This window comes from Symsagittifera roscoffensis, chromosome 7 (genome assembly GCF_963678635.1).
Source record: "Symsagittifera roscoffensis chromosome 7, txSymRosc1.1, whole genome shotgun sequence".
Lineage (NCBI taxonomy): Eukaryota > Metazoa > Xenacoelomorpha > Acoela > Convolutidae > Symsagittifera > Symsagittifera roscoffensis.
The window spans coordinates 26,332,236-26,404,324 of record NC_087068.1 but is presented as its reverse complement, the minus strand read 5'-3'; the positions used below and the strand labels follow the sequence as shown (position 1 = coordinate 26,404,324).

General features: G+C 34.5%; 2 protein-coding genes and 1 pseudogene across 2 annotated transcripts; all 3 read right to left on the bottom strand.

Moving 5' to 3' along the window:
- Positions 1-42,653: 42,653 nt before the first annotated feature.
- On the bottom strand, positions 42,654-42,833 carry LOC134852215 (U2 spliceosomal RNA; annotated as a pseudogene).
- A 13,603-nt stretch (positions 42,834-56,436) lies between these two features.
- LOC134851252 (uncharacterized) lies at positions 56,437-64,894 on the bottom strand. The gene is made up of 7 exons (XM_063867252.1): positions 64,392-64,894; positions 63,831-63,993; positions 59,597-59,723; positions 59,049-59,237; positions 58,611-58,759; positions 57,933-58,139; positions 56,437-56,627 (listed from the first exon to the last, which is right to left on the bottom strand). The coding sequence occupies exons 1-7, from the start codon at positions 64,752-64,754 to the stop codon at positions 56,527-56,529; spliced, it is 1,299 nt and encodes a 432-aa protein (XP_063723322.1). The 5' UTR covers positions 64,755-64,894; the 3' UTR covers positions 56,437-56,526.
- A 5,560-nt stretch (positions 64,895-70,454) lies between these two features.
- LOC134851676 (amine sulfotransferase-like) lies at positions 70,455-71,680 on the bottom strand. The gene is made up of 2 exons (XM_063867860.1): positions 71,028-71,680; positions 70,455-70,861 (listed from the first exon to the last, which is right to left on the bottom strand). Exons 1-2 carry the CDS (start codon positions 71,579-71,581, stop codon positions 70,543-70,545), a joined length of 873 nt encoding a protein of 290 aa, XP_063723930.1. The 5' UTR covers positions 71,582-71,680; the 3' UTR covers positions 70,455-70,542.
- Positions 71,681-72,089: the final 409 nt, after the last annotated feature.

The following is a 72,089-nucleotide window of genomic DNA, read 5'->3' as shown; positions in this document are numbered from 1 at the left end:
GCTATTCTGTAGTTCGTTGTCGTTTTTAATCTCGATTTTCGTCCTGTTCGCTATCGCAGATAAAGTTGTTGTGTTTTTTCTTTCTCGTTTTTGCCAAAATGGCCGTTTCTGACGTTTCTCAGAAATATGACGTCATAATTCGAATTTTTGAAATTTAAAATTAATAGAATATTCCAGCCCTCACCGTCTGGCTGATCGTTCCAATAACGTCCTTAATTCTTAATAACCACCAATCCGGAAGGCTCGCTGCTAAAACTCGAAGTCTGCACAAATTGCATTTTGGCCATTCTGGTCGAATGTCACAACGGCATTAAAGTATTAACGAACAATAACCGAGCGAACACTAAGCCGATCAAAGTTGGGTAAATTCCCGTTGAGAACGAAACAAAGTTGTTATTATGGAAACTTTCGATAGCTCTGAAAATCTAAATTTTTACGCTCACCTCTCCAAAAAAAGAATACAATCTATTTTCTTTTGAAACAACGCAAGACAAGGTTACTTAACCAAAAACAATTGAGGCCGAACAAAATTTTTCAGCAACAAAAACGGCAGTTTCTGGACCATTTTTTAACCTACGACTGTTACGTCGCAGGCATTGTCTTTAACACTAGACCAAGAAACCCAGACAACCTTAAATATTTGAACAGATTATAATCCGAGCTATCAATAGAGTTGACTGATTCTGTTAATCGAAAAAAAAAATCAATATACGGTTTAATGACGCTTATTAAGCGGAAGCTCAATTATGAGTTTGGATAAAATTATATCTTCCGGAACTTGGGTAATATGATAAGAAGTATACTTAGATGGTGCAATATAGAGGTAACAAAAGCCAATATTTTGTAAACAGTTTACGAAAAATGACTAACGTTCAAGTTGTTTTCGCCACAAGAAAACTAGAATCATTGTTACCATCACTGGTCCTCAGGTTAAAAAAGTTAATATAGGAAAATTTACATACGTTGAAACATCATAAGACACACTTAAATGGAACTAAGCAAAAAAACTAACCAGCCTACCCATCAAAATTAAGCATTTTTACGTAAAAATTTCGTAATATTTACTTCTACTTAAAATTACGAGACTTTTTATCTTACTTAGCGTTTCCTTAAACTAACTTTTCGATCACACAATTTGACATGTTCTTTGCTCTAAGAATTTGTTCTTTACTGACATGTTCTCTATTTAAATATTTTTGATTCAAACTTTTTGCATCTAAGTCTGTATCATATATTTAGCCCCACTAGGGAAGGGATCTCACGTTTTCATATTTGCAAGGTATTTGCGGTTAGTTCATTATAATTTGATTCAAATTGTCGCCACAGTTGATGGAGTATTCGTTCCTTCAGTCCGATACTATAACTGAATTTCACACACTTTGGAAGTCAATTCACCAGTGCGCTGAATCAAATGAAGAAATTCTGCCCGCATTTCATTGATCGCGGTTTCTTCACGGTATCTTTGCTCACTTGCTCACGATTTGGTTGCCTCTCTAAATTATATTCATCTCATGTTCTTCCCTCCTCTATTTTGCTTGAGTAGTAATTTTTGATCCAACTAATACACTTTTACTATGCTTTTTCTAATACTTTTTGATTTTTGTTCTTCAGATACCAGGAGAAACTTCCGTATAGCATGACACCGACAACCATTGGTTTTTAATTAATTGATTAATTTCTTGATTCTAGTCTCAGTGAGCTTCTTTCTAACATTTAGAGTATTTTAAAGCTTTATTTACTGCAGCCTTGATATGTATAATCCACTACATATCTGCTGATATTTGATTATCTGAGACTTCTTGAGTGTTTGTTCTTTCAATTTGTTTGCCAGAGAAGTCAAACGTGTTTGTCGAGTGTTTCATGGAACTCTGTGAGGATTTTGTCACGTTCAGAGGTAGTTTATATTCGTCGCTCCATTTCTTCACTCGTCAGAGGTCGATTCGAAAGCTAAGACTTATCGTGTCAATGGAAGTAAAGTTTGCTTTATCTGCGCATATCAGTCGGAAAGACTTTTTACATACCTCTGATGGTCGTTTATCTATACCACAAATAGTAGAATTGCTAAAATTGATCCTTGGGGCTCTCCGCTTGTAATCAGAACTGTTTTTGATAATTCGCCACAAACTCAGTTTCTCTGGTATCTGTTGGTTAGATATGATTTCATTAAGTTAAAAGTCCTCCTACGATACCTAATCTGAGCAGTTTCGACATTGGTAGGCTGAGATAAACATTATCAAAGACTTTTTCCTAGTCAGTGTGTATTTTGATTCCATTATTAAAGGATTGATACACTTTGTCCAAAAAGACCAGAAAATTTATGACACATGATCGTCCCTTTCGCAATCCGTATTGAGAATCGTGGTATTATGGTTGTAGGTGTTTGTACACATAAATGAACAGATATCGTTCGAATACTTTCGAGATTAGCGGTGATAATGACATTTGCCATAATTTTTTAAAATTGACTTTAAGTCTTTCTTGGGGAGTGAACTCACATTCGATTTTTTCAGCAGTTGGGAAAAATTTCTGTTTGTTTGATTATGTAAAATTTTTCACTAACCAATTTTTTTATGCTTTTCGCGTAGCTTTTAAGTAAGCTTGATGGCAGATGGTCTAACCCACTAGCCTTTCTTGTTATTAGGTAAGATAGGATGTACATGACTGTCTCGGGCGATAAATCGAGTCATGAAAGGATTGCTTAATCGGCGGTGAGTTATCAGGTTCACATGCCGTTGATTTGTGGAAGATTGATTGATGAGAACTATTTTGAGAATATTTTTTCTTGAATTAAAAGATCATTTGAAATTTCAACTTTCTATTGAACCAACGCTGGAATCTGTGTTGTTTCGAATTTTTGAAATAATCAAAAAGTAGATCTGTTGACCTGGTGTCCGCCAGCTTTGATTCATATTAAACTTTATCTCCATTTATCATCTGTTCACTTGCGTCTTGCAAATTTGTACAGGTCTTGTGGACGTTTCAATTTGGCTGTGTTTAGGTTCCTCAGCAGCTGTGATGTTTCGGGTTAAGTACATTTGAAAAAAATTGAGCGATGTTTCGTTCTACACGGTGTGTGTTTCAATACAATGTTTTTCTTCCCCATGTACCACTGTTCGCTAAGAATTTTTAAATTACTCCAGCATATTTCATTCAACTCATGATTTTCAATGTTCCAAGTGATACTGTCAAAATCAGCTATACAGTAGCTTATAATTCTCTGATAGTTTGTCATGAAATTTGGCAATTTTTTTGAGTAACTTTGCGTCGTGGTTTGATATTGAATTCAAGACGTTCCCTGCTTTCTTGCAGAAATTGATTTCGGTGTTCGTGTTGGTAATATAAAGTATAGCGAAACAGTTGATTTTAGCGGGAAATCTACCAGTTGCTGCTCATTGTTTTCAACGTGAAGGTCAATCAATTTGTGGGTTTCAGTTCCATGTGTGGTCTGCACAGTCAACATCTTTTACGTTGAAGTCACCATATATCAAAATTCTATCATAAGTTTTTGATAGAATTATTATCTCCTCAAAAATGTTGATTACATATTCCAATTTGATGTGGTTTGGTGAGGGGAGCGGTGGCTTGCAGAAGCTGATCGTGTGAACGTAATTGTCGTTATATTTTACCGAGCATGCCAGTGTTGCTCCATGTATTGAGTTATTTATTTGGATAAGTACGTCTTTTCCACTGAAGTGAGACACTACCATGTTTCAAAAAGAAATAGGTTTCTTTGTGGTCAGATCTGTAAATTGTATATTTGGAAGAAAGTGTTCACCGTCATAAATAGTGTGGTAAAATCAAAAATCCGTTATCAAGAAGAACTCAGCTAGGTCAGTATTTATGAAATTCACTTTCTTTGCGCGTTTTTCGTGTTTTGTATTATGAGCCTACAAAATTTGAATCCAAAACCTTTCAGCTAGTTGTCGGTGTTCCTAAATGGGAGTCAATCGGAAATTTTGTCTTTCTTTAGAATAGTCCAGAGTCTTTCTTTTGGTAGATATAGCTACCCGGCGCGAGCTCTTAGGTTTTGTTTTACGTGACTCCCAGCTTCAATTAGCTGACGTCGTCTCATCAAAGCGTTGTTTTCCATTTTCGCATCTTCTTTTGCATATTCGTTGCTTAAGAACAAAGGTTGATCGTAATTCTTCTGACATGCTGCTGATGTCAAGATTGTTTTCTTCTTCCAATAATTTGGCAGCTTTAATACAATCAGTCTAATTTGTCGTCCTGTTTTTTTCCAACTCTTGTGAGGTCGCTTATTTACGTTTTTACTTCGATATGATGAAATAATTCTTGTGATTTATACTGTTCAAGTTTCCTGTCGTTATTGAGCTATACTTCTAATGCAGATGCCATCTGTCACACTCCATTCCTCCCCAGGAGGTTGCCTCGTCATTTCATTACTGTCAGATTTCACAAAAAAAGTGTTGATTTCCATGACTTTTTTGTTGAGGCCTTTTTTGCCCCCCTTCAATTTTTTTCATCTGTAATTGATTTTGATTCTGTTTTTCTTCTTCTTACTTGTTGTCTTGTCTTGTCTTGTCTTGAATTGGCGGCATTGCGTTCATTGCACACATGAAGCACATTTTTGTCTTACTCAAAGATCCATCTTGGGCCTTAGGCACTCAGTTGCGTCCGCGCTTCAGTAATATGCCTGTTGAATCCACAGGAAATACATTTGGTATCTTCTCTTTTCTCTTGAAACTTTTGCTACAGGACTTACAAGATGATTCATTTATACAGTTTCTTGTACCAATCATTATCAACTTTACCACGGCCACCGAGTCAAAGGCTCAAAGAGTTCACCAGGCTGAATAATGGGTATTGTCTGGCACGCCGAATCAAAGACTCAAAGAGTGCACCAAATTGATTTTGAATTTTATATAAATTGTGACTCTCAATCAAAGACTCAAAGAGTACAAAAGTTCAAATAAACGCACAAATTCTATTGATCGACGCTTTCTTGAAGTCTTCATCATTTGGCTTTCCTTTTGCTCATTGAAGGTTTCCGTTTGTTTGATCTTGTCCTGAAGTAGGGAGTTATAATGGTCCCATCTATGTATAAAAGACCTTATGGTCCTTATAATCCTTAAAGCTCTTTATAATTCTTTTAATAATCTCAATATGTGCTTCGTCAGGGTTTTTGAAACAAACCAATCTAAAGTACGATGAAACATCAATTTATTAGTTTCATAGACAATAATTCACAAAACATTTAATTTTGAACAACCATTTTAAAAAAGTCAGCCAACCACAGTTTACCACGTCAACTATGATTCAGATTAAAAGATTTGATCTTAAGTTTTCTGAGTCATAAATTCGATTTAGACATGTAGGTTTTTGTATAAAAAATCCGAAAATGTTTTGGAACTAACCTTCAGTGTCAAATCCCTGGTTCTAAATACATCGCGCTTGTTCAAGCCCGCTTTTCTTTTCCTGATAAGTTTTGCCTCTATTGTTAATAGTTTTTGGTTGATCGACCTATATGTATCTTCCCAACTAACATCTGCGTTATTCCCCTCAAGTCTGCATTGTTGAAACTACTAGAACGTTATTTAAAACTCGTAGCCTGTTTGTGAAATATTGGTGTTAGATACCTTTTTATTACACCATGAGCACTTAGGGCTTCACATCCTCTGGTGGTTGAGTTGAAGAACTCCACTAACTGTCCAGGGGCTTGCACTTACCCTCGATGCCACATTTTTGTTCAGGGTACTGATTTGTCAGCCATGCGCCCGATTAGATTTCATAACCTTATTAAATTGCTACGAATTAGATGTACTCCTAAATAGTCTACCTTGGATAGCACTGGGCTTGTACTGAGTTGGAGGGCAGCTCCTATAATTCAGTTGAATTCCAGTATCTGTATCTGTTGGCTTTCGATAACAACTGCAGACTCCCCATTTATCCTGAAACACATTTTTGTTGAAATCCAGGAACAGCAAAACTTCTTTTAAATTAGTTTCCTCTAGTGAAATTAGGTATTGGCTGAAGAGAAATGGCCAGATCGAGAACATGAATTGACTCAATATTACCTGTTCTAACAATGTCATCCACATACATGAGGAACAATTTTACCTGTTGAGCATCCTTTTTATTGTTCTTAGTGCGCAGCAGCTTTCAGAATACCAGATTACCTCGGTTAATGATGTGCATACATAATCGCATACTTCCTTGCCTTTAAGATGGTACCAGTTTCGGCATCTCTCCTACTCAACCCTTTTGATCTATATGTTTCTTTCCTGTTGCAACATGGACACAAAACGTTCTTGTCATCCGCTGGCTGTATCCCTGCTCCTGTCGGTCCTGCTTGTCGTAGACCAAACTCAATCTCTTTCAGCGATAGGTTTGCAAGATTTATTGCGAGGGAAGTGCCCATTGCTAGACCATCAATTTGAACATACCATGAATCCTTACATTTGAAACAGAGCTTGCTGACCACCACATTCAAAAGTACTTCATTGTTGCTCTTTAATTTTCAGGAGAGGCTCCTGGCGGTACAGCTTCAGTAAGGTACGTTCAATTGCTTCCTTCAAGGTAACATTAGTGTTTCAATTTTACCCATTAAGTTTTATTATGGTTTCATCCGGATCTAGAGCAGTGAATCGATTGTTTCTCTGGCATATTTAAGGTTTTTTACGATAATGACTCCATCGATGGTGTTATAAAAAGTTGCAAGCGTTTGGTTGAGGTTCTCATACGAGCTGTCCGGAAGTGATAGAACTGGTGTCTAAGCCTTGCGTACTTTAGCTAAACGAACGCTAAACCGTACAAACGGGCGAGTTGCCCTCCTGTTGACCTCATCTTTGAAAAAAAAGATCCCTTATCGCGTCTCCTGTGTTCATGGCGAGTAACTTCTTCTTAAATTCTTTCTGAATTTTAAGTATCACCTCATCAGTGATAGCTTCGCTTTCACCAACAAAGGAAAAACCAACCTCTACGCAAAAACCCACCCACTTATCGAAAGGCACAGTCAGCAAACAATTATCTTTAGCATATTTCCTTACTTCTTCGCAAATGCCTTTGCCGCGGCTTCTATTTTATATAGAGTTTCATTCTTTCTTTTTTGGTTTTTCAGTTATGAAAGTGTCGATATAAGCCAAAAAGTGCGCATTTCAATACAATTGTCTCTTATTGGATGCTTCAGACCCATTGACAGCATTTCATGTACCCGTCCACGCAGTTCACTGTTTTCAAGCGCCTTAACTGATTGCTTATTACGCCCCCAAGTGGTTTATATTGTCTCTCGGATACTTTTTCTTTTTTTTCTATGGTCTTTTGACGTTGTTTTTAAGCTTGCATCAACTTGACGCATCACGAAGCGGAAAACCGCTTCACACAACTGTTGGTGGATTTCTTCTGCACCAGCAATAGGGCTTTCACTACCACCCTCTCATGTTTTTTCCTGCCCTCACCAGCCCTTGAAGTCTCAATTTTTAGTAGCGTCAGTTGAAAGCTATGCAAGGCTTGGTCCAAAAACAAAAAAAAACCTTCTCGGGGAAACTAAACAGCAAAAAATATTCCTTATTAGATCGCTTTTCAGGCCCTTTCTTAGACACTTCAGTCTAAGCAAAAAATTTTGAACTTTTTTGAAGAATTTCGAATAGTCTAACACAAATTTCCCCATTTGTTTTCTCTGTAGAACTTGTCTGAGCCAACTTACAGGCAAAAATCTGCGGTCATTGGTTTGCAGGCCACGAGTAATAAAACTCACAAGCCAAAAAGAAAAACAATTCTCACTCACCTCCTCGCCCCTGTCTTCAAAACCCAGACTCTTCCTCTGCCTTCAGCTTCTACTCGCGTCTTGCTTTCCTTTTTATCCTTGACTGCGATGGTTTCTGTTCGTTGCCCCTGATAATGCCAATCAGTCCTGCCAGTCTTTTTTTGTGAGCCCCTAACAATCGCAAAAATTTCAGCTCCATTCCTGCACTCTGGTGCAGCTTCAAACATTCCTTGAGCTGATGCGGATTGCTATTTTTGCTTTCGGAGAAAAGCCGTTGTGAGACAATGATAATGAGCACTCTGGTGTCGGGCAGCTGACTAATCAAGTCGGGCGATCTTTCGTGTTTGCAAAAGACGATCGCCGGTATCTGCTGCTTCGTCGACTTCATAAAGCCTGTCAGCTCTTCAAATCATTTTGTGAGGAAGTTGATAGTTCTGTGGCTGCTGATGCTGTTCTTCACCACAACGTGCGACAACACCATTTCTCTTTCAGCGACTCTCTGCCAGTAACCGACGAAGGTTTTTGTCGCGGTTCAGTGGGTTGTTGTTGAGGGATAGGTCAGTAATTGCTGTAACAAAGCTCTTTTACTGATTTTCCTCACTTTTAACTGCAACAAGTAGCTGCAACAAAATGAAGCATTTTCTTAAGTCAATATTCCCTATACAATGAAAAACCATCAAAACTTTAGAAACTGGCTCTATAACAAGGAAACAATTGGACTTTTAAGCCTTTCGCTTTTGGGTTTTTTGCAAATTTACAATTGAAATCGAAGGATTTTCTGAGAGAAACTAAACTTAAAACAATTTCAGAACTAGGTGGATTATCAGGATTTTTCAAAAAAATAATCTAAATGACAATAAAACATCAATTTAAAAGTTTCATAGCAATATTTCACAAAACTTTTAGTTCTCTTTCATCATTTTGACGAACTAAACCAATTAGCCAACAGTTGATTTCTAAAATTTTTAGTCAGAATGAAATATTTTCAACCTCTCAAATTAACAAAGAGATTTTTAATTATAGTGTCTGGAAATTTCTGAGTCATAATTTTGACTTAAGCATGTACGTTTTTGAAAAAAACCCAAAAACTGTTTAGGACTGAAATTCGAAGCTAAAATCTTATTCAGACCTATATCTGGGATAATGTGCAGGTGATTTTTTAAGTTGTAAAGCACCAACAAGCCAGCTGTTGTTAACTCTGCAAAAACCGCTGTTTCACGAAACTAAGTTCTTCATATAAATTTCTGACACTGTTACCTGAGCTTGGAACATCTTACACAGTCAAGCAATTGTCATTGTGAGCCTTTAAAACCTTGGAATACAAACACAACCCGAGATTAACTTCCTTAAGCTTGCATTTTTTTTTATCCATTGTTTGTTTAAATCATTCATTCGGAGTTGTTAGCTCTATTCAACGTTTTTTCTTTTTCTTTTTTGTTATAAAGAATCAGAAGGTCACAAATAACAAATCGGCCCAAATTACAGCTAGGAGTCTCTGCATCACAAGTTTCAGACAAAATCCTTGGAGATATGGATATGGAAGAGTAAAGTATAAACTCGATTGGGATTGAACTTAAGAGATTCAGATGGTTGGGAATCAAACCAACCTGATTGATAAAATACTGCCTGCACATAAAAAACCAGAACCAAAAAAAAACACGAATAGATTAACCTGATATGAGTCTATCAGATACTTATACTCAGCTGCGCTTTTGTTACCTTGGCTCTGAAAAATTAAACCGAAATTAGTTTTATCATTAAACAGGCAGCGTTCTTCACTTGATTTGTTAGGGAGATTCTCTGCTTTAAAAAAAATTACTTGTCCTGGGTTCCTCGGTACACGTGCTTAAGTTCTTACAGCGCATAATTAGAAAAAACTCTGTGCTAGGGCCGGCGGCAACCTGAATTCCAAAAGATTTTATTAGAAAAAAAATCACTCATTAAAAAAATCTTTATGTTTGTCAGATTTGCAATCTTTCGCCTCGGCCGCCGCCGTTGCGGGGTTTTAAAACGAACCTGCTCTTGTTCAACTAATGGAAAGAGAGTCAATACCGTTAAATCCCACGAAAGCTGCCTACTAATCGCCCATGGGACGAGCAAATAACCCTCTGATCAATCCCGAGGAGGTGTCTTAGCTCTAAGAAAAGAAGAAAAATTAGTGGAAGTGAAACTTTGCTTTATAGGGGCACTCAAACTTGAATGCTTAGAGAATCTCCCTGCTTTTTTCAGGCGAGATATACCATGTCATCCATCATGGGTTACAATTTTTTCGCAAACGCGTTTTTCAAAAAACTTTTAAGCCTTAGGCGGAGTCTAAACGCGATTCTAAGCCGCTGATTTGACAAAATTCTTATATAACTTCTACACGGATTGGCACTCAACCATCCCCGGCCAAACTTATGCTGGTAAGCATTGAACCTTTTTACAACAGTAGATTCAAGTTTCGAAATCATTTGAGAAGTTTTCTTATCAAAAAAGATTCCCCCAACTTTTATGAGCTCCATTTTCTGGAGGTACTTCACAATTTGCTGAATCAAAACGAAGTTTTGATACATAATTGTATGTTCCATCTTCATGCTTAAAACCAAAAACAAATCTTTTAAGCTACTTTTCGCTCCTCTCGATGCGGCTAAAAAAGCAGGAAACGCTAGGCGATCGAAAGAAACACCCAAGCCACCCTGGGCTGTCGGACACTGCTTGCAAAAATAATTGAATTTCTTCCATTTTAATACCTCACATAATGAATTTCTTCAAAAATGACCTATCGTTCCAACAAATTAACTTGCAAAAAAACAAAGAATTTTAACCAGAAAATATAGGAGTTCTGGCTTGCTTAACAGGTACAAGCTTAACCGGCGTGCTTTTGAGGTACAAGAGATAATGTGCATCCAGTTTATCAATAAAGTCCAAAGCATTTTCCAGATAAATTTTTTTTTCATTTAGCATTCTTGGCGACAGGATTCACCCAAATAAGATTAAAAGCTAGCTCAAACTTTTTTGCGTTCAGGCATAAGCTACAGTTTTTTTTCCAATTTCAGTATGTTTTTAAGGTCTCGGTGCATTTTCCGTTAGATTTTCAATATCTAAATACCAAACGCTTATTTTGAGTTCAAGCTTTTCTAATAGCCCCTGTTTTGTTTCATCAAACAGCGGCGGAGCCTCCGGGTCACCTTTTTGAGCTCCGTCCTCCGACATAATGATTGAAATACCGTAATAAATTTAACTTGATTTGTTCTAGGCGCATTGATATAACTTCGGGCAATTCGAAAAGTTGTGATTCACCGTAAGTTCTTTTTAAGCGAATTAAATGAACTACTAAGATCTCAAGGAAGTAAAACTGAATAACTCAGATTATCATCACATTCTATCAAAATTCTAAATGAGTGTGTAGCATTTTCAGCTCGTTGTTTAGTACCACATCCTACCCGAGACCTCAAAAAATTTTTGTCGCTCTGCGAGAGGCTCTGTTCGCGCGCAATTTCAAGCGATGCAATTGAGCAAGTAGCCGATGGCAATTTGTCGTAATCCTTCGTCTACGTTTTTCAGGGCGAAAAATTTTTCTCTTGAAAAAAGGTCTGGTGTTAAGCTTCGGATGTTTAACAGTCTACTACAAGGTGTAGGAGCTTTGTAAGCAGTTTCAAGAATTTTGAACCTCGCATTGCCATCTGAATTAATGAAAAAATTTTATCACAATTTGGGGAACAATTTTGACCGGACCGGTCCCCCGCTAGCGAAAAAAGCATAATAGCTCTATAATCCTCGGACTCAACTACAAAAAAGCTAGCAATTCACATTTTTTGGGTTTGTGACAATATAACAGATTTCTTTGGTTGCTGTGATACCAATTTCTAATAGATAGGCGAATAAAAAAATGCTAAACCTATCATCTGAAGGGACCAGCTTTTTTCCTCTCTTGATATTTCACTCATCGATCTGACTGATGATTAGCTTGATTCGCTGCTCGAGATCTGTTTTAGACTGGCTTGAGATTTGGAGAAGGGGTTAGGCAGTGAAACAAAATAAGCCCTTTTCTTGTGTATAATAGAACTCATAGTTGTCGCGTGCTTACGACCACTTCTTTTGAGTTTTTCAAGACGTCAAAAAATGCCAAAATGTCATATTTTCTACATTGTATCCGAAAGACATTCAGCCAAGGGATTACGGGAGTTAGTCCTAATGTAGTTTCTCGAGTAATCGAACTTTAGAAATGGCTCCATTTTTATAAATAAATAGAAATAAATCATTAACAATTGAAATTTAATTGACAGATTTCACCTTAACATACACAAGACAATGAAATCATTGGATCTTCCTAGAGACGCTAACAGTTATATTTACACAATTGATTTAAAAAACCAATGATTTTAGAAAAAAAAATCACATCTAATCCAATTTAGAAGATTTTGAGTTTCCTTTGCTTGACGGCGCGGCGTTAGGGTAAAAGAAAGAAATTCGAATGGAACAAGGGGACTAAAATAACACTAAAAAACAAGGTTGGAATTATAAAGATGCAGAAAAATTATTAATGTTTTTGAAGTTCGCAGATAAGGAACCATCTCAACGGAGCTCGGAAGGTCCAGCGGCGCATCACCAGATTCACCAGGTCAGAAACTCTTTCTCCCACATCAGAGACCTACTTGACAGAGCTGTCTCAATAATCTCTCAAAGGGGGCTTGAAAAACATGAGAAAACATCAAATATCTCACATCTATTGATTAGGTTATTAACAACCATTAGGTTTCTTTCAAAAAACAGATATAAATTTTAAAAAAAATCGATTTGTGCCTCATTATTCGTTCAATCATCAAGTTTGTAGAAATTGAACTATACGCATGCATTTGGCTGTGGTAATCTTAAAATTAAAAGGTATTCAAACCTTTTTTGATTGATTTTATCTTTTCCGAAATTCGTCATCTTTTTGAGAGTCATCAATACGGTTTCATGACGAAGGGAAGCACGGTTACTGATATCTTACATCGATGAATTATGCCCGGCATCTGATTCAGGATTTCCGTGTCTTTCACATTACTTCAAAAAATTTTACTTTTCCAGGAAAAAAGTTTCGTGAAATATATCACAAAAAAAGACTATGCCTCATTCTTGAGAAACCTTTGATTTTTGCCTATCAATAACCAGTTGATTAAAGCTGACGCGGTCTTTCTTTGGATGCTTTGCAACAACAGTGTTGACATTGACCACACTCTTTCGTTAAATGAACTTCCGATGAGATCCTCGGAAATGGGATTTTCTAACAATCTTCTGACTATGAACGTCATTTCTGTTATCACTTACTATGTAAAGACAACACGATGAGCAAACGAGCTTTCTTATTGTCACAAAATCAGATTTGACGTATCTCTGGCTGAGCTGAAATTGTACCTGAAAAGTTTACTTTATGCTAAGAATCAACATGTAACAAAGACTGTTTGTGTTTAGTCAATTGCTTTTGCATGAAATGCCGCTCCCCAATTCTTCCCACTTTTTCAGTATCATATTCTTGTATTTCAACTTATTCTTCTTCATCATCATCATCTTCTCTTTAGTTCAATAAAACGAACAGGTCAATGTGAAACATCGCAGATATAGAATGGCAAAAAATCCTAAAGAAAGAATGATAAAGGACTGTAATCCAAACACAGAGGTGAAGCCGAGCTGCGCACCACTTGCAATGCAACACAAACACAAAAGTTTTAATAAAAAATCAATTAAGCAACCGAGCAATTTTATGAAGAGGAAACAAAGCCGACAATCTTTGATCAGACACAACTTGATTCAAAAAAAAATATAAAAACTAATTTCTAAAATTAAACACCATCAACTACCTTGAACAAGACTTGCGATTCAATTAAAAATGAATTTTTGAAAAAATCTCTGATATGGTCACACAGTCAAAAATCTTTGAGCATACACGAATTAAACCAAAACACTAAAATAGAAATCAAAAAATTTTTTTTTCAAATACCTTGTTGAAACTATACTTGTAATCGCATTGAAAAGCGCTCACAGCACAGGAAAAATCCGTGATGTGGCAACTTTGTCGACAAAACTTGAGCTGACAACAAAAATCGAAAATTCACTTGTAACCGATACAAAATTTCAACAGTGTTTGGTCTGTAAAACCATGGTCCGACCACGAATTCTCCCCAGACCTTAAAAAAGGAACCTGGAAGATGATAAGAAAGAAAAGAAAAAAATAATCATGGAAAAAAATTGGTTACCGGAAAATGTGTAGTTCCAGATTACGAGACACCTGCTCTCGCAAAACAATTGTTATGATTGAACACATTTACGAAGCAAAGCGACGCTTCGCACATACGATACCCCAAAAACATAGAATTGCAAGCAACCCAAAAAAAAACGAATGAAAACAACAAAGACTTAGAAAATTGGCCTGAAAATTATTCTATTCGAAGAAAAGTAGAAAAACACGCTTAGAAAAATTTTCACCAGCTGCTCTCCTAGAGCAAACAGAACGAAGCAGAGCAGCTCAAAAACATTTGAAAAGACATCAGAGAGCAGAACTTGAATTGAAGTCTTTGCGATTGGTTGTGACTCGCGAGTAGGAACCGGCAGCACTGATTGGCAATAACAGGAACAACCAGCAAAGACTATCGCAAACAAAAGAAAAGCAAAAGCAAAAAGCAAGAAGAAACTAAATCAGAAAATTTATTAGAAAGATGAAATTTGTTTTAAAAAAATTGATTTTTTGTCTGTACACTGACTAAAATTTCTGAGAAAAACTTTGAAAATGTATCCGGACTTTCTGAAAATCAGAGTCTACGAAAAGCAGTTCTTTTTCGGACTAAAATGCGGAGCCTTTAGTTTAAATTGCTAAGGACTGAGAAGTCTAAGGATAATAAAGATAAAAAAGGTATGACGAGATCGTAGTGAAGGTTCATTCACTGGTGCAGAGGGAAATCGACAAACAATTGTGGGCATACTTTTCCCGTTTCATGAAGCGTCAAGCTGATGCCAGCGTAAAACCAAGCACTTCAAAGACAGGGGTGAGGGAATTGAGAATGGTTTTGCTTTGTGTCTCGTGAGTTTTGTTACTCGTGGCCTGCAAAGCAAGGAACACAGTTATTCTGCATGCTGTTTGGCGCAGCCAAAACTTTCAGAAAAATTGAACGTTTATACTTTTTTGAATATTGAAAATGATTTTTTAAAAAACCCAATATCTCCACTTAGACTAAAGTTTCTGAGAAAAACTCTGCAAGAGTATCCGCACCTTTTGAAGTTCACAGTACCCGAAAACATAATCTCATCGAATCAAACACATAGTTTCGGCTGAAAATGTTAAGAACTGAGACGTTTACGGTTGATTAGGACACAAATAGGTATGATGAGATGGTAGTGAGCGTCCAATGGGTGATGCAGAAAGAAATTGACGATAATTTGTGTTATCCGTCTTCCGTATCGTGAAGCTTCAAGCGGTTTCAAGCAGAGAAACATAACCAGAAAAAAAGACAAACGGTTTGAAAAGTTGTCGAGAGTACAACATACACCTTTTGGTGAGCAAAATGATCAATCGGATAACAATGATATTCCAGGATGGGAACATGAAACGCTCTCAATAAAACTAAAATATACAGATAGAAACAGGCTTGACAAAACCCTGTTTTTGGCTGACAGGGACCTTTTCAATTCACAATCTAAAACCTTAAAAACTTCTGATGAGAGTTTTTTGAAAAAGAAGCCGCTGCATACGCATAAGCAGAAAGACATAAGCAGATCCCAAAAGGTAGATCGGTAAAAAAAAAGTGAAAGTTTCAAATAATATCAGTTACTGGTTGTGCCTTTTAACAAGGGGTTGGTTTTTGCGTGTTGGGTACTCAAATAATTGGAAAAAAAAATATGCGACCATTGATGAGGTGATACTGATAATTGAAAAAAAAAATAATGAAATTTAAAAGCCTCGGAAAAAAGAATTTAGATTAGTGACAATTTTCTTGCAAGAAGAGGTCCACAAGTAGGCAACCCACCTCAGTTAGCGAATTTAAACAAAGCTGAGACACCCTGCGTCCAGTTCGATTACTTCCAGGTCTTCCATCTTAATAAAAAGCTAGCAAAATTTTCTGACAACAGTGACGGCGCCATTTTTGAAAACAACACTGAAGATGTCGGAGAAAACAGCGAAAAACACTGCACTAGATACGGATGAAATTAAATTAGTTTTTAATGTGGAAGAGTTTTCCACTTATGTTACACCAAAGGAAGTAGAAAATATATCCTAACGAAGATTTACAGGGTTCTCGTACTTAAAATCGTAGAACCACGATGGACAACCTTTCGAAAATGGCGGTCGGCAAAATATCTTTTCAAGTAATATGATTCATAGTTTTAGAAAAATTGGTTTAGCAAGGGGCGCCCCCTCAAGGTAATTCATGCAAATATATGGCTGAAGGAGTAAGCAGAGAGGGCTGAGAGATAGCCTGTGGATCAATTGAACGTTGCCCATGGGCAGCAGGGAACCATTGTATAGATCAAAGGGTGTTGAATTCGAGAGAACCCGAATCTAGTACTACTTCTAAAGCGGAAAAAATACCATGAAGTATACGCATCAGAAACCGAGATGATATGGTTATTTGAAAGCTGCTGCCGCGCTAAGAATAACGAGAAGAAATTTCACTGTGGAAACTAATCCTCAGCTCTGTAAAGGTGTTTTAGATGCCGCTAAATGTCTTCATTCGATTTTAGAGTTCACAAAAGAAGAAAATGTTCTAGACAAAAGTATGCTGTTTCCTGATTTGAAAACCTGCAATCGGTATCAAAAAACTAACAAAGACTGGGAATATAATAAATTGAAGAATCTTCGCCCAACTCGATACCAGCGAATTGTTTTCTAAGGCACTATAATTAGGTTTAGGCTTACATTAGGAGTGGTTAGGTTTACATCTAGCTGGGAGAAATTTGATAGAGATTTGGAAACTAAAAGTGCGCATGGGCTGAAAAATCAACTTCGGGAAATCTGTGCCCGACTCAATCACAACAAAACGTGAAGCCTTGAAAGCTGATGCTTCCATTTAGAGGTACCCAGGGCTAAAGGTTTTTAAACATGCTACAAACTTTTACAAAATTTCAAGCAGTTCTCACCACCAGCAAACGACACTACAACTATGTTTACCATAGTTGAAGTCAACTTCTTCTTTCAAACGTCAGGAGTGGTTTATAAACTGAGTTGAAGTGAAAGATCTTCCACCTAGTCGCACAAAATGTTCTGTATTTGACCACTAGAATGGAGAACAAGTAGTTGGTGTACAGATTGTAGATAGATCGAACAACCTAATTAGATTGTGAAAACAAAATTTAATATAAGTTAGGAAAAAAAATCGGACTTGATTTTGCACAATTTTTTTAGAAGCAGAGATTTGATATCACTGCGAAACAGGTTTCAAAGTTTCTGGTTTGTTATTCAAAAGTGTAAATGTTCAGATGGAATTATTTAATCTCTTTTTTTTAGTATTCAGAGTTTTTAAATACTTTTACAAGAATTGAACAATTCAAGAGGTCAATTGTGTTTAGCTAACTCTTAACAAAATGTTTCAGCAACAGATTTTAAAAGAATTATTGAAACAAAGGGTCAAAGGGTGTTAAATCAAAGGGTCAAAGGGTGTAGATCAAAGGGTGTTGAAATCGATAGATCCCGAATCTAGTACTACCTCCAATGCGGAAAAATTACCATGAAATATACGCATCAGAAACCGAGATGATTTGGTTATTTGAAGGCTGCTCCCGCGCTAAGAATAACGAGAAGGAAACTTCACTGTGGAAGCTAATCCTCAGCGATGTAAAGTGTTTTAGATGCCGCTAATTGTCTTCATTCGAATTTAGAGTTCACAAAAGAAGAAAAAGTTCTGAACGAAAGTATGCTTTTCCCTGAATTGAAAACGTGCAATCGGTATCAAAAAACTGACAAAGACTGGGAATATAATAAATTGAAGAATCTTTGTCCATTTCAGTACAAGCGTATTGTTTTCTAAGTCACCATAATTAGAGTGGTTAGGTTTACATCTAGCTGGGAGAAATTTGATAAGTTTTGGAAACTAAAAAGGTGCATTGGCTGAAAAATCAACGCCTTGAAATCTGTGCCCAACTCAATCACAAAAAAAAATGTGAGGCCTTAAATGCTGATGCTTCCCTTTAGAGGTACCCAGAGCTAAACTTTTACGCAAACATGCTACAATTATTTTTTTTACAAAATTTCAAGCAGTTCTCACCATCAGCAAACGACACTACAACCATGATTATCATAGTTGAAGTCAGCTTCTTCTTTTAAACGTCAGGAGTGGTTTGTAAACTAATTTGTAGTGAATGACCTTCCACCTAGGTCGGATAAAATATTCTGTATTTGACCACTAGAATGGAGAACAGGTTGTTGGTGTAAAGACTGTAGATAGATCGAACAACCTAATTAAATTGTGAAAAGAAAATTTAATATACGTTAGGAAAAAAATCGGACTTGATTTTGCACGATTTTTTTAGAACTAGAGATTTGATATCACTGCGAAACAGGTTTCAAAGTTTCTGGTTTGTTATTCAAAAGTGTAAATGTTCAGATGGAATTATTTAATCTCTTTTTTTAGTATTCAGAGTTTTAAAATACTTTTACAAGAATTGAACAATTCAAGAGGTCAATTGTGTTTAGCTAACTCTTAACAAAATGTTTCAGCAACAGATTTTAAAAGAATTATTGAAACAAAGGGTCAAAAGGTGTTAAATCAAAGGGTCAAAGGGTGTAGATCAAAGGGTGTTGAAATCGATAGATCCCGAATCTAGTACTACCTCTAATGCGGAAAAAATACCATGAAATATACGCATCAGAAACCGAGATGATTTGGTTATTTGAAGGCTGCTCCCGCGCTAAAAATAACGAGAAGGAAACTTCACTGTGGAAGCTAATCCTCAGCTATGTAAAAGTGTTTTAGATACCGCTAATTGTCTTCATTCGAATTTAGAGTTCACAAAAGAAGAAAAAATTCTGAACGAAAGTATGCTGTTCCCTGAATTGAAAACGTGCAATCGGTATCAAAAAACTAACAAAGACTGGGAATATAAAAAAATTGAAGAATCTTCGTCCATTTCAGTACAAGCGTACTGTTTTCTAACTCACTATAATTAGAGTGGTTAGGTCTACATCTAGCTGGGAGAAATTTGATAAGTTTTGGAAACTAAAAAGGTGCATTGGCTGAAAAATCAACGCCTTGAAATCTGTGCCCAACTCAATCACAACAATATGTGAGGCCTTAAATGCTGATGCTTCCCATTAGAGGTACCCAGAGCTAAACTTTTACACAAACATGCTACAATTATTTTTTTACAAAATTTCAAGCAGTTCTCACCACCAGCAAATGACACTACAACCATGATTACCATAGTTGAAGTCAGCTTCTTCTTTTAAACGTCAGGAGTGGTTTGTAAACTGATTTGTAGTGAATGACCTTCCCCCTAGGTCGGACAAATATTCTGTATTTGACCACTAGAATGGAGAACAGGTTGTTGGTGTATAGACTGTAGATAGATCGAACAACCTAATTAAATTGTGAAAACAAAATTTAATATACGTTAGGAAAAAAAATCGGACTTGATTTTGCACGATTTTTTTAGAAGCAGAGATTTGATATCACTGAGAAACAGGTTTCAAAGTTTCTGGTTTGTTATTCAAAAGTGTAAATGTTCAGATGGAATTATTTAATCTCTTTTTTTTAGTATTCAGAGTTTTAAAATACTTTTACAAGAATTGAACAATTCAAGAGGTCAATAGTGTTTAGCTAACTCTTAACAAAATGCTTTAGAAACAGAATTTTTAAAAAAATATTGAAACAACAAGTGTCATTTAAAATAAGTTCAATGAAAAATCCTGAAAAATACCCAGCTGCCAAAACCTTCGAAATTTACTTTTAAGGAAATTTTTATTCGCCTAAAAACCATTCTTTATTAAAGCGACACACAATTTTTTTTTCGTCAACCGACACCGGAACAATTAAGGCAAAAACTTTCATCCAAAATACCTTTCAAAGTTCATACATTTACAAAACATTCAATTAAATTGAAACGTTTCAACCGTACAAAAATGGTGTAGAAACTAAGCAGACGAAATATCAGCAGATATTAATAGGTCAACAACTTTTTTGAAACGTAAAAAGTCCTGTTTTTAAGTCCATTGAAATTGAAATGGTGGTCGTTATTTCTAGAAAATAGTGCGGTGCCTCTGAAACTAACAAACTTGGTTTTTTTAAGTTTGGTTTCGTTAAACAGAATTAACCCAAAAAACGTATCCTGATTTGATGAGGCCTTTTACTTCCAAGCTGAGATAAAATTAATCAAAAATAATATACCAAAAAGTTCCTTCTTTTGACTCAAGTCAGCCTTACTATGTTAGAAACCTAATTGACAACGAACAATTTGCTTTAGAACAAAATTTACGAAGCGCGAACTAAGTTGAAAAAACTTTAGGAGACGCCGTTTAACCGAAACACATTTGTCAAAGAAAGTGTTAAGTTTTAAACAATTTTACATTTTTATTAAGCAAATATCCCCCAACAGGCACAAATTCATAAGAGATGATCGAGAAAAATTATTTTTCATCTAAATGACGCAATAAAGCCGTTGTTACTAGCAAAAGTTCAAACGTTGAGCATTCTGAAGGAAAAAACATTAAAATACTGATACTAAACAGTGGGAAAAACTACAAGCAGAGCATGGCAAGATAGCCGGCAGCCCTGATCAAAACTATATGAAAAAAGTTTGAAAACAAAGTATACAGGGTGCCTTGAGGACGGCGTGCACAGCTATATCCTCTAAGTTTCGAAACAATTACGAGCTGTTTTGATAATAAACAGCGCTACTGGCTGTCAAGATTTATAATTATTTAGTTTTGTAAAACAATATCCACTTTGAGCGGTTTGAAATATCTATTGAGTTAGGACCGATGGGTATAACTCATAGAGTAATTTCGGATAGGGTACACCGTCTGCTCGTCACGCTATCTTATTTTCGGCCGGATAGATTCGTGCAACTTCTTAGTCTAATACCGATCCTAATCTTACTCTTATATTATCTAGTCTCAGGTTGTTTAACTAGTCTCTGCTAGGCTCAATAGATCTAGGGTATACTGGTTTATTGCGGCTGCTGAAGTACTCGGGAGAGTTCAACTAATTTTTAAGTTAAATTCAAATCTCTCTGGTGCTGAAATTACAAGTAATTTCAGCACTTACAAATAAGTGGATTGTTAGTTAGATGGATCATGATTGGTTAATATTAAATACTTTACATTGGTAAAATATCTAATTTATCCAATCATAAAATGTAGTTTAGATCAGGTTCCACCCATCCGGGTTTTACAGAGTTTTTTAGAATAGTTTTTCTGCAATTCGAAAGATGGATGATGGACGTTGGTATTTGGCGAACATCTTATTTCTTCTGGGTTTTCTTATTAGAGAAGTCCCAGATTCAATCATTGTGTCTTCTCAAGACAACGACTGGGTTTTCGCAACAAACTCAAATCTGATTTCAGAATGGTTGGCTATGTCAGGTTTTTCTGTTTCATTGGTGAGAACTTCTTTGTGTTTGACCTTGTCTGGGAATGGCGTGGAGATTGTGCGTGGAGGGGATGCCTGGTTACTCGGATCTGTACGTATACTTGAACATCGAGGTGGTCATTGGTCTAGTTCAATGAAGTCCTTTTCTGCGAAGTCAAGTCGTACTCTAAATCCTTTGAGTTGTGATTGTGGGCGGCATATTGATTGTAGTTGGCCATTCTTTCTCGAGTGTAGTAGGGTCGTTTTGTCTTTGGATGTTCGTCCTTGGTGTTGTATTCTGATCTATGTATTGCATAATGTAATTTACATTTTATAAAACTTTTATTAGTTTAATATTTTTTAATTATGATTTTAGTTAGTTGTTTTCACAAAAGCTTTTTGTTTTAGTTCAGTTATTTTGAAGAGTTACTCACCCTTGAGTAGCTCTTATTAAAAATAGGAGTGTGGTCACAAAGCGTGGATGTAGCACGGTGGGTTAGGCCGGCTATAGAGCATGCTCAGGACTTCCTTTCTGGTGGGTTAGGCCAGGAGTGGGAGTATGATTGCATGCGGTTTTTGTGAGAGGTCCTGTTATGTGACAACGTTTTATGTTGGGTTTGTTGTGGTTTTTCTTATGTTTTGTTGGTTGTGTCCTTTTTCAAAAATCAAATTGTTTGTGGTATGGGTTTGTCTTTCGACTTTTTTGTGTTTTATTATTTCTTTCTTAGACTTTATAATAGTCTTCAAAAGAATAAATTATCCAGTTTTAAACTGGGTTAATCCGGTTTGGGTACCGTTGGTTTCCTTTTCTTAGTCATGCTGTTATGCTATGTGTTGTGGTGTTTAGTAAGCTGCATTGGTTAGTTTTGTTTAGTATATAATTCATTTCCAACCGGGTTAAAGGAAAGTTTGAAACGTGTTATCTTGTGTTAGAGTTATCGAGTGTGAAAGCTTGGAACTGAAATTCATTAGTTTAAACAATTCTTCGTGGGCGAGCTGTGCGAGTTTGGATAGAATTCTTATGCGAGTGAATGAAAATATCAAAAGGTTAGTACTGCATTTGCTTCTTATGAATTTACTACATAGAATTTTAATTTTACTGCTAGTTGTTGGGGGAAATTAAGTTACAAATTTTCATCATTATTAGATTTACTGCTTGTGGGGGAAAAATTATAAATTAATTTACTGCATTGGTATTATATTTATTTAATTGTTGGTGCAAAAATTTAATAGGGTCTTAAACAGTTTTGAAGAAGTTTGCTATTTTTTATTTTTCTTTTGTGAATTTTTCAGATGATCTAGGATGAAGGCTAAAATTCTAAAGAAAACATGGATAAAGAATGGTGAGTGTCTAATATTTGAATTAATTAGTAATATGTATAATTCATACTTACCTGTTAGTCGTCGGGGAAGAAACCGTGGGGGAAAATGTCGTGGATGAGATCTGAAGTTGTTAGTAGTTTGGCTAAGATGCGGATGATATTTTTAGTTTGAAGCAGTGGCCAAAGCAATTGAAGTGCCTTAATGGTGGTTAGTTCTTCAGTGCCAACTGCAAATTCATAAGGTGTGTTTTGGATTAGATTATATAATTTGTGGTTGAATTTAGTGTTATGGATGAATTCTAAAATGGGGATTTCTATAGGTTGTACAAACTCGTGTGGGATGAGGAAGGGTCGGGATTCTTCTGCGTTGAAGGTCTTGGTGATGGGACAAAAGATATACATTTGGGTTATGGGATCATAATTTCGAAGAATACCATGAAGGTTAGTATCTTTAATGCAATATGTGAAGTTAAGAAAGAATGGTGAGGTGTATTTGGAATTGATGAATTGAAAACGATGGTGTGGTTGTCTGGAGGGAGTGTGTAGGTCAAAGTGATTTTGGATGAAACGATAATAAGTATATGTGTGTGTTTGTTTAGTGCGCAACATAATATCGTGTGAGCAGTGCAAATCTCTTTCATGTGGTGCAAGGAAATGAAAGGTTAGTGAAAATATTTGGAAGCGTTCTTTAAAACTTTCGTAGGCTTGCGTGTCTGTTAGTGCTTCTGAGATAATGTGGTCAAACTTGCGATCGAAGATATTTAGTGTAAATACATATGGTGTTTTAATGAAAAATTTCTCGGTGATTTGTGGGTTAGCGAAGCGATCGTCGTCTAAGAATTGATCTTGGTTAGTTCTGATGATGTTATGATCGTAATATTCTAGTGTATATTCATTAGCTCGGGGTGCAGTGTGTGTTTTTAGTGATTTTTTGTATCCAATGTAAGTAAATTGTCTAGGTGTTAGTGGTGTAGTGAGTCGATATAGCATGTCCTTATTTCGTTCTATATCGATATGAGTGTTAGATAAAGGTAAGCAAAGGGGATTTGTAAAATGATAATATGAGGTCCAAGGAAGGGTAGGCATTAAAACGTATTCGTCTACAAAGTTACGTGTCTCGTTAGTGTCATGAGGGGTGTTTAAGGTGTATTGTGGAAATGAGGGTAAGGTGATAGCTAAAAATTCTTTTGTGTTAGTGTGTTGTGGATGGTTGATATATTCACGGGCTGTTCCTGGTTTCGCTGGGAAAGGATGGTTGGGGAACTTCCTTTTAAAAGTGCGGTAAGCTCTATTAGTGCTGAGTGAAGATTCAGTAGTTGTGGATGATGGTGCTAATGAATCAGTATAAATTGAAGAGGGTGTAGGGGTAGGAGGGTTGGATGAATCTATTGTGGATGAGATTTGGTTTATGGTTGGGGTGTCAAGGTGATAGGATTGTTGTTGTAGGGTAATGAAATTATCTAGTTCTGGGGAGATTCGGGGGGTGTCTGAAGAATGAGATGATTGGTCTGAGTGAAGTGAGGAGTAGGTTGGAGTGACTTGGGAAGCATAAGAGGGTGTAGAATTGGTTGGGTCAGGGTTATTTGGTAGTATGGGTTGAAAAGGGGGTTGGGAAAAATTTAAGGGATTGGTGTGAAAATTATTTGATGGAGATGGTTCAGAGTCGGCAAATTCATCGGGGGTTTCAATATTCGGGTTATTGAGTTGTGAGATGGAGTATAAAACTGAGATGTGTGAATTAGTATCGGAATTCATGCCGGATAATACATTACTGGATGGGAAATCGGGTGGCGGAAAAGCAAAAAGTGGTATTATTGGGATTGGAGTGGTGAGGTTGGTTGGGTGGGAATTTGATCGGTGTAGGGATCCAAGTTGTCGGCTCATCGTGGGCTAAAAAAATTATTATTTTGAGACTGAAAAGCGGTGGTATGGGGTTGTTCTATAATTTGTTCATAAGTATTTTCATCTTGTGAGTGGTGTGGCATTATATGTTGGATGGGACTTTGTGATATGGTTGGTCTAAAATTATTATGTGTTATGGCTAAATTTCGAAAATTACGTGGGACTAGGGATAATGGATGGTTATGTGGTAGGGGTGGTAACTGTGGTGCTCTTGGTGTTGTGTCTGCATTGTTATGTTCTTCGTCGTATGTGTTCTGTCTTGTTGCTATTTTTGTGTTATATTCTTTTATTTGTGCGTCTAAAAGAATTTTGTTTATAGATGTAGAAAATATTCCAAAAAATCCTGCAAATAGTATGCGTGCTACACTTGCTTGTCTATTGACTTGTGTGTGTATAGCACATGTGTTATAGATTCCTTTTAAGAGTGAAAAAAGAAATCCAATAAAGTTAAACATTGCGTATAAAATAGTTAGTTTTTCTAAGATGTAGTAGGGCCATCCTAGAAAATCAAGAATTTCATTCTTGAGTGTAACAAAGCTAAAAATATTGATAGGTGATATATCTTGGGGACGGTATTTTTCACCGTTTAGATATATATAATCTTTAATGTCCTTAAAATATCCGCTATAGTCTTGCGTATAGATGTCTGCAAATCCTGCGGTTTCGGCAAGTTTGCGTAAGTTTTGGTCAATTGATTGTCTTTGTATTGTGTCCATTTGTGTTAATAATTCCTGGAATTGTTGTGTTCTAATGTGATGTTGAATATCTGATTTTGAGTATATTCCTATTGATTGTAAGTCTATATTTGGGTTTCGAGCGATAGCGCGAATGCTTTCTTGTGAAAATTTTTTGAGTGATTGCATTAATGTGGGATATGGGGTGAGAAGGTAATATTTATCTTCATCAGGGTTTAGTTGTACTACGTTGTGGCTATTTTCTGATCCACATGGAACTGCGGTATCCCAGAAATAGGTTCTTCGTGAAAGTGTGTCAACGAAATGTACTTTATTCTTATAAAAGATAGGGATTCTTTTATAACATCGTTTATCTTCAAAAACGTATAGTGGTGAAACTTTTTTAGTACAAGTATAAAACCATAAGATGTTTCCTTCATAGTCTAAAAAATTTGATCTATTTCCTGATAGTAAATATCCTGCGTAGGGTATTTTTAATACTGCTAGTGCAAGTGATTGTAATATTTGTGTTCTTTCTAATTCGCATAGTTGGTGTAATGTTTCTAATTCGGAGAGTGACATTTCTTGAAAAATTCGGCTAATCGTGTAGTCTAGTTTCATATCTAAGTGAATATCATAGTGGATATTACCAAAATATGTACTATTCATTAGTGATAGTTCTTGTAAACGTGTGCTTTGATCGTTTTGGGGTTTTAAATGTCCACCAGGTTGACCTGTATTCTTTTGAAAATTAACTGGTATATATGATGTTCCTTCGTTTAGGGGATGACTTGTGGCGTATGGGTCGACTTTTATTTTTCCAGTGGTCATGTCGAATCCATTTTCGTATTCAACTAATATTTCAGAGTATTGTGTTTTGTGAAGTGGGTTTCTGTATTTACATGCAAGTTCTGTTTCTTGATATATTTGAAAACGTGTTAATTTATGTTCTATATTATGAATGTTTCGAAAATTAGAACTTATTTTTCGTAATGGATTTACTTGTTCATATGGTATTGATTGTATAAAATATTTTTCGTGAAATTTTATCATACGAGCGTGTGTTTTTGCTACTTGAAATGTTGTACATGTGTCTTCGGGGAACCAAACAATTGTTGCTTGTGTTCTGGTTGTAGGGTCGCAATAACCTTGGTCGTTTTTACAAGGTAATCTAATTCCTTGATAAATCATTGTGTTGTCTGATAAATCTCGTGTGAGTTGTATTTTTTCGAGTTGTATTTTCCAATCGAAAAACATTATTTCTTGGTATCCTTTATTTTTTGTGTCTGCTTTGCAGTTTGATGGGTCATTTATACCAATGTGTGGTATCCAGTGTTTATCGTGCATGTCATAGGTTAATCGTCCGTGTGCGCCGTTGTATGGGTATTTTTCATCTAATTTTATATGTCCTTGATATCTTTCAAGTTCTGCTTGATGTACAGAATCTGAAAAAACTTGGAAATATACTAAATTTCTATCTGTGTTTTTATTTTTTGTGATGTTTAGTCGGAGTAACTCGTTTTTACAATCTTCGGGATTGAGATGTAAAAGTCGTTCTATATTACTCTGGTAGAATGATTCATGGTCAAGTCGGTTTTTATTTCCGTTTGAGACTTGTGAACAATGTACTTTCTTTTCAGAAAATGTTGCTGTGAATTTATATCCTATAACTGTAGTTGCTCGGGCTTTTGAATAAAGTGTTGCTATGACATTTGCAGTTTCTATGGCTTGGGGTTCTGTTTCGCACTGTGATACTTGATTTATTGCATACTTGTGTAGTGTTTTTTGTTCGTTTTCTTCACAATCGTAATGTGTTACTAATAAATCTTGGGGTCCTGTGCGGGGAGAAGGGTTTATGTTTTGATTTGAGATTACTAGAAAAAGGAGTTGGAGAAAAATTAATAATTTTAGAATATACATGTGTATGATAATCCTGAGTATGGGTTATAAAATGTGCTGTAACCAATTGTCTTTTTGGTATATCTGTCGTATTTATATATTACTTCAGTGGTTATAAATGGTGGTGGTAGTGATTGAGCTGTTATGTTTGGTGGGTTTAATGGGTAGGGATGTTGAGTAATGTTGTTTAATTTAACTGTGATTTCAAACTTTAATTGTAAACTGTTTTGTTGGAGTATTTGGATATTGTGATCACGGATATCGTCGTGAATGTCTTGTCGGTATTGTAATCTATTAAGTGCCCAGTTGTGGAGGCGATTACTTTCTAGATGTTGTCCAAATAATTGTGGAGGGGCTGTAAATGTATTCCAATCTAGTCTTAAAGGGATATTTGTTGATGATTGTTCTCGATATCTGGCGTCGAGATTATTTGGAAAATTTAAGTTAAAAGGTGGTGGTGAAATCTGGCTTATTGATGGTGTTGATGGTAGTGATAATGTTTCTGGTAGTGATGAGGATGTTGTTGTATCCGTAGAAATATCTATTGGATCATTGACTAAATTTAATTCACCTTGTGTAAATGAATGTGTTGTCCAATATGGTAGTCGTGATGCCTGGTTTGGGGGGTTAAAGGGATTTTCACGTATTTGTTCAGATGTTGGTGTTGAACCTAAGTAATCTGATGGTAGGCTTGAGGTGCTACGTTGTGAAAGAAGCGTAGGGGTTTCTGGTAATATACCAATGGGGTTTTCTGGAGTGTTTTGTGATGGGGATTGAGGTATATCAAAATGAACTCGGGGAGTTAGAAAATTCCTGTTCCGTCGAGGATGTATAATTTGTCTATTTATTTCGACTGTATTTTGGTTTTGACTAGGATTTCTTATTCTACTTAATTCTTGTGGTAGTGTTGGGTATAATTTATATGTTGGTTCGCTTAGAGGTGCTTGTCGTTGAACTGGTTCTAGTGGTTCTGATAAACGAGCGTGTCGTTCTTCAAAAGTGTATGGGTTATCTTGAAAGGAAATTCGTGTAGATGTTTGAGGATTATTGGTAGTTGAAGGTGTTGTTGGGTTATCTTGGGATGATGTCGGTGAAGACTGACTTGGTGACTTTTGGGTAGCAATTTTTGATAGCTTTTTGGTCTATTCTTTTAGTGGAAAAGTTAATGTTTATTAAAGTATTCTTCTAAGAAAAGAATTAGGAGGATTGTTGCTAGAGCGAATGTGATGATTGCTTTCTTTATACATTTGCATATGGTCAAAATGAGGGATGATAGAAATGTTATGAAAATTAAAAATAGTAGAAAAATATCAGTTCTACTGAAAATAGTTAGTATCATTTAGACAAGTTTTATAAATCGTACCTGTGGATATAATCAAGGGTTTTTGAAAGTTGGAGAAATAGTTCGAATATAGTGTAGAAAATTAAAAAAATATTACAAAAAATGATTAAGAGTATTAGAAAAGATTCAAGGATATCAAAAAGAAATATTATGAAAGTTTCAAGTATCGTAAAAAATTGTTTGAGGTTTGTGATAATTTTAGTGACTGTTTGATAGAAGAGCATTTAAGAAATGGCTTCGTGATCGAATATTTTTTGTTGTTTGGGGCAATTTTCAAGTGTGGTCGGATTATTTATTAGTTTTTTGACAAGTGGGTTGAGTTTTGTAAAAAATTGTTGGGGGCAATTTTTATGGTGATCGGGAGGTCTTCTTTGTCTTTATTTTCATTTGTCAAATGATCTGGGGTATTTTTGAGATTTTTATACTTTAGGCTAAATAAAATGGTCGTTCTTTTACTTTAGGCTAATTTAACATATTTGTTTGGGGGGTATTTGAGGGCTGAGTTGGGGAAATATTGTTGATCTTTGGTTTATTAGATAAGGGAGGGTTATGATATTATGGTGATATTTATTTTAGTTGTCAAGTTGGAGTGGTTTGCTTATTTTTGACCTGGAGGTCGTAGAGTTATAGTTATAGATATGCCTGGAGTTTAATATTTTTCGTCTAGTTGGTTTGTGTTAAAGTTATAGAAGGTGACGGATTGGATGAATCCTATTGGCTAATTTTGAACTAGAATCGCTGCGTGTTTATCAGCATGTTATCTTGAAAAATGAAAGTGTAAAATGTTTCAGAGGTGCAAAGATTTTTAAATGTAGAATTTAAGGTTGTTTTTGAAATTCAACTTTCTTTAATATTTTAGATTGTGGGATGAATACTTTATAATTTTTACGTGGTTGATTTCTAAGTCGTGAAGACTCTCTATGTTCTGATTTGTCGATTTGTTTTTGGGGTATTATTTGTTCTGTCATTTTTCTATTTTTTCTTTCTTTTTGAGATGTATTTTGATCGAGATTTTTTGTATTGTTTTTTGTGGTGTTTGATTTTGTATTTTGATTTCCGAGGTGAATATCATTTTGTTCCTTTGTTATGTTGTCCGTATGTGGGTTATTTTGAATAACTTTTAAACCTGTAAAAGAATATAATTGAGTTAGTTCGCGGAGTGCGTATTCTTTTGGATAATAAGGTAATAGGTTATTTCGGTGTTGAACGATTTCTTTTTTATCTGAGTCGGTGATTTTATATGTGACATCAGTGGGTTTTGCAATTATTTGGTATGGTCCTTTACGAAGGGGTTGTAACTTTTTTGAAATTCCTTTTTGAGTATTAAAATTGGGTATTAAAACAAATGTTCCAATTTTTAAATCGGAGGCTGGTGTAAAGCGTGAATTTATTTGTTCATTAATATTTTGCCTTTGTAACAACTTTTTTGTTACCTTTTGGTAAATTTCATTGTGTTTTTTATCTCTGTTTAAAATCCATTCGGTGTGTGTACCGGAGGCTAATTTAAGAATTTGTGGGTGATGAAAATGATCTTCATCGTGTGTATGTAATGGTAGGTTATAACAAATTGAGTCTTTATTTGGTTGACAATAACCTTGTGCGTTTTTATGAGAGTTTGCTGTAAACATTATTGGTTTGCGTGGCTTTTGGTTAAAAACCATTTCATATGGTGACATTCCTAAAGTTGTCGTGATTTGTGAATTATATGCTAAGGGAAATAGTTTTACATCTGCTGACCATTCGGTATATCTTGTATCATTTCCATTGATGATACATCTGAGATATTCTTGTAATGAACGGTTCATACCTTCGACTAAGCCGTTTGTCCAAGGTGCGTGAGATGTACGTGGTTTGTGTTTAATGTTATATAAATGACATAGTGTGATGATTTCATTATTTATGAATTCTGTACCGTTGTCTGTAACTAAAATTTCTGGTAGTCCGAATTTTGCTATCCAGTGTTCATAGAGTGTTGTGTAAGCGTAATAAGCGTTACAATGTGGTACTGGGTTAAGTGCTACATAATGTGTAAATGCGTCAACAATTACCAGAATGTAGGAGTTTCCTTCGGATGAGGGTGAAATTGGTCCTTTGGTATCAAATGAGATACGATGATTAAAGTACAAACTTTGTCCTTTAAAATCTTGTTTTTGTGCTATTTGTTTTTGATTTGGGTAAGGTTTATTTAGTTGACATACTATACAGTCATTGCATAGTACTTTTATCCAAATTGGTGCATTTGGGAAATAAAAGTTTTGTATAAAATTTGAATATGTTTTTTCTGATCCAGAGTGTCCTTTAATATTTTGTGTATGTGAAATATTAAAAGCTATAAGAATCATACTTAAAGGGAGACAGGGAGCTGTAGATTCATTTAGTTTGTATTCTAGAAGGTCTGTGTTTTCGTTAATTGTTGTATTGTTGAATTTTCGAAAATATCGGAGGAGTGTTTTGTTTCCTAGAATAGTTGAATCTGCTTTGATAGGTTTAGTTTTATATTTGTGCCATGATTTCAGTTGTCGAATTACTGGGTCAAGGTTTTGATATTGTTTCAGTGTTGAAATTGTAATTGTTTCTGTTGGGGGGAGAAAAATGTTTTCAATTTCTAATTTAGATAAGGGTATTGTGTCAAGTGGGTCATGGAGGTCAAAAACTTGATTTATTGTGTATTTTGAATCGTTTGTTTGTGGTCCTGATAAGTTTATTTTATCCGTCAAATTTTCTTTTTCAATTAGTGGAAAATGGTCTTTTTTAGGCGGGTGTTGTTTTATTCTTTTTTGTTGGGTGTTGTTTTTTATCCATTGTGAATATGGGATTGGTTTAAAAGTTGATGTTCCAAGTAGATCAACTTCATAGTGATTATTTTGACAATCTAAATAAAGTGGGAAATGTTGTAAATTATTTATTTGTGATTGTTCAACGTCAGTTTTTACTGCATATTTGCATTCCAATCGGGGTGATGTTTCATTTTTCTGCAAGGTAGAATTTTATGTTTTTGGGTATTTCAACTGTGGTTTTTCGTGTAAGTAATTCAGGTGGCGTATTTCGACTTAAGGTGTCTGGTAATGCAAGATTTTTTCCTGCGGTCCAAACTATATGTAAGTTTGGGAATTTCATTAAAATGAGTTGAAATCTATAAACTCGGTGGTTTGGATTAGACTTTTGTGTAAAAAGAAAGATGATTGGTTTATGGTCTGTGAATAGAACTGTGGGATGTTTTGATCCAAGTATCAGAAATTCATATTCTGTTAGTGTATATATTATTGCTGTACATTCTCTCATTAGAGTTGAGAGTCGTAGCTCTGCTTGAGTGAATAATCGAGAATTTGCTGATATGAGGTTCATTTTATTTGTACTATTATGTGATTGTAATAATGCTGCGCCGATGCCAAAGTTCGAAGCATCGCACATTGCATAAAATGGTTGATTTGAATCTGGAATTGTGTTTGAAATTTGTTCAGTTAGAAGTTTTTTAATTTCTTCAAACCGTGCTTGATGTTCTGTATTCCATTCAAAATTATTTTGTTGTCTAAGTATGTTATAGAATGGTCGTAGATATAATTGCATTTTATAAACATATTTGCTTAAAAAGTTTAACATTCCAAGGAATTCTTGGATTTTCTTTTTATTTGTTGGTGGTTGGAGTTTTTGAATATCGTCTATACGTGATTTCAATGGAGTGATTGTTTTTCTTTCTATATTATGCCCTAAGAATTTAACTTTTGTCAAAAAGAAGTGTGATTTATCGGGGGCGGCCTTCAGATTTTCGTTCTGAAGTATTTGGTGATATTGTTCTAAAACATTGAACATTTCCTCTTTTGTCTGTGATTGCATAAAAACATCGTCTAAATAGGTGATTGCATTTTTCTTGAGTATTAGTGGTCGAAAAATTTTGCTCATAAAAGCTGAAAATGCTGCTGGTCCTATGGATATTCCATAGAATAAGCGGTTGAATTCGTATTGTTGATTTCCAATAACAAATTGTGTTAAGCGTCGTGATTGTTCATCTAATGGCATTTGATTATATGCACTATTCATATCGGCGGTGGTAAAGTATTTTCCGTTTATTTTTGTTAAAATAACTTGTATTGGTTCAATGGGCCAATTACACTTTGATTCATCTATGAGTGAGTTGAGGTATCTAGCATCGAGAACAATTTTTAATGATTCTCCTTTGGCTAGAATGATAACAGGGTTGATAAATGTGTTGCCTTTTGGTTGTTCCTCTTTGTTTACTGGTGATATAATGTTGTATTGTTCTAAAATGTCGAGTAATCTGTTCACTTTATCGTGTAAGTGAATTGGTACTTTAATTGCTCTTTGTTTTTTGAAAACTGCGTCTGGTTTTAATGGGAGATGTAGTGATGAGCTGATTTTGCCAACATCAAATTTGGATGTTGCATAGACTGATGAATATTTAATTAGCTGTTTTGCTAGTTTTTCAAATTCGTCTTGTGTTATTTGTGAATGTTGGAAATTAAACATTGTTAAAAATTTCTGTTGATTCTCTGTGTAGTTACTTATGTTGAATGTAGGTTTGAAATATGGGGTTTTTGTGAAATAATCCGTATTTCTGTTTTCGTTACTTATTATATTATTTATAGATAATTCTTCATTAAGGATTGTGGATTGGCAAATATCTAGTAATTGGAGTATATTTTTTACACGATATGCTTTTTCGTGTATTGGTGATATTGTAGCGTTGGTTTCGCAATAGCCTAAAAGTCCTAAAGGTAATGTTACTTGGTAAGGTGTATTGTTGTATATATGTAAGGAAATAATATCTGAATTCGAGTTTTTCAAATATTTTATTGATGAAATTGTGATTTTGAAAAACTTATGAATAGGTTTGAATTCAAAATCTGACATATAAAATTTTTGTTTGTTTTGTTTTTTATCATATTGGTGAACTTGTTTGATTGAAAAATTATAGATGTTTCCTGATAGTGGTTTCAAGTGTTTTTTTTGTTGGTTATATATTGGGTAAAATTTTGAAAAAAATGGTGGTTGTTTATTTAATCTTTGAAAAAATGTTAGGGATGTGTCTTTTGTTTTTGTATATTTATCTTTGATTAATATTTTACTATTCAAGATGTTGATTGTTGGTATATATTTAGAGATAAATGGTATTCCAATGATATTGTGTTTAATATCAGTGATATGGAATATTTGTTTAAATGGTTTGGTTAAAATTTTGTTTTGCTCCATTGTTCTTGTGGGGAGAAGAAATAATTGAATTTTTCCGTAGTTTATTAATGTTGATCCTTGTGCTGTTGCTAGTTTGCTGGAGGTTTCAAGAGGTGTTAGCTTTGGGTGTAAGGTTTTTATTTCATTCCATGTGGGAATGTTTATTATATTTGATTCTGCTCCTGAATCAATTAAAAAATCAATTTCAAGATCTGGTGGTTGAAATTCTTTGCTTTTTGGACTTTCCAAAAGAAATGGTATTGTCCAAATTTTTTCTTTGGGTTGTTCTTTTTGTATGTTTTGATAGATGTGATTTGTATTCAAGCATTTTGTTTTTTCTTTCTCATTGGGTTGGTTTGTAGTGTTAATTTCATTAGTTTTTTGTGTCGTCGGTGTGGAATGGACGGGTTCAATATAATAATTGTGAAGGAGTTCTGATTGATTCTCATATATGTGTGATGAAAAAGGTTCTTCATATATAACAGGTTCATAGTCATTTTCGACTTTTATCATGTTGATGGAGAGAGTGTTTTCTGCATCGCTTTCTGAATCTGATGATCCACAGTTTATTTGATTGAGTTGTAACGTATCAGTTACTGTGTCATCAATACCTGGAGGGTCTGATGTTGTTTCTGGATTAGATTGTACTTGATTAATATGTCTTTGATGTTTAGGTGTACTACTTCTGTGGCGATTATTAGAATTATTATAGTTATTATTATTCCGGTGTGGTGATTGGGAATAATTTCTATAACGATTATTATAACTTGAGTGTCGATTTTGTGAATTATTTCGCGATCTGTTTTGGTAATTATTGTTTGGTCTGTTATAGTTCGATCTATTATATGAGTTATTCCTTGATTGATTGTTCGGGTAATTCTGGTTTCGGTTGTTTGAATAACTTCTATTCCGATTATTGGAGTAGTTTCTATTCCTATTGTATGATGAATTTCGTGATTGATTGTTTGGATAATAATTATTTCTTGATTGGGAATTAGATCTAGAAACAAATCGTTGTGTATTTGAATGTGATCTGGAGTAGTTATTTCGACTATTTGGTCTATTGTAGTGATTTTGTGATGAATTATGCGTGTTTCTTCGTTCTGGTGATCTTCCTCTATAACTTGAGTTATATGGTGATTGATTTTTTGTATAATTTGTATTGTTCGGGAGTGGTTTTCCTGAACTGTTGTTGCTGTAGACTGTTTTGTTCGGTAGATTTTGATCTTTTTTCATGTATTGATAGATTGATTTATTTGGTTCTTTATATTATTGAGGTTTATTTTGATTGTCTTGCTGTTTTTGTCTACATTCAGAAATACTATGTCCGTATCGTCGGCAATAATTACACCATTTTTTGAAAGATGGTTTGCCTTTAAAGTTTGGGTGTTTTTCGTAAATATTGAGTATTTCAGTGATTTTTTCAACGAGATCTGTATCTGATTCCTGTATATTGTTTATATTTGTGGAAGCTGTTTCAATTCTGTTAACGTATTGTAATTTCAGATTTTCCGTTTCTTCGAGTTTCATTGTGATTTCTGCTTGTTCTAGTTTGTCTACTAGTTTTCGAAAATCTAAATCGGGTTCTCGAATTGACGAAGGATGGGATGCTCTCTTTTTTATTGCTATTTTCCTTAATTGTGGTGTTAAGGTCATCATTAAGATTTGTGTCATCTTTGTGTTTTTATAGTCATGTGTATTTAATGAATATGCTTTTCGAACTAGTGTTTCGATTCGTACTGCTAATTGCTTGATGGTTTCGTTTGGTAATCTGCGAATTTCATTACATAAAACTCTTTGTTGTTGTTTGTTTCTTTCGGAGTCAAACATTTTTGAAAATTCTTGTGTAAATCTTTTCCAATTTGATTTTATTTCTATAGGCAATACTGAAAACCATTTTTGGGCTGCGCCATCTAGAGTTGTTTGTATTAACGCTGTGCGTCGATGTATTCAGTTTTGATGTAGTGGCGTATTAATTGGTTCAGGTCCTATATTTAAAATCAAATTTGCTGTGACTGCATTTAAATAGTCTTCTACAGAATATTCAGGGTCTGTTCCTGTGAATACCATTAAAGGTTTATTTGATGTTATTGATGATCCACCCATAAGGTATGGATTCATCGTCATTTGTAATGATTCTGCTGCATTTGGCATTTGAGAAAAATTTGAAAGTTGATTTCTTGTTATTTCGTGTTGTTGAAGATAATATGGGAGTGGTATTTCATTTTGCATTTGTGCTGGTTGGTACGAGTTTGCAATCATTGGGTTTTGTTGCTGAATTGGTTGAAAAGATTGTGTATTAATTGGGTTTTGTTGTTGAATTGGTTGTTGATTTTGTGTATCTATTGGTTGTGGAGAAAAAATTCTATGATATGTATGTGGTTTCTGTATTCCTTGTCCACGATATTCTTGATTATAGGGTGTAAATATATCTGGTTGTAAGAAATCATCATCTGAGGATAAGTAATCCATTTGATAAGATGTTTGTTTTTTATTTTTATTTTGTTGAAAAAATGGATAGTTTTCACTACGATCCTGTGGAGGATGTGAATTTGTTTGGAAATTTACTGAATTAGGTGGTGCCATTGGGTTATCCCAGTTTCGAGATCTTGTATAATTACTAAAATTTTTTTGTGGTTGATAATTTGTTTTTGATGGATGTGTGTAATTATAATTATAGTCTGCAAAGTTGTTTCTAGTGAACGTTTTGCGTGTTTTTGGCGGTATTGTCATGGGTCTGTATGTTTGGTAATCCATGTGTGAATATTTTGGGGCAACCGAAGGTTTAACGGTTGATTGTAATGTTACCTGTGTTTGTGAAGGATTTGTATTTCTTGGTGTTGTTAAGTTTGGACGTATTGGTGAAATACTCTGTTGTGTAGTTGTTGTGTGTACGATTTCTTCATTTATGAAGTGTGATGGTGTCTGGATATCTTGTTGAGTAAGATTCCTAGTTCCATTGAGGTTTTCATTGTGTATGACTGTAGAGTTTAAACTATTATTTTGCATATCGGGTAAAAATGTATTATAGTTTAATGGTGTTGCATCAATGGTTAATGGTATTACTCGAACATAATCTCTTACATAAGATATCGTACTTATTGCTTGACTTGAGATTGATTGTGGGAAGTTTATGGATGCGGGATGAGACCATTCGGGGTCCCAAACATAGTCTGATTGTTCTGTGATGGCAGTATCATCGTTTGAGTTTTGGGGTCTAAAATTTTTTCTTGCTTGTGAAATTAAATCAATATTATGTGTGAAATAATCTATTATGAACCATGCCAAGATTTTTTGTAAGTCGTGTTTTGTATGTTGTGAAACTTCATCTTTCGTGAAATTTTCTTTAATTATATTTAGAAAACTAGAGAGTAGTGTGATTTCATGTCGTACTCTTATATTTTTAGATGTTTCTGTCGGTGAGACATTTGGTATCTGGATTTCGTTTTCTAATATCGAGATATAACTATATATTATCGCAAAAACTTCATTGGTGAATATGGAGTTTGCTCTTTGTGAGTTATGATATTGGATGCTTTTTATATATTCTGAGAATACTTTTGAGAATTCTAAATCAAGGTCGTCTGTTTGAATTATATATTTACTGTGATTCTGGTTTGGTGAGCTGAATTCTATGGAGTAGATTCCGTATTGTTGTGTTAGGTTACATATATCTTTTAGATAGTGATCGATAATTTGTCTTTTGATTTTTACATCTGGGAACTCTGTTTTACATGGACTGATTCCGGGTTCAAACAAATTTAAGAGTAAATTTTTACAGAATATATGCTGTCCTCTATCAGTGGTTGCATCTACGATAAAGGGGAAAATATCATCATCATCTGGACTTTCTTCACCTGGGGTGTGCGTTGAGCTCATTTTTTCGTTCGATGACTGTTAATATGTAATTATCAATGTGTCTAATTGGTTGATTCCAATTGTATAAATGTACTGGTTTGTGTTTATACTGCTTTTTTATTCTTCTTTTTCCTCTTTTTGATGAATTTGAAGTTGTTTCTGAGTCAGAGAAATATAATTGATCGTGAATTGGGCAATTTTTATCTATTGATTCTTTTAGTTTATAAAGTTCGTCTAAACTATTAGTTTCTGATTCTGAAAATGCGTTTCGATTTTTTGAAAATCTTTTTCGTGTTATTTGTCTTTGTTTAGTTATTATTTTTCTCTTTAATGTTTGTCGTTTTGTTCTAATGTATCCAACTGTTTGTGTATGAGGTGTGATTACAAGGTCGTATTTTTTGTTATTTTTTTCACAATTGTGTAAAACGATTGTTTGTTTATTTCCTAGGTTTTTAAATGACATAAGGTTTAGGATGACGGATGCAAAAGGTTGTTAAATGATTTCTATTTGCTTAAACTGTTAGTCCTTACGATTTTTTTGTTAGCCTAACCTGGGTCTATTTGTTCAGGGTTGGGGAGAAAAGTATATCGATTCCGAAGAATGATTTTATACTTTCTCGTGGCTAGTATAAGCTAAGGTGTTAACTTACTTAATCTTACTTAAGGGTAGTGATTGTGTTCAGGGTTGGAGAATAGTAAATCGATCCACAGGGTTCAGGTATAATTAGAACGCGAGTAGTTCGTTAGATACTATTTTAAACTTACTAAGTCTAAGATTTATCCTGGGTCTGGTAAGAGGGGGGATCAAGTGAAGGATGAATAACCGAAGTTCTTCACTGTTTATCCTAATTTGAATGATTAGTTTTGTTCAAAAATTTCTATTAGTCCTGGGTTTTTAGAAAGGGTTGGATAGTGAATCGACGTTTGAGGTCGTTAGACACTCGTTAAGTGGGTGGGGGAGAACAAAGTTGTTCTTTTTGATCCAAGGATAGGCCTTGATGATCAAGTTTTAAATTTAATTAAATAGAAAATGATTTAAGATCCAAGGATAAGCCTTGATGATCTGATTTTAAAATTAAGTGAATTTAAGTTTAAAATGTTTTAAATTTGTGTAAAGAATAGATTTAGTATTTTTATGATATTAGTGAGCTTATGATTGCTGTTATGTTTAGGCGATGAAGCTGGAACAACAGGATGATTTATAATTACTAACCATTTATTGTCATGCTACTAATTTTTATTTTGATTTTTCAATAAATATTTTTCAAACATGTTTTGTATATTACTGCAGAATTTAGGAAAACGATCTGAGATCTTTTTATCAATCGTTATTGTATATTAATAATTTTGTTTAGCGCCTGAAATGATTTTGAAGATTGACTTCAAAATTTTATGTTTGCAAATGAAAATCTAAATTCATTGCTAGTAGTATTCTAAATACAAAAGTTTGTTCTGGCTTTTGCCGAACTATCATATAACTATATGGTAAGTTTCTGCTTTGTCGTATGTCGTCTCTGGTTCCAGGTCTTCTTCCAATTCCGGGTAGTTCTGTTATCGTTCGGAATATTGGCTCTGATCTATTGAGTCGTAGAGACATTTCGATTAAATTATTGTCGTATAACATTTTGTAAATGTTTTGTCTAAATTCTAATCTATTATTGGTTAATGCTAAGCTATTAAGGTCTTGTTCGAGACTTATGGTCGCACCAGATGAGTTAGGACCGATGGGTATAACTCATAGAGTGATTTCGGATAGGGTACACCGTCTGCTCGTCACGCTATCTTATTTTCGGCCGGATAGATTCGTGCAACTTCTTAGTCTAATACCGATCCTAATCTTACTCTTATACTATCTAGTCTCAGGTTGTTTAACTAGTCTCTGCTAGGCTCAATAGATCTAGGGTATACTGGTTTATTGCGGCTGCTGAAGTACTCGGGAGAGTTCAACTAATTTTTAAGTTAAATTCAAATCTCTCTGGTGCTGAAATTACAAGTAATTTCAGCACTTACAAATAAGTGGATTGTTAGTTAGATGGATCATGATTGGTTAATATTAAATACTTTACATTGGTAAAATATCTAATTTATCCAATCATAAAATGTAGTTTAGATCAGGTTCCACTATATCTGAGGCATGCTAGAGTCAGATTTATTCGGCATTTTCATAGATCGGTCGGAATAACTGAGAGCCTAATTGGATTGGTCTATTCTGTTGTTTTCACTCGAATAATGTTCATTTTGGTATAATGTTTCTAGTGCTTGTTAGTAGCAATCAAAAATGCGTCTTTGTATGCTAAGAAATTGTCAATGGGATGCATCAAAATTTCATCAAATAGAAAAAGACCTAAGCTTGCTCTAAAATGGTTCTAAACTAGCTTTTCGAGCGAGGAACATCGAAACTTTCCTAGTTGTTTCTTTGAATCATTTGTTTCTTAAGGTTAAAGGGTTTCAATGCAAGCTGTTAAGCCATGAAAAATTTATGTCATGAAGCAAATTGCGGTTGACAGAATATTTGAATTTTTTAATGACACCATCGAAACAATTAAATTTTAATATAATCGTATATGTTTCTTAAATAGTTTTGCGAGAAAAAAATTCAATTTTTCAACTCAATCTATTCAAAGAATGAGACGCTTTCGAATTGTATCATGAAGCGAGACAAAAAAAAACAAAGTAATTTTATCGACCGAATCATCTTGCAAAAATTCAGTTTTTCTGCTAATTACGTTTTTCAAGATATAAGTTAATTCAAAATATTTCATAAAACGCACCAACTCGAAAAATTTCTTTGCCAGCTATTCAAGCGATCCAAATTTGAAATATATCAGGTTACTTCAAACAATAATTTTGATTTGCTGAATTTTTTTTCTCTAGGGATTGGAGCTTGATGTTTTTAATAGATTCGTTTCAGACTGAAATGAATCTGTGAACGCAAAACTGTCAGCAAAACGTGAGCAAGTTCTTTTCGCCCTTGAAATTGAATCCAGCTCAACTTGTTGAAACTGTTTTGGATTTTTTGCAAAAAGATCTCTAGATGATACTATACTTAAATTTCTCTAGAAGATCAGAAACATCAATTCGATTTTGACTGAAAAAATTTAAATTATTTTTGATTCATAAGCTTTTCTCAAACATAATGGCTTAATAATTGTTTATATTAATTTCAAATTTTCAGAACAAAATGGGCTCTTCAAAGATTTCAATTTCTTCAGTGACAAAAAGTGCTAATATTGACGAGCAATCAACAGTGGCGTTTTCATGACCATTAATTTTAACTGTGATTCGTGTGTAAACATTTTCAATTCCAAAGCCAATTTTTTTTCTGTTTGATTAAAGGAAACTATCCAAATGCTGTACAAAAGCATGCCTTCATCGAGGCTTCTTTTTTTGCTAAAAAACTATCATCTAAATTTTGTTCATTATAAAACCGTTTTTTTAAATTAAAGCTACGCACAAATTTATTTTCATCAACCGATGCCGAAACAGTTTAGGCGAAAACTTTTATCCGAAAAACATTGCTAGGTTCGTACATTTACAAAAAGTTTAATTACAATGAAACTTATTAGCCGTACAAAAAAAGTTGTTTGGAAGCTAAACAGACAAATTATAAGCGGGTAACAGTAGGCCGACAACTTTTTTGAAACATAATAAGTCCCGTTGGAAAGTACCGTTTGTCCGGTTTGTAATTTGCAAAAATTCAATTTATCATCTAGTTAAGCTCTTCAACCTATGGATTATCTCAAATTACTTCAATTAATGCACCGGTTTGAAACAAAGTTTCTTTGCAAGCTATTCAAACAATGATAAAACTGAAATGCACCAAGTTAAATTGTTTGTTGAAAATTTCTTTTTCTGGGCATGGAGCATGTTGTTTTCAGTAGATTTGTTTCAGACTGAATTGAATCTGTGAACGCAAAATTGTCAGCAAAGGGTGAGCACGTACTGTTTGCTCTTGAAGTTGAATCCAGTTCAACTTGTGAAAGAGTTTCGTGATTTCTGCAAGAAGACTTCTCTAGAAGAAACAAAACGAAAAGTTTTTTTAGCAGATCAGAAGCGGTAATTCGAATTTCAAGGAAATTTAAAATAGTTTAGCTTCAGAAGCTTTTATTAATCGTTGACTTCAAGCTATGCAATTGACCATTGAGGCTTCTGGCAGTTTTGTATGGCTTAACTTTTTAATTTTTTAACTTCTAACTTATAACTTCTAATTTATAACTTTAAAAGAAATTGAGCGCTACAAAAAACTCTTTTTTCTTTGGTGACAAAGTTAATTTATCGACTGACTCATTTTGAAAAAATATAATATTTCAACTAATTAAGCGTTTCAAGCTATAAATTAATACAATTTATTTCCTAGAATGCATCAATTTGAAAAGGAAAATTTTCGTTGCAGCTATTCAAGCGATCAAAGTTTGAAATATATCAAGTTAGTTCAAAAAAAAATTGATTTGCTGAATTTTTTTCTCCTTCTCTAGGCATGGATTTTGTTGTTTTTACATTAATTTTTTCAGACTAAAATGAACTTGTGAACGCAAAATTGTCAACAAAAGGTAGGCAAGTACAGCTTGCCCTTGAAATTGAATCCAGTTCAACTTGTTGAAAGAGTTTCGAACTTTTTGCAAAAAGCTTTTTAGAAGAAGCTACATTTAAAATTTTTTTTAGAAGACCAGTAGCGTCAATTCGGTTTTGAGTGAGGAACTTAAAAAAATTTTAGATTCAGAAGCTTTTCTTAGTCTTTGAGTTCAAGCTATGCACTCAATCTTTGCGCCCTATGGCAGTTATATTGTGGCTCACGTTTATGTCTTTCTTTTAAACTTTCGGAACAAAATGAGCTCTATAAAGAACTGAATTGTCTTCATTGACAAACAAAACGGTAACCAACTAGTGGCGTTCTCAATGACCATTAATTTCAAAAGGATATCCAATGTGAAAGTGTCAAGTTCCAAGTCCAAATCAATTCATTAGCGGTAGTCTATTGGGGTTCACAGCAAAACCCACAGTATTTGTTTTAATAATTTTTAGCATCGACGGTTACATAGTTGACTAAATACCCGTATTGAAGTTTGTAGTTAAAATCTGGACATACAAATTCCATATCTGTATCATTCCTGTGGCATGTTCTCTTTTCCCTGTACATGTCTGAACCAGACATGTACCAGACATTAAAATTATGAAAAAAATCAAATCGTCAGTCAGATATGATGAGACTTGAAGTAATCCTTGACCAAACATTTTCAGACATATCAAGATGGTAGTGTAAGACCGGGACAATCCCTGAGTCAACTGAAGCAAGCTTCGGTGTTAACTTAAGAAGCAACAATTAGTTTAAGATTTGTGCCAGGCAACGACCAGCATGCCAGTTTTTAAGCTCGCAAGAACAGATGAAAGATTTATCTCCTCAGAATCAAAATATGTAAAAACAGGTGTTAATTTACAAGGACACTGAGATTAGTATTGAATGAAAGTTTGAAATCCTAGCAAGTTTGAAAAACTTAGTTTATATTGAAGTTGATCAATAGTTGGACGGCTATTCGAGACTTCAGCTCGTCTGGGTTCACTCTGCAGAGAATTGTTTGGTGCCCCTCAATGTACTCTATGCTCCTCTCCATGTTAGTGCATTGGCGGTTGTGGCTGCTCAAGGCTTTTTGCGTGGCAATTGCTCGGTTACAGGAACTGCATGGGTGGTTTCGATTTCAAATAAAGGGTCCTTGAGTCGCCTGATCTTTGTCGCTTTTCTCCGATCTGGAAAAGCTTCCCTACAAAATTTGCATTCGGAAAGGACGTTATCAAGATCTATAATATGTCTCTGTTCTGCGTGGCGTTTAAAAGACGCTTCCTTGATGGCTGCATCGGAATCGCTGCCGCTCTGGGGCCAAATTGTGGGAAAAGATAGTCGGGAAGCCGTACCACTAAATGAGAGCAAGGATGTTATTCAAAACGTAATCGAAAAGCAAGTTCTGAAAGGTGTAACACGAAAAAATGAAAATTGGAAAAAGATCAATTTTTTAATCCAAGTTTTTTCTCGGAGAGCATAAATTATGTGAAGCTTATTCTCAGTTCTGTATAGTATAAGCAAAGAAAAGCAATTTGTTAAATGCATTCTAAGAAGAGAATTTGGAAGCGGAATACGAGAGACTACTAGATAACGTAACTTATCAAACGTAAGGTAACACCGGTAGCGAAGTTTTTTAAGCTAAGAAAGGAAATTGGCATCGATATTGGCAACATAATTTTGACCGAAAGCATCTTAGCCGAAGCCAAATGCTAAAGTGAGAAGGGAACTTGGCAGCAAAATTGGCAGCATGATATGAATGATCTTCGCCAAAATGCCGAGAAGCGATTACTGAAACAAATAATTTTTTTCATGCCATAGACACAACAAAGAAACAACAGATCGGACCATAAAACTTTTAAACTATCCGACTGGATTGTGAGCTAGGTCATTCCTGAAACAACTCATACAAGATCAAGGTAAATAGTTAAAAATAGGCAGTCGTTAAGATTCTTTGCCTTATCAAAACACCCTGCCGGCTTGTAATTCTATAGCAAAACTACAAGGGACTACTTTATAACCATCTGCATTTCTGCCATTACATGGCGCTAAGTTTTTTTACATGATCAGACCTGAAGCAGGTAGAGTCATGTCTAACCAGATTTTGTCATGTCTGACCAGGTATAGTCTAGTCTGACCAGATATAGTCATGTCCGACTAGGTATAGTCATGTCTGACCAGGTATAGACTCAGATGTAGTCTGCAAACGGCAGAAGTGATCATATGTGAAACAGATATGCACAGAGCTGGAAATTGAGAGAAAAGTTCGATACGGGTAGTTTGACTGAGCTCCAAATTAGTAGCGAGGTGAGCCAAGTAATGTGTTATATCAACCTTGCTTAAAAGGGATAAAAGGAATGCATGACACCGTGCAGTGATCTCAAACTACCTCATCAGAAAGAAAAATTCCAGGTTTGTCAAAAACTTACTAACTACGTAACTTTACAATGAATTAGATAAACGTTACCTAAATTGATTGAACTAACATTGTTTTTTTTATGTAAAAATTCTGTGTTTATATCAAAAAATCAGTATCAACTCAAAAATTTAGACGCATAATGTGCTAACTTCAACGTATACAACAAGAGAAAAGATTTCAATGCTATAACAGAAGGGAATTACAACATGAATGGGAACAACCGTTAGGCCGACTTGAGTCTGAGTATTGAACTTAAAAAGCAAACATGATAAAATCAAGTTTAATGATAGTTCGTTAGTAAAACAACGTAACTTATGAGTTTTAATTAATAATGCGTGGCTATTATATTTGGCTTGAGGAACTGATGTGTCTTTTTTTGTCTCGTTTCTTGTACCACTTACGGTTATTCATCCGCATCGCTCTTGTGTTGCTTTTCGTTTTTTGATTGCTGACATTCGTTCGGCTTGATTGATGCTGGCTATTTGAAATGATTCTTAATTTTTTGTAAATTAGGGCTGTTTGAATGTCTTCCTGGCCTCAAGTATCGCAAACTTATTTCCAGTAAAGTGTTATTTATTTGTTTTTGCCAAACTTTTTGAGGTTCTTATATGTTTTCAACTAAAATTGGAAGTTGATGTAGACGCGGATAAGCAATGCCTTTGTTTTGGTGCGTGTTAACTGCTTCTAGCATGTTTGCTTACTTCTTATTAATTATTTCTGACTTTTTGCCGTCTTTATATGTTTGTTTCATTGTCGTTTTTTGCACAAGTGACTCTTCTACTATCTAGTTAGACCCGTAAAGTATTGTTGTTGCAGAAGATTGGAGTTAGACCGTCTTTCAAGCTTTTCGCTGTTTCTGTGTTAGATGTAATTGTCAATAGAATTCAATGCTTTTGTTATTTGTTTCAGCTATGTTCGGCCCGAGTGCACAATGAAATGTGTAAGATAGGATCGAAGTATAATACTTCCACTTGCTTTAGTTACTTTAATACTCATAGTAGAGGGGATACCACTAATTTCAAAGGCAAAACAATAGACACACTCAGACGGACTGGCGTCGTGCATAAAAGTAATTTCCCTCAATCATTTAAACTTTTTTCCGAAATTTTGCCTTTTTCCAAAGTTGAAAAACTGAAATAAAAAAAGTCCGTTTCGTATTCAAACAATTAGTTATTTGGATTTGAATTTCAATCTTTTAGGTAAAATTGATCAGTTGAAATCTGAATCAAAAATAAGTTAAAAGTGCTATCTTATCTCGAGGTTTGATCGATTTTAGTATAGAAAAGAATCCATCGAATCTTATATAAGCAATTAAAATAATGGCCTTTTGTTTTATGCAGCATTTCCAACACTACAATATTGGTCATCAGAAAAAGCTTCTCAAAAATCTTTTTTTTAATGAAAAATGTATGATAACACTTTTGTCATAGACAATTCTAAAAAATAAATTTCATAAAAAATTAATTAAAAAAAAGTTTTTATAGTTCTGATTTCAGTCACTAAAATGGTTTGGAGAACAAAACCCGTTATCCGAATTTTGTTTCAAATCAAAATATTCAAACTTTTGGATATAATATTCAAACTATTGTCACAATGACAATTTTCTGTGATAAACTAATTTTTTACTTTTTTTTTTTGAATATCAGCATATAATCCGAATCTGTTCAAAAAACTTCGGAGGACATTATTTTGTTTTTGAGTTTTTTTTAAAGAAAATGCCTTGTAGCCACATACAACTAATTGCATGTTTTTGTAATTATCTTGAAAGAATATCAAAAAGATAACAGATTGGCATCTATCAAAACTTAATCTGCAGTTTGAAGACCATTTAACCTGTTGGTTTTCTCATTTGAGGAACATTTTGGTTTTTGTGTTTAGGGGACAAACACCAAGATGATGTGAAAACAAAATATTATTAGGAAAAGCAGTTTGCCATACAATTCTTAGTATAAAAAAGTTATGTTACAATGAAAAAAATTATGTTAGAATGTTAACAATTCAGTTGTAAGGAAAAAATTCTGATCAATCTAATTTTACACACTAATTTTTATCCATGGAAGTCCGTAGAAAAATTTGATAACGAATTTGTTTCTGAAAACCCAAATTGGCAAGGTGTCTGACCCGCACTGACAAAAAAATGATTTGCACTCGGATTTATACAGATAGTGAAGCAAAAACCTAAAAAATTTATTTGCATTGACTTGAATTGCTTTAAACTGTTACAAAAACTTAGCTTAGTAAACCAATTTCAACCCATTTTAAACTAACTTGAATCTATTTTCCTTCTTTATTTTTTTTAGTTTGATCGTTTAAGTTCCGAATGATCACATATGAAGTCAAATGTGTAACAAATGTTTGTTAACCCTTCAACCAGGTGTATTGTTCAAGTGAAATGCAAATACCACGCAATGACAGAGTTCCAAAAACATCTCACACATAAAAAGTTTTCTCTGTTCATGAGTTTTTTGTAAACCAGCTGCTAAACTTTAGGATGGTCACAGCTAAAATTAATATGCCAAAGGTTTCTCTAATATACTATTTGTAGATTAACAGCGCTGTTCAATGTGATATATTCAAAGTAAATATGTTCAAAGCAATAACAAATTAAAGGAAATGATATTTTATGATGAGATATACAAAAAACGAAAAAGTTACTTCTCATTTAAAAATGGTGAAAGTTTAGTGATCTTTTTTACTGATCGGTACAGTACAAAAAATCGGCCTCGATGGTACAAAAATTTGTCACAGAAACGTCATTTCGCTAGTCTTGTTGAGCAATTTCGGAACCTTTGCAAAATAGGATGTGCAATTGCTTAAATAAAATTCATCAAAAAAATCATCCAGCTCACAAAATTTGTGACTAAAGATAAGTAATATAAATAAAAATGATAAAAACATTAAGAGTATTGATAGTAAAGAAGATGGGAGTGGATACATTACTCGTAAAAACCAAAAAACGCTGAACAGAAAGCTCGTCTTGAATAATCCCCGGAGCAGAGACAATTCAGCCACAGACAATTCAGCCGATTTAAAATACAGACAATTCAGCCAAAAAAACTCAGACAATTCAGCCAAAGACAATTCGGCCGATTTAGATTAAAGAGACAAGATAAAAGGGAACAATAAAACTTTTCTAATTTGATTAGAGTCAGAAGGCTTTCAACAGTTTACCAAAGAAAAGTAAAACATCAAATAACAAATTTCGAAGATCAAAACAAACTTGCTATGCATAAAGTTTTACGAAATATGTACATTGAAGGTACACAGTTTTAAATACTTCTGTATATGGTCTCGATTGTAGTTTTTTGCGGTGAGTTTCAGAGGTTCAGGAATTTTGTCGACGCTCTCAAGGTTTTTTGGTTTTGGCATTGTTTCCAAAGCTTGCTGCCTGATTCGGTTTATACTTCGAAGGGATGTTGAGTAACTCGGTAAAGAGGCAGAACAATTTGGGCGTTGAAAACAATCTGTCGGGGAGCGTTACCGGTGTTTGCGGCTTTTTCTCGAACTTCATTAGCAAATTTTTTGGCTTGAATTTTTGAGGGGCTCGGTAAATGAGCGTGCTCGGCTTTTAAGGTAAATTCTTGCTGTTCGTCCAAATAACCCACTGCTCTACAATTTCCAAATGTACATTGCCATTTAATGAGACCGTTCTTAAGTTGTTTTTTTTTTCACGGTATCTATAACCGTCAAGACAAAGATGTTTTTTTCCTCGTTCAGATATTACGAATTCCATTTTACGTCAACTTTTGCTAAAAGTGAATGAATGAGAATGATTCGGATACTAATCAACCAGTTGTTCAAGTTACTTACTAATGAAAAATTGATCAATGTTAATTGTGTCAATGGACCATTTAACTGCAAAAGGTAGGCGCTAAACGCGGTACTGGTTTCTGGTTGGTCAATATTTTAATCGCAATTAGTTTATCTTTTAAAAAAGTTTAAGTATCAAATTAGTTTCAACCAACTACCCAAACTACCTGATAGGAGGTTGCACCCTCCCCCGCCTAAGGCATGATAAGAATATCAGCGTAACTGTGTGGCCAGTACGTGGTAGGGGTGGTCAGCCCTTCAACTGATATCCTTTTAGACCGCCTGTAAATTCCCAATTTCGGGTCTGCTTTCGTGTAAATTAGTTAACTTTTAAGTATTGCGCAGTTTTTTGTAGAGTTCGATTTTTGCTTAACTATTATTCCAAAATTGGAAACATAATGAGTTGTATAAAGTTTTGTTATGCTTAGGCATTTTTGGTTCTGTTAATTTTAATTGTTTTTTGTGCTTTTGAAAGGAATTACTTATAAGTCGTCTAATGAAAGCTTTGATGTTTTGCCGCATGTGAAAAGTTTTTGCGCGCACGTTTTAAATCTTTAAAACTGTCTGAATAGTCTTTGGCCGAATTGTCTCACTCATTTTGACTGAATTGTCTGAATTTGAAATTGGCTGAACTGTCTGTGGCCGAATTGTCTGAACGCGTAATCCCCATTCCCCATTTCTTCAACTGTTCGGCGCAATGTTTGCTGCCAATACCCCTCACCATTTCCCTTTAGATTGTGTAAAATTTACTTGAAAAATTGACCTCCTTTTCATGAATGCTTGAGCAATTTTAACATTCATGAGTTTGTGTTACGACGACAAGGTCATTCTTTCTCATTGCTAATATACCAATTAGGCTTCTCTTGCCTGAATCCATTTTCACATGAGCAAATCGCACATCGTATTTTGGCTACCTAATCGAATTAATTAAAAAGAATTCCTGAATAACACGATAACTAAGTAAAACAAGGGGACAATCAAAAATATGATTTTCAAAAAAGTTTTAAAATTAACTTGAAATATTTTTTGATCATTTTCAGAAACCAAGCAAACTGAGATAATAAGGGTGTTACCTACGATTGAAAACATAACGATTGAAAACATAACGTTACCAACGATTGAAAACATAAACCTAAATTTAATATTTAAAACAACAATATGAATCAAACCTCTACGATTTGATTAATGACTTTGGTCGCTTTTTCCAGACTTTTTAGGTCAGACTGGGTTTTTTCACTTTCAAATTGGTTTTGTTATGGTTACATTAGGACATGTTGTAATAAGCATGAAGACTTTCTCATCGTTCCAATTTCCACTTGAATAACACTCGGTACCTCGTTTTTTCAACGCACCTCAAAAAATCTTGTACGTATCTGCATGCTTTTTTCTTCGCTTATTTTAAAAACTAATGTCGCTCAAACAGATATCAAAGTAACCAAATTTGAAAGCCTTTCTTTCATCTGTTAACACTAACTCAAATTGAAATGAATTAATGAATAAAAAACGTTTAAAGTTAGTTACACCACATTAGCGATGACTGGAATTTTGGAAAAAACGGACGCCAAAATCAATTCTTCTGAAACTAATCAAAATGTAAGTAATGAAACCCAGCGACTAATTGCAACGGAAGATGGAAACTATTCATTCTTCAGACGAATTGTGGTTATTTCCCTCGTTTCTGTAACTGCACTTCTAGAAGGCGTCAATTTGTCTCTTCCTGGGCCATTTTTCAACTCACAGGCAGAAGAAAAAGGTGAATGATTTATTTTGCATGCTATTTTCGTAAATTGCATTTTAATTCAAAATTGCGGATAAATTCAAAATTAAGCATGGAATTTGTAGGTACAAGATAAAATGGAGAGAAAATTATGATATCAATTTTTCGTAAGCCGAAAATTGCTATTTTGTTTCCGGACGATTTATTTTATCGTATTTGGGGGCATAAGTTTTGAGAAAAAGTGAAGTTACAAAGAAGTTTTTAATATATTTTTAGAAAATTTTTGAAGGCGGTCTGCGAAGAGCTGAGACGTCTCTTGGTGGTCTACCAAGCTTGCTTTCGAAAAAATGTAAAAAAGTCAAATATGAAAGTTAGTTTAATTTTTTGAAACAATTTAATAACTTTTTTATTAAATAACGAGGTGAAGGGCATCAGACAAAAACCTCACTCTATTTCATATGACGTGTATTTGTTGTATTTAATTTAAAGTAATTACACATTCTGACAACCTTTTTGAATTTTCAAAAAACTAATTTTTCTATCAAATATGCGCAGCCAAAGAAAAATTTTGCGGTGATTATGGTCTGGCCGACAAAAAATTCACATTTGGAAAATTTGTCTTTCAAATAATAACAACTTATAACAAATGTATTGTATCAAAAAGAAAAAAAATTGAGAAACAGCCTTGTTATTTCGAGAAAAAAGAAACAGCCTTGTTTTTTAAGAATAAAGTAACAAGGCTAATCATATCAAGTCAAAGCCCTTAAAATCCGATTGCCCTGTAAAGTCAACAAACTAGCTTTTATCGCCAGAAGCTGATGAAATTTTTGGATAACACTGTTGATTTTTTCATTAATGTCAAGTACAAAATGACATACTTTGAGTCTGGTAACGCAGTAGTAAAAGCAAAATGCTTGCCTCAACTCAGGTTGGAAAGATTTAATTTGCCTTTTTTTGAATAAAACGAAGTATATCGCACGTTAGTGATCACAAATTGGCCAAATTTGGTTTTTGAAACACTCATAAGTTTACGCAAAAAATCACAGGTAAAACATTTTTTTTAAATTGAGCCGAGGATATCTGTAAATTTCGATAATAAAATATTTTGTAAATATTTTTTTCGATTTTCCGGACTAGTTAAAAGTTCGAAACTGGTCCGGAGAAAAAAGCAATTTCCGTCAACTTTTTCCAAAAATCGGAATCCAAAAGCCTTTTGAAATTTTAAATTTCGATAGCAGGCAAAAAACACTAGATAAAGTTCTAGAGCAGACTTATACTTCACGATGGAATAAGATCCTTCAATATCGTTAAGCATTAAGCGTATGATAAGCATTTTTTTCATGGCTAGAAATTTAATCATTGTTTGTTAGTCGAGATTATTTGCAAGTAAACGTTACAAATCAGAATAAAAAAGTGAGACAAAAGTCAATTTAAAACGTTTTAATTCGATTGTATTGTAATGTAAATCCGTACGAAATGGAATCAAACACTAATTTAAGTCGATTCAAAGTCAATTGAAATTTGTATGAAAATAAATCAATCTATATCTATCTATCTATAATATGTTTAAATGCGAGTAACAGCTATCTCCCATGTTTAAGCATAATAATTTTGCATGTTTAACGAATGAATTTTTTCATGTTTAGGCTATAGCATATATTGCAATGCTTAAGAAAGTTTTTCAATTAGTTTTTCTCAAGGTCATTAATTTTCGAGGCCAAATTAAGTCTGTCTGTCTGTATACCTGCTTTTTTAATTAATTTGATTATGTCTGTCTACCCGTCGCCTAGTTTTTTAATTTTCATCTATTATCTATCTATCTATTATATACTTAATTGCCGGATTCACTAGATTGTCATGTTTAAGCTTTTTCAACGTATTATTTTTGCATGTTTAACAAATTTTTTTTTTCACATTTAAGCTATGTTGCAATGTTAAAGGTTTTTTTTTCGATTTTCCAGTGTAAATTCAGTGTTTATTTCATCAATTTGAAATTAGCAACCCAATAGCAGGATATTGTCTGAGTTTTCCCAGGTTTTACGATTTTGGCCTCCTTATATGAATAGCCAAATCCTTTTAGTTTACGAGATAGGCAATTTTCGAGATTTTTCAAAAATTTCTTGAAAATTCAATTTTAGAAATGTTCTCAATTTTTGAAATTCTCACCCTGTAGTTGGGTGCTGTCAAGGTACTCTCAGGGAATGGGAATCTTGCCTCCATTTCTCAATTTCTTGTAGTTTTTGAGATATGATGGTTTTTATGATTTTTTCAAAATTTTTTCAAAAACTTAGATTTTAAAAAATTCCAAAACAAAGATCTCAATCCTGTTTTTGGATGTTGAGAGGTTACTGTCAGGGGTTGCGAATCTTGCCTCTGATTATGGCTGCTCAAATCTTTGTAGATTTTGAGATATGAAGTTTTTTTGATTTTATCCAAAATTTGAAAAAAAAATGAGGTGTTAAAAAATTCCAAAAGTTTAAGAATCTCAATCCTAAAATTGGAATCTGTGAGGGTACCCTCAGGGGTTGCAAATCGTGCCTTTGAATATCGCTGCTCAAATTCTTGTAGTTTTCGAGATATGACGTTTTTTTTGGATTTTTTCAAAACTTTTCAGAAAATTTAATTATAAAAAGTTTCACAAAACTTGAAATTACCATCTCTGTAGTGAGGCTCTGTCAAGGTACTCTCAGGAGTTCAAATTTTTGCCGCCAATTAAGACTGCTCAAATCCTTGTAAATTTCGAGATATGACGTTTTTTTTTATTTTATCCAAAATTTGAAAAAAACTGAAATATTAAAAAATTCCAAAACTTTCAGATCTCAATCCTAACATTGGAATCTGTGAGGGTACTCTCAGGGAGTTTCAAAACTTGCCTCTGAACATCGCTGCTCAATTTCTTGTAGTTTTCGAGATTTGACGTTTTTTGAGAATTTTTTCAAAACTTTTCAGTAAACTTATTTATAAAAAATTTCGCAAAACTTGAAACTAATATCTGTGTAGTGAGGCTCTGCCAGGAGACTATCAGGTGTTGTGAATTTTGCCTCCCAATTTGACTGCTGAATTTTTTGGAATTTTCGAGATATGACGTTTTTTTGGACATTTTTCAAAATTAAAAAAAAACTCATGAAAATAATTTTTTTTTCAAAGTTTGAAATGCGTAACCTGTAGTTGGGGGGCTGTCAGAGTAATCTCAGGGATTGCGAATTCGGCCTCAATTTAAGAATTTTTGTTTAAGAGATGTGTGTGATTTTTTTGGATATTTTCAGAAAACTCAAATTACAAAATAATTCGTTAAAGTGAAATTCCCAACCCTGTAGTTGTCTACTTTCAAAGATTGCGAATATTGCCATCAAAAAAGACTGCTCAAATATTGGTTGTTTTCGAGATTACAAAACTCAAGGTGAAGCTTATCAAATTTTGAATTTCCTAACGTTGTAGTTGGGTACTGTAAGAGTACTCTCAGGATTTGCAATTCTTGCGTCCAAATGTGACCGCTCAATTGCTTTCAGTTTCTCAGATGTGACGTTTCTTAGTTCATTTTAAATTTTTTGAAGAATATATATAAAACTTCACAAAATTTTACGGTTCTTCAAAATTTGTTTAAAAAACGTGAATAAAAAACTTTCAAAATTTTTAATTAAGAACCTTGTAATTGGGTGCTGTCAGAATACACTCAAAGAATAGTTTTTTTGAGTTGCTGAAAATTCGAAGCACCGGAGGTGCGGCACACGCTAATTTTATTATAATTCTAAACAATTTTTTAGGTTTTGCTATATTATCTGTATAAAATCGATTTTTTGTCAATACTGGCATCCAAAACCCTTCCAACTGAAACTCTTTTATCACACCCAATTACGCTAGGCGCCCCTAAAATTAATCGAATTTTTACAGGGGTGAGTGCACGCTGAGATCCTAATCTTCGAAAAGGTGGAAAAATTGGAGATTCGGGCGCGGAGTTTTTTTTGCAAAGTGTGATTTATAAAGTGCTTAGGGGGACGCTTGAAGCTTATTTTTGGTAGGCCTCAACATAACTTTTTTTTCAAAAACTGGACTCTTCCCGTTTTTTGAAAATCCTAGATCTGTGCCTGGTTTGCAAGGCACTGAAAATTCAAAGTTGGAGTTCATTCAATCGGGTTTTCTTGTGTAAGATGTTTGTTTCGACAAATGAAATTGGGGAAGAACTTGTATTCGGGTGTGTTTTACTTTTTTCTTTTTTTTGTTTTTATTCTTTTATTAGTCACCTTTCGAATTAAACTGATTTCCAATATGCCTGTTTTACTATAAATATTAAATCAGATCCTTATCTTTCAGATCCTTATCTTTGATTATACCACACAAGATGCATTTAAGAATAAACTATATATGACTAGCTATGAAAAAACTAGCTATCCTGTTTTGATTTGAAAATGGTTTTCTTGTTATCATCTTGGTTATTAAACTAGCCGGTTTGATAAAACTTCTTTATCATCAGGTTTGAGTCAGACTCAGATACGAAGTGTCTCCGCAACCTTCGACTTCAGCAACGTTCTTTCCTCCGTCATCTTTGCATGTACTATCCAACCCGGCTTAGTTCGGCCCACTTTCTGCTTCGGAGTATTTCTCTCGGCCACTTCAGTTTACTCCTTTGGAACATTGGTGTACATCTACAACACCAGAGTCTACTACTTGTCTGCCATTCTGACCGGAGTCTTGGATGGTTGTGCAATTACAATGGTTTACGGTACAGCATGAAATTTTTCGGATCGTTTTGGATAACTTTTCATTCCAGATTACATTTTTTGCCTCTTGTTAACTTGTTGGCCTAACTAAAAAACAATGCAACTTAATTGACCAAATTCTTATATTAAAAATTAGCCGGAAGACGTTTTTCTCCCGCGAAGCCCTTCTTGATGTTTTTGTGATTATTTTTCAACTTGATATAAAAGCCGTTTTAGGTAATTTTTTTCTGTGAATTTAGTCTGAAACTTAAAATTGGCATCTTTGAAGTCCAGAAGACAAAGTGAATTTAGTTTCAATCAGTTATTCCAGAATAAATCCATAATTTTATAACCAAAAAGTAAGCCCTACAGAAACAGAGGTCAGTAAGTAGTAAGGGAATATGTTTGAGAGTCCTTTAACCAAAAAAGATAATAATTCCAGGCACTTTTTAGGTACTGGAATTCCGATTGCCGTTGACATGTACCCGGGAAAAGCAGGAATAGTGACTGCCGTAATTATGACCTGTTTCGGGCTCGGCGGGTGTCTCGGCTCCCCGATTGTAGCGACTTTTCTCGCCCTCTACGAATTCAAAGCTCCATTTCTATTGGTCGGTTTAATTCTATTTGTCGATTTCCTACTTTGCGTGATTTATTTACCTTCAATCCGAGAAGGTATCGAGAACCCATCAGAAAAAAGTGGAAAAAACGATGTGAATTATTTTCAGTTTTTCAAGCAATGGTCAAGCATTGCTGTTATTTTACCCTTAGCAGGAGTTTATTCAATTTGCGGCGTGCGTGACTCTGCGTATACCCTTTATCTCAAAACCTTTCTTCAATTAGATGAAATTACAATTGGTTATGTTTTTCTTCAGCACGGATTAGCAGTTATCTTAACTGAACCATTCGTTGGTTTTGGTGTTCAGAATGGCTTCGGGTCTTATATTAGCGTGGCAAATCAGTTTTTTGCCGTTTTATTGATTTTTGCATTTTTCATGCCGAAATGTTTTCAAAGTTTCGGAAGCATTTACTGGTCATCGTCGATTTTTATAGCTCTTGGAGTACCCTTATCGACAGTGACTAATTTAATCTACTTACTGTTGGAAAACCTTGCAATACAGCAAGGATACGAGTTATTAGACGCTCAAGTAATTGCAGCTACTGGTTTCATACTTGTTCTGACAACCGGCGGATCTTTTGGATCGCTCTTCATCGGAGATTGCTTCTACGAAGTATTTGGATTCTACAACATGACTTTGTTCTATGCAACAGTTTTGTTTATTTTGTCAGTTTGGCATACTGTTTTCCTGGTACAAAACGGATTCATGAGAAAGATCTTCCATAACTCAAAAAATAAAATAGCAGAACAAGAGGAGAATCCTTTCCAAAAACAGACAAAACAGAGGAATGATTAATCTTTGAGGTTTTCTCAACTATTTGTGGTGCTCATTCAATCAAACAGAAGTTAAAATGAAAATTTAGAACTTCTTCCGGAGTAATTTTTAGATCTCAAATTTGCAAAAAAAAACTCCTCAGGCTGAGGTATAATTTTCTGAAAGAGGAGTGAAAAAATTGTCGAAAACCTTTCTACTAATTTCATGCTCGAAATTATTTCAATTCACATAAGAAGCTTTATGGAACTTTCCGCTGCACTTTTTGCGTCTTCCCACTTTCCACTGCGTCTTTCGAGTCTAAACTGCATCACATGCTTGTAGCGCTTAGCTCAAGTTTCAGCGACTAGGGCTCTATGCTTCAATTGCATGTCCTCCGAGGAATATAGAAACAAAAACACGTTTTCTAATAACTTCATTCACTTTAAAAACTCACAGTTAATATTTTGTTAATAATCTATCTCTTAGTTTTTCTCTATGGCTCATAACGTCTTGGAGTCTTGGATCTAAACTTGGCGTCTATCTGGCCCAGATTGCGTAGTTAGTTCCGGAGGTCATCAGAGTCCAACTGGATCCGGAGGGACTCCAGTTGTTAGTTCCCAACTTCATTGCCACCGTGCCTAAAAACAATTTACTTTTGCCTAGTTTTGAGTAACCCGAGGTCACCGGAAGCGCTGGTCTTACCGAAGTTGAAAATCGGTATTTGGCTCATGAAGAATATATAACAAGGATAGCGAGTTGCAGTGCAAGTAGCACAGAATGTTCCAACCATATTCATAAAAAACTACAAATAAACGTTCTTCAAACTATTAATTTCCTCAAATGAGTGTCGTTTTTTAAACTCGGTTTGATGAAAAAACTATCCAAAAAAGTTAGTAAATTAGGCATAATCGACAACAGTTGTCTTCAAAAAAAAATTGAAAAAAAAAATTCAAAAAAATTTCTATTTTTTCTATTTTTTCTATTTTTTCTGCAGTTTTTTATATTTTTTTGCAAAATTTTTTAAAAAAAACTCTGCCAAGGAAGTGCCAAATATAGCTTGCAGAACTGGCTTCCATTTGGAAAAGTCAGGTTTTTTCAGCTTAAATGACCAATTGCACAAGTTATCGTTACTTTTTTCGGTCGAAATTAGACGAACCACCAAAAATTTCAAATCGGCACCGGTTTTTCTCGACACTGGGAACTTTATTTGAAAATTTTTAATTGTCGTTTGAATCACGACTAAACGATCTTTCAAATGATATATCATTCCACCCAATTCGATCATTATTTGTGGTACAATACTTGATTAAATTACACCCGAAAGCAAATATCCTTTCATACCTGATTTTGTGTGGAAAACAAAAAGGGAAACTAAAACGCACCTGAATATAAAATTACTCTACATTTTTCAATGGTTGGAGCAATAGTCTGATGTCAATAAAGACACAATCTCTTCATAAAGGTTATGGATCCTTAACCTTTCCGCACGATATTGCGATAAATAATTTTGATAAGATTTTTAAGCCCCAACAAAAGTATCCTCATCTGGTTTTCTGTAATGTTTTCACAAAAAAAGCTCCTCGGATAAATGAAAAGAGTTAACCATTATCGAGAAATTGTTTTTACAGTTGTTGTTAAATGATGTTCCCAGAAAAAGAAGTTGTCCAGTTATGCGTTGAAACACTAATCGAAAGTTGGTAGTGATCCCAAGTGTTTTAAATTGCCAACTTCCTATGGATTGTGCGGAATCATAAATGGCGCGATTTCTATGGCGCGTTTCATATTTTGGTCAACCTGAAAAAAGTTTTGATTTGTCAAAAATATGCTACGCGGCATTCAAGTCGGGCGTTTTATGATTCCACAGAATCCATAGAAAGTTACCGAATCGTTAAAGCAACAAATGTTTCATAACTTTTGAATGTGTATGAATATGTATGACTTACCGCCTCCAACTTGGGTAGCTCCTGGTCCCATATAGGCAGCATAGAGACCTCCTTCGTGTCTATCGATGTAGATGTCCATAGTTGAGCTCAGTTGGTGGTTCTTGCGGATGCTGATCATGGTCTTTATGGCCTGTTGCACTGGGTTCATGAACCAGTCGTCATGAAAGACGAAGGGGATTCCAGGATGGGTGAGGATATAGGCGTACCCTGAACAGAAGTTTATTTGTTTTTTTTTTAAAGTTTAACCGAAAAAAAATTTGATTTCAGGTTATTTTGTCACCACATAAGAGAAAAGGTCACAAAGGCTAATTGATAAAATATAATAGTGAGCATAGTTCAAAATAGAATCAAACAGTTATGAAACATACTAATGGCGCAATTGTTTGTCAAAAAACAAGCTGAGATCTAATTTTGATAGCTCATTTCCAGCTCAATTCGACAAACTTAAAAAAACGAAGAAAAACAATATTACTAAAATACGAAATACAAGAATATACAATTTTAATTACTCCCTCACTTTTTCTCATTTTTTGTAACTTTTACGGTTGATCGAAAAATCAATGCTACTCATGGAAGCCTGAAAATTTTTTGAGCCAAATACAATAAAAAGGTAAAAATGTAAAGTTTAGCTTAAGATTTACATAATCAGCCTCTTTATAACCAGTATTGAAATCTAACCCTGTATGAGTTTATTCTGGTCTCCCCCGCAGAATCTGTCGTCCCTGGAGGTGTCGTGGTTGTCCAGGAAGGGACAGGCTAGTCCAGGGTACACCCCAATCACACCTGCTGGGTTGAGACCCTGCTCCATGCCGCCATAATTGTTGTTGCTATCAAAACGCAGATGCATATACTTACAAAGGAAAAAATGTAAACAATTTAATTTCTATATTTCGCAGCCCCCCCCCCCCCCCCAGCGCTGGGTTACAGCTATCCAACTACCTACTACTTTCAAATTACTTTTCATTGTTAAATTCTTTCTGGGCAAACTTAGTTTAAAGGAGTTAGGATTGTCAGATCAATAATGTAGACTTTCCTAAATTTCCTAAAAACTTCCTACCTTTTCAGACGCCTTTTTCTTTGCAATTTTTTAATATAAGTTTGTTCATTTTGATTTACTTGATGGCGTCCTTGAGGTAGTATCGGTTGGGGAAGTCGAATGCAGTGGAGGAGTAGGAGGCACTCTGGATCCAGTTGTCCACCACCCCCGTGTCCCCGTCGAAACACTCCCCCACCGAGAAAACAGGGGATGTGGCCGAGATGTACTTGTTCACGTAGTAGCCACTGTACCCCTTCACAAAGTCAAATCTGAACAGCCAAACAGAAATCAATAACTTGAGCTCAAAAGTTAATTTTATTCTATATCTTTAGCTGGTTAAGTGTTTAGTTAAGTGTTTAACCTTCAAAAAGTAAGGAAAAATTGGTTAAATTATTAGCCAAAGCCCCATTTTTGTGATTTATTAGAGCTCTGCAATTAAATTGGTCAATCGAAAAGAAGTCTACGTCTTTTTTTAAAATGAAAATCATCTCTTAAAACAATAGATCGAAACCTAAAGTAAAGCTTTTCACGGAAATCAAAGTATATATGATTATAAAACAATCGTGAAGCCCTAATGACACCATTATGGATATACTACAAGGAGCATCAGTTTAGCCATGGCTCTGACCTGTATGCGGTGACGGAGTAGTTGGCTTGTAGCCAGTTGAGCCAGTTGATGATGTCGTTCTGCACTTGTCCATTGGTGTGGTCCACATCCGGGCAGTAGCAAGTGTTCTCCCCTGTGTCGTAATTGCCTACAAACATCCACAATTGAAAATCCAAATAAGTATAATAGGCATTATGAACTTTCGTTTATTTATGTCAAACGAATTGCCCATAAAACAATTAAGTAAAAATAGTGGTTAAATTACCAAAATGAATGCTCTTTCTATTTGGATTTTTTTGCACTATTACAGTTCCTGCATCCAGTTTCAAGCATAGTCATCGATTAAATTATGAATTTATCACCAGTATTATTAAATTGAGAAAAAAATTGATTTTAATCAATTTTATCGATTACAATACCTCTTTTTGGAATAAAATTATAATACATTTTAATCGATTCTAATCAATTAATAATCAATCAATTTTTCGACAAATTTTTTATATTTTATGCTCTTCGTATACCTTGATTTATGAGAAGAAAGAGAAAATTGTTTTTTATAGTTTTCAAATCAGTTCAAATCTATAATGTTTTATTTTTTGTTTCTTCCTGATTAGAGTGGTATCATTTTTTAAGTTTTTTAAGATGCACATTTTCAGTTTTTTAACCACCAAAAAATCAGCAAATTGCTTATGGTTTTTTGTTATTTTTCACCTATCGCGGGAACCTTTCAACTTAAATGAAGAGATCTTTATGCAACTTTTGATTCGTGGTAAAACTTTGTGTTCAGATGAACCAAAGGGCGACGAGACATCTCGTTTTAGGTATTTTGTTGTTGGCAGAAAATTAATAACTGATAATTTTAAATTAAAGCATAGTTTTGTCGTGACAAAATTTTGGCAAAACATGAAATTATAATTGATTATGATAGATATAAAGAGTTTTTCATTAATTGTAATCAATTATAATCAATTACGAGACATTAAAATTTCTTGGAAAATATCACGATTATCATTGATCATATAAATCCTTTAAACGCCTAATTTTGATAATTATAAGCAATTTTAATTGTCAAAAAACCAACATTTTAATCCGTAATAAACGATTAAGTTTGAGTTTTTTGTCAGTGTCTAGAAAAGTGAAAAACTATTGATTATGATAATTTGAAAATGATTTATTTTGATATAACTTAAAAGAGCATTAAAAAAATGAAACTACATTACAAAAGTTGTTTTTCTTCACTATTTTGACATGCGAATTTCCAGGCCCAATGTATTAAACTAAAATTGGTTATTTGTCCATTCAATTTCCACATTGTTTCGCGCAAGCTTGATTTTTGTTAGAGATTTAATGTTGCTCCGTTTTTCAATTTCACTCCTTTTAACAATTTGTTAAGGGTTTCTAGATTTTTTTTTGGGGAGGGGACGATGATTATAACGGACTGTTTTGAAAAGGGTTTCGTGCCAAAAGTAGATTTTTGGTTAAAATTTTCCAAACATGGCTGTTCTGGCCGCTTTTTTAAGAAAAATGACCAGAAAAAGTTGAACCAACCGCCCTCTGACCTTAACCTACCCCCACCTGAACAAATTCCTCTCCTCCCACTTGAACCATTTTCCCCGCAACACCAGAACAAACCCGTGTGGGGAGGGGGATTGGTTCTGGCGGGGGAGAGGGTGCTTCTGATCAGTGGCGAGTGGTTCATATCGGGGTTCAGGTAGGGCTGGGAGGGGTGTCGTGTCTGGTGGGGTAAGAGGTTGAATCAGTTGGATGGTCATATGTTGGGATGGGGGCTGTAAGGGCGCAAAAGGGCAAGATTAGGGGCAAGAAGCAAAAGGAATCAAATAGGCCGTATATTTGCTTTGCAAAATTTCCAAATTCCTCATTTGATAAACGTCATTGAGCCTAATCGCACAATTCGCTGGGAAATTACACAATTTTGCCTCATAGAACAATGCCAAGTAATTGGCATTTTTCAATTATGTACAAGACCTACCGAAAAATCCTCGCTATAAAAAAAAGAAAAATTACTTACATCAGTTTCTGTTTTTACGCAATGGTCAAATGTTGCCCATAGTTTGCTCGTTTTGTGGCGTGTGTATTTCTGCAGAATTGGCAAAAATCAAAAAGGCAAGACTTGGCCTTAATTATTATTGAAAAAATCTTTCATAGATGTTAAAGGATTACTTGTATCTTTATATGTTTTACCCCGGGTTGACTTCCATACAAGAAAAATACTTATCATGCAGTTTCAAATATGAAGTTTATGGAAAAAAGGCTTATCGTGCTTTTATTTAGAAAAAAAAATAAATAGCATTACAAGCTTTTTTTCAATCGAAAACGTTTTTTGACAAACTTTTCTTTTTATCAGAAACTATTCTAATTTGGCTTAAGACTCAAACAAAACAAATTCGTGGCAGTTTTGCTTACGTAAGAGCAACTTTGGCAACAAAAACAAATTTTTGAACAAAAAAACTTTATTATCTCACAATTTCATAAATGAATATTGTATGAATTGCATTTTTCCATAGAAAAAATACCAATTTGGCGTAAAAATGTTTTTTACTGTTTTTTTTTCTGGTTGCAAACTTGCTTTTGTGCTCGAATGAACTTTTTAAGAAAAACGTTTTGCATGACAAAAAACCCAAAAAAAACCCAAGCAACACAAGCAAGTGTTTTTTGGAGAGCACAATTATTTTTTTTATGCTAACGTATATAAATTTGAAAAAAAACAGGCCTTTTTTGTCAATCACAGAAGTTGTCACATTAAAAGTTTTCAAGCCATACACAAAAAGTTACGTTTTAGGTATGTATAACTCTGTGAGAAAGTGAACGCACATGACTAATATTACCAAATGCAGTTTATCTGCGTGGTAACTAGCAGCAGATACACTCTGTTTTTTTTATGACAGAAAATTTTTGGTCATTCGGATGAAACACAAAATTTTAAAACAAACTTTTTTTGTTTTTCATTTATGGAAAAGAATGCTTCTCATATAATTTCATAGAAAAGAAAAATGCTAGTCTTACAATTTCATAGAACAAAAAATTGATTTTGCTATTTTCATAAAAAAATTTGCGAAAAAAAGTATGGCAAAAAGCTTGTGTTATAATTCCAAAACATGGAAAAAAAGGTTTATTATAAAAATTTTTTGATTGGAAAAAATGCTTATCTCGCTATTTTCATACTAATTTCTATTTTATGAAATGGTCTAATAAGCTTTTTTTAATAGTTTGAAATTGAATGTTAGGCTTTTTTTGTCAGCCCGATATACCAGTCGATGTTCATTGCGTCATTTCTTAGTCAGTTGGAGGGAAAACAATTTTTAGCACGCATATTTATCGAACCATTTTTTCTTTATTTTGTTTCGGTCCTGGACTTTTCTTGATGGACTTAAAATGTTTTTCAAAACTTTTTGTCAAATCTGATTGTTGTAAGCTCTGATTTTAGAGCTTACTTTAAAGTTAAAAAAACCGTATTTTGAGAAAAATGTTTGCGCCGCAAGCAAATTTTTGTAGAAAAACGCAATTTTTGACAATTTGGTAAGAATTTCGGCCTAAAAAGCTCCTTTTAAGCCGGCGCTCCTACCTCAAAATTAATACATATTGGCACCCAAAGCGCCTTTAGAAAAACTCTAGGGTCGATCAGTCAGAAATAAATGCAATAAATTCAAACAAAACTGGTTGCCTTTTGTGTGGTTAAGCGATCGAATTTCTGTCAAACCCTGCCCTCTTCATCTATTTATTTACATCAATGAGAGAGTACGAACAAAAACAGAGCCCTCCAATTCTGATGGTTTTTTATGCAAGATCTGGCCTTATAATTGAATATCCAATCTTCAATTATTTTGATTTTAAGTATCATTACTTGAACGTCACTTTTCCGTTTTCTTAATGTTTTATTAACGAGTAGTTGAATCTATAATCATTTTAATTTTAATTGTTCTGAAAATTTTTAATTTGTGTTTTGAAGAAATAAATGTGATCAAATTGTTTTATGCTACCTAACTATGGCAATGAAACTTTTAAAAAATAGTTGATCAGAATTGGAATGAGATTTTGGGCTGGGATATTTCCATTTTGCCATTTTTGGGGTTGAAAAAAAATGTGCATTTATACTTCGTACCATGTCTGGTTCCAGGAAAGCCATAGAAAATTTCCAAAACAATTCAACAAAAAACAAAAAAAACTTCAAAAAAAATTATCTTTTCAACACGTATTGTCATTATATTGAATGTGGATAAATATATAGCGTATATACCTGGTCCGCAGTTGTCTGGCACAGTGTAACCCCCATTGCAGAGGGAGTCGTGTTTGACCACTTTGTCGTTTCCCCAGTCGGGGTTGTTGAAGATAGAGTACTGCCCACTGCAGCCATCCACCTGCTGGGCACTTCTGTGGTTGATCACGATGTCCATGATCACCTGGATAAAATAAATGCAGTAATCAATTGAAAGTTAGTTATTTACTTTTCACTGACTTCTCAACCCTTTTCTGACGTTCAAAGCAGTTCTGATGCAATAAAATTTCAGGTAATTAACTCCTGACAACTTTGGGCACTGTTGTATTTCTCGGAAGAGAAGCTCTAGTCTAAAAAGCGATGCGCGGGTAAATTCGTTAGTCCAAAACTTTCTTTTTTGATGATCGCTTTGTTTTGGTTGATTTTTGAGCCACTGAAAGTATTTATCCTAACTTTGCTCATTAATCATCATGCTCGGGAAAAGATGGAGATAGCCGGACAAAAATTTCTCTATTTTTTGGTATCTTTGCTTGAAATACTTCGGATTTGTGAGCTTCTTTTTTACCTGCCAAATAAACTTACCTTCAGGCCACTTTGGGTTACATTCGCAGCCACTGACTTCAATTGATCAGACCCTGGAATATTGTACCACTCCCCCGGCATATACCCCTGGTTATCCGCCGTCTGCGACGGAGGGGGGAACCAAATGCCATTGATGCCGGCATTGATCAAGTTTCCCAGTTCATTTTGCAGACTGTTGTAGAAATCGGACCTCGCGTCTGAGAGAACGTCCCAGTTAAAGGATTGATAGTACACTTCGTTTGTAGAGACCCCGACTACATTTTTGTTGTTTCGGAATGTCCACTCACGCGTTTGCTCAAAAAACTCAGCACGGGCTAGCAAAACAAAAGCACCAAAAGTGAAGATCGAAGCAAATAGCTTCATAACTTCGAAACACAAGTTTATTGATTGGTTTCACAAAAAGTAATTACAAACTAAACTGAGCTCCGCTTAATTACAATTTGATGTATTTGAGCAGCGAAGATGACGACAGTTTTCCACCACCTTGACAATAAGTGGTATTAGTGGTCCAAACAAACACCAAATTTGAGAAGATCAATTTGTTTTTATTAGTCGACCACGCTGGAAAATGTTACCCAATGGTCCATATTTAAGAACTTCCAAATAAATCACTGATCAAACAAATTTGTTGACAAAATGTCGCAGTCATGTTTCAAATGACCTCTAAAAACAGGTTAGCGACATTTTAAAAAACTTTTCACTTTGAGGCGTGGATCATTCAGAAGATAGTAGCTTCAAAGTACATTTTTCAGTTAAATGGACAATCCATATGCAAAGCGTTTCAAAATGAAGTGACAATAATCAAGCTCAGACAAAAACTGCGCAGTATAAATTTCTTTCCTGAAATTTACTCGAAAGCCAGAAAGTTGTCGTTCTCACTTTTGAAGGGAAGAATTTAGCGATCGGGTAATTTTTCTTCGACATTTAACTGACAATTTTTGGGTGTTTTCTATTATTTGGCCCAAAGTCACCATGCTAATTTTTTTTGGTTTTCAAATACAGTTTTTCAATCCGCTGACTTTAATGACAGCCAATCTGACGTGAGAACTATGAAACAGTTTTTGAAATGTCAAAAAGGTTAATTTTTGCCCCATAACAGTAATACAGCAATTTTGGGCAATTTTGTCAAACCATTTGAAAAAGTTTATTGCCTTAAAATCAAAATAAATAAGATAAATCACTTGCGATTGTTTTCAGTGGATTTATATGGGTTTGAAAATAACAATCAATGCTAATTTTGAAAATTTAATGATAGTGAAAAGTCCAATTTTTTTATTCACTTTTAGTGTAAAAGAATAAGTAATCCAGGCTGGAAATTGTGGGTATGTTTTAGTTCTTTTTCATTCCGACCATTGAAAATGGGGAGAAGATTTGTATTTGGGTGTATTTTAGTATTTTTTTTTGTTTTCCACGCAAAATCAGGTGCTTCAAATAGTAACCTCAATGTCTCGATTGATATATCATATTGAAGCTCTTTCAGTAGCAGGGGCGGATCTAGGATTTTCTCGAGGGGGGTGGGGATTTTAAAAAAAAGTCGAAAATTTTGACAACCTTTTTTTTAGGTCGACCAAATTAATTTTTCGAGCTCTCCCAAAGCACTGTTTTGCCCCGATTGTGGCAAAATTTTGTGCGCCGCAGGCAAATTTTTGAAAAAACAGTCAAAAAAGCCGTTTTTGGGCACTTTTTGAAAACTTTTGACAAAAAAATCGCGCTTTTTTTGGCGCGCGCTCCCCCTCAAAGTTAGTATATATTGGCGCCAAAGGCGCCTTTAGAATAATTTTTGGGTAGGTCGGCCAAAAAGGGATATCCGAAAAAAGTATCAAACGGGGGACCCTTTGGGTGGGCAGGGGGTCGAATCCCTGAGGGGGGGGGGGCTAAATCCGCCCCTGTTCAGTAGTGATTCCAACGACTTCAAATATATTTTGAAAAATCAAAATTGTGTCGAGAAAAACATGTTTTAATTTTTGATTTTTTAGTCTAAATTCAACAAAAACTGTGTCGAGAAAAACTTGTTTTAATTTTTGATTTTTTAGTCTAAATTCGAGTAATCAAAGCGAGCAAGCAGCAGGCTTACGATAGATGAAAAAGCCTAATTAGGCTTAATTTAAGCCAAAAAATTTTAATTTTACTCAAAAAAAAATATTTTTGGAAGTTTTAAGCGCCATTTTGGGAACCAAAACTTCAAAAACTCTAATATTTTTCTGCAAAAAACTGAAAAATTTCAAAACGTTTTTTGGTTTTTTGAAATGAATTTTGGTGTTTCTTCCAGTTTTTCGTTCAGCTCTTTTTATCACGCAGAATGCAGAAAAAACGACATCGTAGTAAAACTTTTTTTGTGGATTTTTATAAGACTATGGTCGGAACATTCTGTGCTGCTTGCACAGTAAACGATTATCTTTGTTTTCACTTTGTTTTTTTTTGTTCCGGCACAAAATTTGGTACCAAAAAAATAATCACTGGAATGTGTCGAGAGATATACCATAGTTTGGGTCTTTCAGACGTTATTCCATCGACATCATTTTTTTGTAAACTTAACCCAGTATCGAGAAAAACAGGTATAAAATTTTTGATTTTTAGTCTAAATTCAAGCGCACAAAGCAAGCGAGAAGGTTTTTTGGTCATGAGACGACAATTCTTGGTTGTCGGTCGCATAAGGTTTTACCGATTTGGAGCTCAATGGACATTGCCCGTTGCAGTACATTTTTTCTATTTGAAGCTCCGTTGACAATTTTTGATTAATGTAATTTTATAGTCAGTCTGTATACAATTCAGTTAAAACCAGAAACCGATTTAAAATGGTTTATTTTGTTACTTTTTTTTCAACTGATAACTTTTAATTTAAATTCATTTTAACCTGTTTTAACTGATTATGATTGTTTTTTTTTCTGAACTTAGTCTCAAATCTTTAAATACATATCATTTAAATCAAAATTTGATTGTTGTTTTTGCAAGTGAAATTGTTTTTGGTTATGAAACTGTTATCTTGTTTTCTTTTTTTTTCGCTTCATTGTTTTTCATACACTTTTTTAAATATATTGTTGCTGCTCTTTTTTGTGGTTGCTCTATTACGATCCTTCCCTTCATTTAACCCTCTTAGGTTCAATATGAAAAAAAGCATCAATTTTGCGGGCCAAAAAGTCTTCAATTAAAAAAAGTTTGAATATCTGCTTCCTCGTCTTACACCCTCTCTTACATTACTACCCCTGTCTAGATCAGTGCCCAGAAGGTGAGTATGAGAGGAGGGGGGTAAGCTTGAGCAACCGGATTAGGTGTGGGAGCGGGGGATTTTTTTTGAGGGAGGTGTTTTTTGGGGATCAAATAAGGACGGTTGTTAATTTTGCGAGGGATATTGTTTTGCAAATTTATAGAGAAGGGATTGAAGTAGGTTCAGAAATCGAGTATGTCGTTAAAAATGCAGAAAGATTCGAAACTTTCGCAACAAATTTGTAGAGAAAATCAGGGGCGGATCTAGGATTTTCTCGGAGGGGGGCGGGTTTTCAAAAAAATGTTGTAAATTTTGTCAGCCTTTTTTTGGGTCGACCAAATTGGTTTTCCGAGCACTCCCACAACACTACAAAGGCCGTATTTTACGCTCGCAATTTTTAAGCATGTTAAAAACGCTGGATAATTTCAAAAAAAACGGTCAAAAAAGCCGTTTCTAGACTCTTTTGGAAAATTTTGACCAAAAAAACATTTTTTTTTGGTGCGCACTCCCCTTCAAAATTAGTATATAATGGCACCAAAGGCGCCTCCAGAAGAACTTTAGGGTTGCTCGGCCTAATTTGCATGTCATAAAACAATACCAAAAGAGGGACCCTTTGGCTTTTGAGGGGGTCGAATCTTCGAGGAAGGAGGAAGGCGTCATTTTAGGTGAATTTCCTAACAAGTTAAAGTAATCGACTTTAATGGAAATCTTTTTGAATCTGTTAACCAATTTAATCGATTTATTGAATATGTTAAGCAATATAACCAGTGCTTTTACAGTCTCATTTGTCTTTTATAAATATTCTGTTCAAAAAAATTACAATCAAAGTTATTTTTGTTCCAACCAAGATTTGATCACGAAGTGATAAGAAACTATGACATTGACTGGTCTTTTTTTACATGTGATTTCGCTTACTCAAGTTAATTAGCCTAAAACATTTAATTTCTCAGACACTGTTATAAAATTCGCCCGGGTACCTTTGGGAGAGTGGACGAGGTATGTGTGCTAGAGAGTTATTGAATTTATTGAATATCACTTTTGAAAATGAAATATGTCCTGATTGGACTTTTTGATTAGGTGGAAAACACAGGGTTTTCATCAAACACGATATGGAAAAATGTAGAAACGGGGGATGGTTCCTTCTGCAGTAATTACCGCTTCTTGATTCGAACTTCCTTTTCATTCAGCTTCAGCTTTTGATATGTGTTTTTATGGATTACGAGCTTTCCCAGTATTTGAAACTATCCATTCAAACTAAATATTAAACAATTTTTTTTAAACTAGCCATTTTTTCTGATCATACCGCTTAACTGACTGACTGGTATATAAGTGATGTTTCGACCCTAACTTCGTTGAACCAGTGTTTCCCAAGATCTATTGAGAGAGTAGGCGGTGGATTCAGACTCATTGATAGCAGAGGAGCTGCACGAGCGAGAAGATCAAAAAATATAGATATCATTCCGTCGACCTTGAATATTGAGTCCCAAAAATTGTTTTTTTTTTCATAGTATGCTATTTAAAAAATTGCTTTCAAGATTAAAAAGTCTGAAATCAAACATTGTTAATTTTAATGAATGTATATAATGAATATAGTTTGGAAACATTAAAAGCACTTAGTTTAATCAGAAAAGTTGCAGACAATTGAACTTGTGTTGAAAATAGAAAAAAGCTCTTACTATAATGCAGCGATCATACTAGCAAGAAAACAAGAAGAACAAACAGCTTTTTTAATATTGGTTTGAAATGTGAAAAAGGGTAAAAAAATATTGCTTTGAGTAGTGGTTCAAAATTTTCTGCAAACCATTCTTGAGTATTCCATTTGAGCGTGATTTCAGCACTGCTGGAAATGTCTTTTCCAAGAAAAGAGCAACACTTACTGGAGATCTTGTGAACGATTTTCACACATTTCGCCCCCACACATTTTAAATCTAGTGCACTTTTCGCCCCCACACATTTCGCCCCCTCATAAATTACTGGCACATTTTCCCCCTAATTTACATTAAGAAAGCGGCGTCACTTAACTGTGTAATAAGTTAGGGGCGAAACGTGCGAGGACGAAATTTGTGAAATTATTAGGGTCGAAATGTGTGAGGGGCGAAATGTGCCACTAGATTTGAGAGGGGCGAATTGTGTGTTGGGCGAAACGCGGGACATTCCTTGTGAACATGCAATTTTTCTGCGTGAAAATTGAAAAAATTTTCAATTTAATATTGATCCTCCATTTTTTAAGAATACTGAAAATTCCAATGAAATACCGATTCTTCGATTGTTTTTGACGAGCCTTCGAAGGTTAAAATCGACTGAATGTTGCACCACTAGATTTGGTCCTGCTTGGCATGAATGAAAATTTCAAAAATCGTATAAGATTATGTAAGAAACGAAACTTTTTATCTGGGGTTGTCAACCTTGGTAAAGGTGACTATAAAAATGACTGAATCCCAGATGTACGATGTAGACATCAAATTATCAGATACAATCTTTTGGACAAAAATAACAAGTTGAAAAAATTTCAAAAATGTCTAAAAACAAGAAAATAAAATTGATAGATTTACTCACTCGGGAACGATTTATATACAGGGATTACTTAATTAACTCAAATTCACCCCTCAATTCAAACCAATTAACCTTGATTTTTTTGAGATAATTAAGAAGAAAATTTTGTGGCAATAAAAACCGATGATGAAACATAAGTAGAACAGATTTGGTTTGATTTTGTTTTATTTTAGTTCTAACGCCTAAAAGTGGAGAGGATTCTTTTTTTTTCGGGTGTGTTTTCCACCAAAGTATCAGGCATCAATCATAATCTTGACGATAACTGTTCGTAATTATTAAAAAAATTTCTAAAGAGAAAAGCAAGTTTTTGAACATTTTTTAGAGAAAGTATGAAATCAAGCGTCTGGTTCTTTGCGTTTTATTTTAGCTGTTTTATTTACTTTTGAATGATCATTAGATAAATCGCTCGAATATTCGATCATCTGCGAACGTTTCTCTGGTCAATTTGTCAAATTTCTCCACAAATTCGGCCGGAAACTCGTTCTTCCAAACATGCATCTCTCCTTTATTGATCAATCCTTTCCCTTTGAAGTCATTGTGAACTTCAATTCGGGCTTTCATCGAATTAACCGAAGTCAATTCTCGAAGACTGCACGTTGTGGTCGAATTAGGACGTTCGATTTGGAGGAAATCGGCTAATTTGAATATTTCACCCTCAAAGTTGGAATGAAGGTCCTCGTAATGAATAACCAGGTTAGTGCTTGGGTTTTCCCTGCAAAAATATCTTTGCCTTTTGTAAGTCAGCTGTTTTTTTTTAATTTCGCGCTCTAGCCATGTAATAATTACATTGAGCCACATTTATAAAAAGACCCAGCTTGTCAATTTTTTTTGTGTCTCAAAAAAATTCCTACCCTTTCAAGTAGGGAAAAACGAAATACCTGCAATGTTTCAGCCAATTTTTCGTCCATTCCCACCAACTACCGCACAGAACGTTGCCTTCCAGAAACCGGTCCAAAAAGTCTTCCAGTTTATCTGATTTGAGATGCATCATCAAGTTTGGGTTCGTTTGGTAAAACTTTTTCAAACTCAAAGCCGTATCTTTTGGATTCCGAACAACTATGATGTTTTTTCGTTTGAGTGTGAAAATCTCTTTCGGCGCCAAATGTACAGGCAGATGATTCTTCATCATTCGGGGACTTCTCGTGATCTGATTGGCTAATTCATAACCAATCACGCCATCGCGGTAGTTAAGTTCCATATACGGAAACAACTCTCGTAACTCGAACTTTTCATGATCAATCAAGGTTTCGACTCCATAGACCAAACCAATTAGGATGTTTTGAGTCCATGTTGTTCCAGTTCTAGGGTATGTTGTCAAGTGAAGGTCCGTTGATTTCCCCTGGAAGTTCTGGGTCGCCAAAATTTGTTCTTTTGTGTATGAACCTTCGAAAAGAATTCCTTCCAGGACAAAAGGCTCAAATTCTCTCGTCATCGTTAAGTCACTATTTCAGAAACTTGTATCAGCCGTCGATTGAAAATTTGAATTGACATTGCGAAAAGATCCCAGGCGACACGACATCGCGGTAGTTAAGATACCAGGCGACACGACAGATGACTTAAACTTAGTTTCATTTGTTGTACTAGACAAAGAAGGAAACAAAGGGATGTTGAATCGTTGCTAGTTTTCTTTGATGTCAGGCTTTTGAGACAAACAAGATCTCAATTGAGGAAGTTTAAAATCACAGGTAAACATTGATATCAATTGAAACATTGTTTATTATACTTGATAACAGTATGTGTTCAAAAGTTCAAGGGTAAATGAAGGATTTTGATGGCTTTATCGATTTATGAAACATGAAAAAAAAGTCGTTGTCAGATATAAACTTTATCATGATGTGCTTGTTTTGTTCTAGAACAATCATATCAAAACCCAACTAAGCCTTTTTTCAGCTACACGGCACGGAATCAAAGTTTTTTGGCAATAACGAAAAAACAGAATC

Excerpts from the sequence above, each read along its gene's own strand:
- LOC134851252 (XM_063867252.1), bottom strand. The coding sequence starts at position 64,754 with ATGAAGCTATTTGCTTCGATCTTCACTTTTGGTGCTTTTGTTTTGCTA. Across the intron at positions 63,994-64,391 it reads TAACCCAAAGTGGCCTGAAG|GTGATCATGGACATCGTGAT; the intron begins GTAAGTTTATTT and ends TATTTTATCCAG. Across the intron at positions 59,238-59,596 it reads TACTCCGTCACCGCATACAG|ATTTGACTTTGTGAAGGGGT; the intron begins GTCAGAGCCATG and ends TTGGCTGTTCAG.
- LOC134851676 (XM_063867860.1), bottom strand. The coding sequence starts at position 71,581 with ATGACGAGAGAATTTGAGCCTTTTGTCCTGGAAGGAATTCTTTTCGAA. Across the intron at positions 70,862-71,027 it reads AATTGGCTGAAACATTGCAG|GGAAAACCCAAGCACTAACC; the intron begins GTATTTCGTTTT and ends ATATTTTTGCAG.